The sequence below is a fragment of the Esox lucius genome, chromosome 24 (genome assembly GCF_011004845.1).
Source record: "Esox lucius isolate fEsoLuc1 chromosome 24, fEsoLuc1.pri, whole genome shotgun sequence".
Taxonomy (NCBI): Eukaryota; Metazoa; Chordata; class Actinopteri; order Esociformes; family Esocidae; genus Esox; species Esox lucius.
Window position 1 is genome coordinate 17,447,021 of NC_047592.1, and position 72,089 is coordinate 17,519,109.

Sequence of the window (72,089 nt, forward strand, 5' to 3'; positions counted from 1 at the left end):
TAATTATCACACAAATTCAGGAACTGTTCCCTAAAGCCGCGCTTCCACCGCAGGAACTATACCAGGAACTAGGAACTTTTCCAGGAAGTCGCTGCGTTTCCACCGCAGGAACCAGGGTCTAGAATCAGGAACTGCAATTTAACCCCAAAACAGTCCCTGCTGGGGAGGTAGGACTCTGCCAGAGTACTGGAACTTTAGGGGTGGGGCTTGCAGTGCTGAACATTTCTGATTGGTCCAGTAATAGTAGCGTTTACTCGCAGAAGTAAATGTACAGGTGTTTATTTTGCTTACAAAAAAATAAAAGAACCTTATGGAGAGGAAATTGAGCAACCGATGGACTGACGACGAAGTCCAGGCCTTATTGAGTGTTTATGCTGATGACCAAATCCAGCGAGAATTCGAAACGGCGACTCATAATGATAAGGTGTACACGAAAATATCCTACAAGATAGGTGAGCTGAAGATTATTCACACGGGGAAACAGTGCCGGGAGATGCTTAAAAAATGAAAACAAGATTCCCGTTCCCTATTTGATACAGAAATATATGGAGGTTAAATACTTTTTTTTAGTTGCAAATCTTCAACTTCGACTGGGGCGACAGACCAGACATCATCACGTAGGCCGTTATGAGTGAACTGACATTCACCAAAAGGCATGAAAGGTAGCAAAAACGTTCTGGTAAACACTTAATTGATAATGTGATCAGGCATTTGTAACACATAAAGAGGAAATTAAACGTTTCTGGACAAAATAGTGAGGCGGCTGATAATAGAGGATGGTGGCCAATAACAGGGGTCGTATTTTTTAGCCACATCGCTAACCAACTACCTGAAAATAGTAATATTTCCACTGGAATTTCAGAAATGATCATTAATGACATGCTAGTTAACATTTGTATGTATCTAATAATCACTAAACATTTACAACTTGATCAAACGATTACTTGGTACAAGATATTTTTCAAAACCGCTGTTGGCTATGCTGACTGTGTTTGTGTAATATTAATTTACTGTGGTGTGTTTGTGTTTATTTTTCTTCATAGAAAAGAGGAAAAGAGACACAGACTTCCTTGACACGCTGAGGGACATGGATGACGCTAACTGGGCCGTACTGCAGCGAGGACAGGAGCAGCAGGACCAGTATAGGCAGCTGCTATACTGAGGAAAGAGTCAGGCTGAAGAGAGCCACGCGATGAGGAGGCAAGAGTTGGCATTCCTCGAGTCTCAGGCGGAAGAAACTGTTATGTACACTCACCTGAAGGATTATTAGAAACACCTGTTCAATTTCTCATTAATGCAATTATCTAATCAACCAATCACATGGCAGTTGCTTCAATGCATTTAGGGGTGTGGTCCTGGTCAAGACAATCTCCTGAACTCCAAACTGAATGGGAAAGAAAGGTGATCTAAGCAATTTTGAGCGTGGCATGGTTGTTGGTGCCAGACGGGCTGGTCTGAGTATTTCACAATCTGCTCAGTTACTGGGATTTTCACACACAACCATTTCTAGGGTTTACAAAGAATGGTGTGAAAAGGGAAAAACATCCAGTATGCGGCAGTCCTGTGGGCGGAAATGCCTTGTCGATGCTAGAGGTCAGAGGAGAATGGGCCAACTGATTCAAGCTGATAGAAGAGCAACTTTGACTGAAATAACCACTCGTTACAACCGAGGTATGCTGCAAAGCATTTGTGAAGCCACAACATGCACAACCTTGAGGCTGATGGGCTACAACAAGCAGAAGACCCCACCAGGTACCACGCATCTCCACTAAAAATAGGAAAAAGAGGCTACAATTTGCACAAGCTCACCAAAATTGGACAGTTGAAGACAGGAAGAATGTTGCCTGGTCTGATGAGTCTCGATTTCTGTTGAGACATTCAGATGGTAGAGTCAGAATTTGGCGTAAACAGAATGAGAACATAGATCCATCATGCCTTGTTACCACTGTGCAGGCTGGTGGTGGTGGTGTAATGGTGTGGGGGATGTTTTCTTGGCACACTTTTGGCCCCTTAGTGCCAATTGGGCAACGTTTCTGACTGTGTCCATCCCTTTATGACCACCATGTACCCATCCTCTGATGGCTACTTCCAGCAGGATAATGCACCATGTCACAAAGCTCGAATCATTTCAAATTGGTTTCTTGAACATGACAATGAGTTCACTGTACTGAAATGGCCCCCACAGTCACCAGATCTCAACCCATTAGAGCATCTTTGGGATGTGGTGGAACGGGAGCTTTGTGCCCTGGATGTGCATCCCACAAATCTCCATCAACTGCAAGATGCTATCCTATCAATATGGGCCAACATTTCTAAAGAATGCTTTCAGCACCTTGTTGAATCAATGCCATGTAGAATTAGGGCAGTTCTGAAGGCGAAAGGGGGTCAAACACAGTATTAGTATGGTGTTCCTAATAATCCTTTAGGTGAGTGTATATTAACCATGTACAGTGTTATGTATATTATTGCTATATCTTCTTGCTATATTTTTATAATCCTCACTACGTAGTTGAAGTGTGCTGTAACACCATTCATAAGCATATTACCAAAATCGTTACACACACTTGATATACCCCTGGTATGAGTCTACTTGTTTGAGTTGAATACCCCTGGTATCGTCAATTGGCATCTGGCTAACATATAGGGCAAACAAAACAACTAGATTATTGTTAGGTTATCTAGTAGGCGTAATGACAAACTGGCATTCTGAATAAGATATGTAGTTCCAGCCTACAGTAGGTAGACGATTCAGGGAAGGTTAGTAAACCTTTAAAAGTTTAAAGTTTAGAGCTGTTATTGCTAGCTTAACGATGTTTGCACACATGTTTTGATGACTTTGTCTCGTACATTTTAACATGGAAATGTACGGAGTTTGATAGGAATTTAGAATATGGTTTTGGTTTTGAATTGTGCTCTTGAAATTAAGTAAGTACGATATAAGGTAGGCTACATGATAAAAAGGTGAACGATGGTTACTTTAGTAACCCCAGTTCTATGAGTGGAGCGTCACCCATAGGGGCTTTGCTCCTATTGGTTTACCCCTCTGTCAATAGGCAGGTGCTGAAAATGTAAATATGCAAATCACACCTCTCATGGCCATCTGCCCCCATGGCTGTCTCCCGACATACCTTTCTTCACGAGAAAAGCAGTCAGTGACTGGTCAGGGCATGAACCCTATGGGCGACGCTCCACTCATAGAACTGGGGTTACAAAAGTAACTATCGTTCTATATCGTGAAGCTTTGCCCATAGGGGCTTCGCTCCTATTGGTTTAGGGCAAAGCAAGCAGCCCAAGATGTACTCCCTGCCGATCACCCACCTCACCAAAGAGATAAGTGCCAAACAGGACGGCCCAGGCGTGGAAAAACCACGATACTGAACCGCTTCCATCCGGCTCACACTAAGCACATACGGTTGCGCGCTGACCCACAGCCCCCAAACTAATGTACTTACGGCACCAACCCATCTAGTACCTCCTCAATCAGTCTCAACTGAATCAGAGTGTCCGAGGCCAGCCCAGAGAACACGCTGAGACCCGGACTCAGCGCACAAGTAGACACTCAAGCTCATACAATGCGAGCGTCACACACAAAATCGCTCAGGCACACCAGAACAACGGACGGACCCATGTCAAATGCACCGTCCCAGTAGCTCAACAGATCCAACTCACACCCCAGACTCAGCCACACTGAGCACAGAGTGAGCCAACGTGCCTGCAGCCATGTCACGCAAGTAAAACCGGACAAACGGCGACCCCCAAGACGCGGCAACACAAATGTCCTCCACCCCCACACCCCTAAACAGAGCGGCCGAGGCCGCCACCCCACACGTGGAGTGGTCCCAATCCCCCTAGGCGGGTGATTCTCGCAAAATTTGACTTATGAGGGGTCATGAAGCATTTTGATGATAAAAGTAAATGCTATCAAAATAAAAAGGAAACAGTTATAAACATCCCTTGATGTAATATTTTGCACATGATTTCAAATGACATCATAAATACACATTTTATAGATTTTTCCACATTTAAGGGGAACATTTTCATTACCGTAATGCAGACCTGGGCAAACTACGGCCCGCGGGCCACATCATAAATTATAGGAATGCACCGAAAATTCGGCCACCGAATAATTGACACAATCATTTCTTTGTGTTTCTGTTTTTGGTTTTCGGCCTTTGGAAATGTTATTTTGAAAAGCGTTACATTTGTATTACTTACGTATGGACGTATATGCGTGCGTGAGCTGAGAGTGAAGGTAAACAGCGACAAGTGACGCTAGCCAGGTTATTAAGAGTTTATTAAGGAGTGCTTATTGGACTCAGTTGCGTTGTTGTGCCCGGAGAAAAAGGGCGCATGTGAGAACGTGTCACTCTCCCGACGCACTTTAACAAGGCGGGTTGAGGACATCGCTGGAAACTTGGAGCTTCAGCTGAAGAACAGAGCGGCCGACTTTGACTACTTTTCTCTGGATTTGGATGAGAGCTGCGATGTACGTGACACCGCCCAGCTCCTCATCATCTTACGTGGGATAACTGCAGACTTTCAAATCAGGGAGGATTTGACAGCCATGCAGTCAATGTAAGGGACAACCACTGGTAATGACTTGTTCAAAGAGGTAAATGCATGTTTGTACTTGTTAGGACTGAAATGGGACAAGCTGGCAGGTGTCCAGATGGTTTAAAGGTTGTCCAAATCTGACGGGGAAAAATTTTGGACTTTTAAAGAGAATGCAGGATAAAGTAACAGAAATGAACCCTTTGCAGAAATTGACATTTTTGCATTGTATTATACATCAGGAAGTGTTATGCAAGAAAGTGTTAAAAATGAACCATGTCGTTGATGCTGTAACTAAAACAGTTCATCCAAGTGAGAGCATTAAATCACAGACAATTTGTTGCATTTTTGGAGGAAAATGAGATTGAACATGATGACATAAGCTATCACTGCACTGTCAGGTGGCTCAGCCTTGGCAAAGTACTGAAAAGTGTCTGAGACCTGAGAGACCAGATTCAGGATTTCTGTGTTAAGAAAAGACATAACATCCCACGAGATGTACAGTGCAGTGAAGGCTTTCATGAGAAAGTTGCAGCTTATCTCAGGCCAAGTGAAGGACAACATTCTGACCCACTTGCCAACACTAAAGGAAACCAAAAGATCAGCCGATCACTTCCACAAGTACTCAACCATGTTAGAAGCACTGCATGCAGAGATTGAGGTGATTTCAGAGCAGAGCACTTCAGGTCAGTCTCACTGCTGGACTTTTACTCCTCCCTCAAAGAGAAGAACTTTCCACACCTGAGGAGGCATGCTCAGGGGATTCTAGTCCTCTTTGGATCTACCTATGTACGTGAACAGACATTCTCAGTGATGAAGTTCAACAAATCCAAACACAGATCCTCTATCACTGATGACCACCTCTCAGCTGTCCTTCGCATAGCCACCTCAGACATTCAGCCAGATTTCAATGCCCTTGTTCAAGCCCAGAACAGACTGCATCATTCTCACTGAAGAGGTAAAATGAGGTGGAAAACATTACAAGTTATTGTTTGTTGTATTGCTGTATTTCTATAAACTTGTTGTTTTTCATTGTTTGTGGAGATTAACAAGTAAAAATTGCACTGATTCAATAATTGCTTTTGTTTTCTTTTTTGACCTATACACCACAATTTCGCAGAATTGTTTTATTCTTCCGATTATCAGTACCAGCTATTCAAAATATATAATTTAGTGCATTTTACAATGGAATAAAGTTAAACAGAATTAAGTTCAAGTTATCGTTGGTGTGGCCCTCTGACACAATTCAGGTTTCTCATGTGGCCCCTTGTAAAAATTAATTGCCCACCCCTGCCGTAATGTGTCCATGACTGGATTTGGGTTCTTTGAGATGAAAATATTAATAATTAAAAAATACAAACAATAAAAAGCTTCAGTGCATGTTTAACTATAAACATTTACAGTAAAGAAACATGTGGTATTTGGTGATAATTGGTAAATGTAGTGACAATAATAAGGAATATAAATGTGTCTAAGACCAATTTTCTCATCCTCCGCAACAATTTTAAATCATTGTTTAAGTCCTCTAGGAACTTACATTTTCAAGGAATTTTGTTGGAAGGGACATAATTGACTGTGACACTCAAGATGGCTACAAGGTAAGCAGGTCTTATTTTTTCTCTCCAGGTAAAAGTTAAGTTAGTTGTTTGTCGTTGTACATACACAACTTTTTAGTTCTCATTACTGAAACATGAGTTTGTAAAGTTTAAAAACAATTATTACCTGGGACCTGGGACCTCCCTGAGACAGCAAGTCTGTGCCCACATTCAGTTCTCCGGGAATGTGAAGGGCCCTCAGGGACCTGAGGTGCACGTGCGCCCATTCCCAAATTTGCACCGCCAACAGGTCGAGGGGCAGAGACCTGACCCGGCCCTGCCTGTTCACGTAAGCGACCGCCGTGCATCTGATCGTGTCGAACTCCAGCCAGTTGATTGGGCCCTAAGAAGGAGGCCACACACCTCTGACTGAACGCAACTGGCACGTCCTGCCCCAGTCCGCCAGTGATGTGTCCGAAAACACAGGGACCCGAACCAACACTCTGCCCATGGGAACCCCACGCAGCAGAGTGCGCGGGTCTCTCCAGAACGCCAGCTCCAGAGAGCCCGGGATCTTGATCTGCCACCGGTGGCGCACCAGATCCAAACGGAGGAGGGCGAACTAGCATTGATGGCCTCTCATGTGTAGCAGGCCCAGCAGGACCACCACGTGGTCCGACGATATCTAGCCCAGGAGAGACATGGCCGCGTACACCGACACCTTGCATAATGGCCGAACGTGGGCAAAGGCCCGCAGAGCGACCTTCAAAGGAGATGCCATGACGGTCTCTACGACCCCCGAGAACGGGGGAGGCTGGCAATGAAACTGCCGCGCGTACCCCTTCCTCAGCGTCTTGTCTAGCCACCCCGGCAGAGTGCATAGCCGATGCCACTCTGAGTAGAACCGAGAGAGCGGCTAGCACGCACCCGGGGAGCCGTGGCCAGCCACTGATTGTATACGTCCTCGGCCCCGACAGCCGCGGGAGGGCTTTCCGTGAACAGCCAACCCGCCCAAGGCGGGGCCAACCCTAAAGGGAGAGGACAACACATGCGCCATCTGGGCCGTCCGTCTCCCCACCGGTTACAGCTGTAACCAAGGAGACAGAGGTTCCAGCAGGTGGCGCAGCCGAGCACAGCGGACCTGATATCTCAGTGGGGCAAGCAGAGAGCTTTGCTCCGCCCAAATAAAAACTGCTCGGGCCCCCACCCCGGCCAGCCACCTCAGAGGCCACAGACTTATGGAGTCGGGCACCGCCGACCTCAGTCAGAGACTGAGGGCAGGGAGACCGTTCACTAACCGTACCCAGGCCTACAGCAGCCATCTGTAATGAAGGCTCACTCACAGGTAAATAAGGTGAGCACACAACTTTATTCACCAACACAGAGGAGCTCCTCACCAAACGCACACAGGGTGGGGAAGCGTCCGAGGGACACTCCCCCCCCCAAAGAGTCAAGTACGGCGTATCTTAAACGGTGGGGCCTTCCGGCCCCTGTCATTCTGTCGGCGGGAAAGAGGCGAAGGGGAAGACCTCTGGGGCAAGGTTCCCACACCTCACACTGTGACGGGCGTGCCTCGTCCGGCTCAGACGTGCCCGCTACCCTGGCACGGCGATGCTGCGTCTGGCAACGCAGATGACCCCCAGGCCTCCGCAAAGCCTCAGGAGGGACAGAGGACCCCGCAGAAAAGGAAGGGACCGGCAAGAGGGGACCCAGTCTGAGCCACTCCTCCCTGTCCTTTTGGTGCACCAGGGCCTCATTGACCGCAGCGCCGAAGAGTGCGTCCGGCCGAGAGGGAGTTGGCCTGCGTGAGCTTTAAGATGGTCGCCGAAGCACGCGCCACCTCGCTCACCTCAGCTGGGGACAACGAGGTGCTACCCTCCATCATCCCGACCACAGCCGCTGCAAGAAGGCCCACGTTGTTGCAGGCCACGAGAGACTGCACAGAGAGGGCGTACTGCTTCTCTGCCAAGCTGGCAGAGACACGGTCCCTCAGAGACGGCAGGGCGGGGCGCTTGTTGGACCAAGTGCTCAAGCCCGGGACCAGAGAGGACACCAGCGCGGTTTCTAGGGACGGGATGCCCCTGCTCAGTGCAGGCGCCGGGCAGCAGCAGAGATGGCAGCAAATAAGTTCTCCTTCACTGCCGGGGGGGTCGACACTCCTGTCCTTGGGGGGCGCGACCGCCTCCTCCGAAGAGGAAGAGCTGGAGGTGGGCGGAGCCAAAACCGGGCTGGTCTCCTCAGCCTCACAGGAACTCAGCATCCTGTAGACGTGCGGCACCTAGACGTGCAGCGCCCTAGAGTTGACTCCTCTCTCAGCTGTAGGATAGTCTGTCTGTGTGTCTGTGAGATCCATCTCACCTCAGCCACCTCACAGCTGTCCTTTTAAGCCAAGCTCAGTCTCTCTCTGGGCACCAACAAGTCCTCTCTTGTCGAATCGCTTTCAAGTGTCCTGTATCTGAATGTGTGAATTAATTGCAACTGCACAGTACATCATTAGCTTGTTGCATCTCGCTGATAAATTAGAGTCACACACTATCAAACACTCAAACCCTATATTTCCAATATCTCTCTACTTCTTTTGTCCAAATAGATTAGAACAGTTGTAATCAGTAACAGTATTGTTAAAACATTAACATCTCTGGTGCTTCTGTTCTGCTAGTGTAGCAAAATAACAATTCCACTCTTTTCTATAGTTGGTTTAACAACCAACACAAAGAACAGAAAAACACAATTTCACATTTCTCATTACTGTTCCAAAAAATCATCAGTTAATATAGTTTGCTTATATTGAAGTACCATTCTCTAATAGTAGTTCATGAACAATTCTCAGTTCACCTATATCATTTACATCTGATTGTGTTGTATCGGAACTACAATCAAATTCACCATTGTTTCACATAAAGGATCAAATACCTTATTGCAAATGAAAACATTTCACACCATCTTGAAGGTCAGCTAACATAACTGTTATTTAGCCTAATTTCTCTACAAGATGAAACTCAGTGTGAATTCTCCAAGTCTCTTCTTATTATCCTAGCACATCAAAGACACTCTGAAATCCTGTCATAAATCATGACCCTTTTACGCCTTTATCACCTCAGGGCTCTCCCTGGAGTGGGGGGTGGTCTACTGACCTAAGAACAGACCCTGGTCTTGAAGAATGGTCACCTTATCAATAAGGGACACCGTTGTTATCTTGAGAAACAACCCAGGCCAGACAATAGTGAAACAAACTTTTTTTGTTCTCATCATTCACCTCAAAGAAACCTCTGTTAACCCTTAACTTTACAATGATTGCCTACTAGGACAACAATTTAATTAGAATTAGAATACCCAATTTTGATAATGTCTGTTAAAATCCATCTCAAACTGTTTTTTTTTCTGTCAGTGAGGGGAGTGCTACAGTGGGTCTGTACCTCTCTTTATGCAATTTAGACCATGTAAGACTTCTCAACTTGGTTTTCCAGAAATGTAACTTGATGCAGAATTATCTTCTCAATATCAAATTAAAACATGGCAAAATTTAGTAAACATGTAAGGAATAACAAAATGTGCTCCCTGCACGTTTCTACCCACTTATTCCATAATGCATGAGATTAATATGATTACTTCTAATCAAATATTAAACTAACTGAACAGTAACACACCCATCAAATTAGTTATTGCTTAGCTAAACCATTCCAAAATGCTAAGATGTATTCCATTCAACCATAACCATGTTAGATTTCGAATAAAACATACTTTTCAAAAACCCAATTAGACAAACTAGATTATTCACGTAACTTCTTTAAGTACCTATTTAATTTGCTTTGAACTCTAAGTTCAACTCTTTTTCATCATAGATAATCATTTCATACAATCCCCCCTGCTTTCAAGACAGAGTCAACGGAAAATGACTCCAAGCTTGAAAGCAGAACCATTACAGGACCAAAAATAAAAATAAAATTCTAACATGCATTCAATAAAAAGTCGAAAACCAAAAAAACGATTACACCACACTGTTGCTCGTGTGAAGGAAACATATTGAAACATCTCCCAAATTAGCATATCAAAATTAGCATTTCCACAGGCAATGGCTAAACTAAGTTGAGACCAACAAACATAATGACTCAATTTACCTCCTAAAGTCTAGGGAATTTACTCAATTTTAGATGTAAGTCTATGTCATTCAAAATAGTGTCGGACTGCCAAAATCGCTACTACCATGCATTTCTCATGCAAAGACATCTAATTTGTTCTAGCAATTAACAATGTTGGATGACTTAAGGTCTCCACCCTTACTACAATTTGATTCGAAATCATAAATGGAAACATTAAAGCAACCGAAAGGAAAACTTATTTAGCTTTCACTTAATGTTTTATCATCCCAAAACTGAACATGCTTGTGTTGTTAAAATTACCATGGGTGAGAACAGGCTGAACACTCGAATTTAACCCTTAGTAATATGCTACGTACCTTGATATAATGTTAAGGGTGGCAGAAGCCATCCCAGTGGACCTGCCCACCCTTCCTGAAGCTCTGAGCTCCACACATGTATGGTGAGCCATTAACAAGGCCAAATGTTTGTTTATGGTCCCCAGACCATACTATCAATTTAGCCTACATCATTCGTTAACTGAAGATTTTAGATTTAGTGTCCAACCTATCTAATATTTTCGCAGTTTGTAAAAATGTGCTTATCATTATCTATACAACAACTCAACATTAGGGTGGAAATTAAGAAACTCTTAAGAATGGCACTCCAGGCAGAAAACAGATTTATGATGTCACTATAATCAAGGTACAATAAGTAATCCAAAGGAAACTCAATGTAGGCCTTAAACACCGTTACATCAATACCCTATTTGTTCACTAATGTACCATTCCAGAATTTAAATTACATGAACGAGTAGCAGGCGCTGGTTTTAAAAACACAAGTATTATCCCAGTTATCGTTGGAAAATACTTATAAGAGAAACTATATTATTTAACCAAACTCAATTTAGCATTTAAAATAGGACGTCTAATTTTACGGGTTTATTTAAACGGGGAATAAACAGGCTTTGGCTATTTGGGGAATAAACGAGCCGTAGTCATTTTACCCTCTTTTGCAGGCTATGACTATATTGGCTGAATTCGCTATAGTCTGCATCCCACTCCATACAAGGAGAGAGAAAACACTATTTTAACCCCTCATTACGAAACCATATTTTACCAAATCACAGAATCATCATTATACCAATTTCCAATCTATCCCTCTAACTAAATTTAGGACTATATTGTCTCAAACACCTAAGTCAGCAGGCTAACACTCCCACGTGTGCCAGCCATCAGCACAACACTAGAAGGCAAATTCAATTTCACAATTTCAGCACAAAGGCAAAAGCCAAAAGAGTAGGCCTCGCATAATAACCATATTAACAACGCGTTCACCCAAACGCACACCAAACAAAACAAAACATTGCGATTACAAAACGTCCAAGTTAACACCAACCTCGAACACATACACATATGCAGCCAATCGGAACCCCCGTGCACAGGGAATACCAAAATGTAAACGTAAATTATACATTTACTAGGCCGACCACAACTAAACATATTCACACTTAACATCCAAAACCATTATATACAGGAGCACGCTATACTCAATCACGCAGACCAACTGCTTATAATCCAGCACCAATCGCAATGCAATAGGTTAGCTGCACGGGAATGGGTGTCAGGACACGGAAACAAAATTTTTTCTAACTACAGCCGCCCTGACTGCAATACTCCAAAAAAACTTATAGTCACCATACTTTCTCAAATCCATCTATCAAATTCCACAAAACCATCAAATCTGACTTACAAAAACCAACCACATTGTTTACTAAAGCATATGAAAACTGTATTAAGGAACAATCTCACCGGTTGATGCTCCCCCTGGTCCGTCTCCTGTCTGACCGTCCGCACACCTCCCCCAGGCGGTTCAGCGTTCCTGCGTGTTCCCGTTGGATCGCTCATGGCGAGGCCAAAGAGAAACCGAAACTGTCTCAATTCTTGCGGGAACAATACATCAGCCGTTGTCTTGATTCACACAGGCATCTTCCCAAATCCAATGTCCAGTCGAATGTCTAGTGGTAGCTTCATAACTTTAACGTAGCGGTTAGCACAGTCTCTTCCTCAACCCCGGGTCTGTAGTCTTCTTTGGTCTCAGCCACAAACACCGGAGATTACAGATGTGTACACCTGGTGTGTACAACTCCCCACTTTTGGAACTTTTCTTGAAACGCGTAGACATGCTCAACACTTCCAAAGCGGAGCAGAAAACGGCCTCCAGCGGCCCACAGCATTTCCACGTTCACAACGAAAAGGTCCACAGAGCTTGGCCACGTCGACTGTATGACTCCAACGATGCAGTGTCCTGAGCGGGCCTCCAAGGAGACCCACCGATCGGTCCAGCTGAACTCCGCGGGGTGGGGTGACGGGCGATCAGAGGAGAACGAGCCATCTAACCTGAGCAAAAAAAACTACATCACAGATCAATATACTCCACACAAACTTTCCCAAAGCTTCCATCACTCCACACTGTCTACACACCGTAGCCTACGCCTTCCAAACAACTTCACATCATGCCTCCTGCAACTTCCATACGTTACCACGTCCATCTACCTCCAATCAGCCCGATAGGCCGCGCATCCATCACCGAACGAAAACGCCAGTCGCCGGAAAAATCTAATAACACTCAAAGAAACATTGTTCACATGTCCAAACACCATAAACGTCAGTGATCATTTTTGCCGGTCCAGCGTAAACACGAGAGACCGGCAAAGGTTTACTGGCGCACTTCCCCATGTTCCAGATTTACCCAGTAAATCTAGTTTACCTCAGCCAACGTGCCCAGCATGCGTTGTTGAGCTCGTCAGCCCACAAATGAGATATTATAAAAGGTCCAACCTTTTACTGCAGATATTAACTATAAAGTCCAACTTTAAGTTTTTAAACCGCGGTCTAACCACTAATCGTATTGCGTTCTTACCTCCAAATTCAATTTCCACAGGAAACCTGTACTGATGAGGCACGAGTCACAGCTCCCGTCAGGCACTCTTTCTCAGCCCGTCAAAGGATAAGCCTTTTCTGGACGATACTAGAATTCCAGAGCTTTCTCTGGCCATGCACGGTTAAACCTGTTAGGAAAGGGACTCGAACCAATCAGGATTAGGATCCCGGACGTGCCCCCAAAATGTGATGGCAATATCTAAAGTGCAAAACAGTTCTATGAAAATGGTAGGTAAGACAGGAGAAATCAATTGTGCAATAAACGGTTTTAATAAAACTTGCAAGGAGAGAATACGCAGGTTACAAAGTAACAGTGAATAGTCTCTAAATAAAAACATCATTTCGACAGTATTTATTACATAGAAAAAGGGGTGTGGTAAGATGCTGCCATCTGTCTCATGTCAATCAAACACATTCCCTTTGTTCGATCACACAAGTCAAATGCTATTTTCCCCCACCTTATCCTTCCTGCCATAATGTTTACTGTTGTGTTTACCCAAAGGGGCCAACTGACCTTACTCCCCCCAAGGACCACATTCCTGAGGAACAAAAGACTGATACCCTTCTTCTAGGCAGGAGGACATGGCCCAAATACCTGTTAATCCTCTGATATTATACAGACGTGTGTCACAATCAAAGTAAAGATCTACATATCAGCCAAATGGAAAGACAGACATTTCTCAAATGTACCTTAGTTAAAAATTACCATAACAATTCAAACCAACTCTCCATACTTTCTTGAAGTAAAGCTAATTGAATGAATTTAGTGAACATTTAGTTCTCCTGTCAATAGCTTTTAAGGCATGCATAGAGACAATTTGATCCCAAATCCACATCTTTATTTTTCACTTTTTAAACCAACTTACAATAATATCTTTTGATTTTCAAGATATTATATAGCAATTTAACACAATTATTTTACACTATTCAGCATTTGTTTGTTCCTTCCACAAAAAACATGAATGGACTATAATGTATAATGTAGTCATCAAGGGCAATCTCTCCGCAAGCTCAACCGACCTCTACGATGACTGCCCAACTCAAACCCATTCGGACTGTATCCTAGACATCACTTCTAATGCTGCAATCAGCCCTAGGGGCAGCACAGTCTTAAAGCAGTACCTTCTGAACATACACTCACCTAAAGGATTATTAGGAACACCATACTAATACTGTGTTTGACCCCCTTTCGCCTTCAGAACTGCCTTAATTCCATGTGGCATTGATTCAACAAGGTGCTGAAAGCATTCTTTAGGAATATTGGCCCATATTGATAGGATTGCATCTTGCAGTTGATGGAGATTTGTGGGATGCACATCCAGGGCACGAAGCTCCCGTTCCACCACATCCCAAAGATGCTCTATTGGGTTGAAATCTGGTGACTGTGGGGGGCATTTCAGTACAGTGAACTCATTGTCATGTTCAAGAAACCAATTTGAAATGATTCGAGCTTTGTGACATGGTGCATTATCCTGCTGGAAGTGGCCATCAGAGGATGGGTACATGGTGGTCATAAAGGGATGGACATGGTCAGAAACAATGCTCAGGTAGGCCGTGGCATTTAAACGATGCCCAATTGGCACTAAGGGGCCTAAAGTGTGCCAAGAAAACATCCCCCACACCATTACACAACCACCACCAGCCTGCACAATGGTAACAAGGCATGATCCATGTTCTCATTCTGTTTACGCCAAATTCTGACTCTACCATCTGAATGTCTCAACAGAAATCGAGACTCATCAGACCAGGCCACATTCTTCCAGTCTTCAACTGTCCAATTTTGGTGAGCTTGTGCAAACTGTAGCCTATTTTCCTATTTGTGGAGATGAGTGGTACCCGGTGGGGTCTTCTGCTTGTTGTAGTCCATCCACCTCAAGGTTGTGCGTGTTGTGGCTTCACAAATGCTTTGCTGCATACCTCGGTTGTAACGAGTGGTTATTTCAGTCAAAGTTGCTCTTCTATCAGCTTGAATCAGTCGGCCCATTCTCCTCTGACCTCCAGCATCAACAAGGCATCTTCACCCACAGGACTGCCGCATACTGGATGTTTTTCCCTTTTCACCCCATTCTTTGTAAACCCTAGAAATGGTTGTGCGTGAAAATCCCAGTAACTGAGCAGTGAAATACTCATACCGGCCTGTCTGGCACCAACAACCATGCCACACTCAAAATTGCTTAAATCACCTTTCTTTCCCATTCTGACATTCAGTTTGGAGTTCAGGAGATTGTCTTGACCAGAACCACACCCCTAAATGCATTGAAGCAACTGCCATGTGATTGGTTGATTAGATAATTGCATTAATGAGAAATTGAACAGGTTTTCCTAATAATCCTTTAGGTGAGTGTATAGCCACATGGTCTCTTTTATAAGCACCTTAGGCCTTTTCGCATTATTCCTAACCACAGGCTATCTTAGCCAAGGGCTATCTTCGTCCCAGTCTAAGAACAGCCCTTGGCTAGCTTAGCCTGTATACAGTTTGATTACCCTGGGCTAGGATTCAACACTAGGGATTCACACTTGTATTCCTAACCCCTGGGCTAATGGACAAATAAGACAAGCTACAAATGTTATGTTCCCTCTCATGTGAGTAGTGTTATGCTAACAATAATTGCAATAAAAAATTCTCACATGGCTCAATTGACATCTTTCAGACATTGGTTGATCAAGATGTCTGCCCTGTTAAAATTACACAAAGAGATAAACCGCGACGTGGAAATACAGAGGTGGGGGACTCGAGTCACATGACTTGACTCGAGTCAGACTCGAGTCACAATATTCAGGACTTGTGACTTGCTTGATTAAAGTATGAAAATGACTTGACTTGACTTTGACTTGAGAACAAGTTACTTGAGATTTGACTTGAAGTGGAAGACTCGACAATGACTTGAACTTATATAAATAAACAAACAGCAATACAATTATTTTATATGGTGTGACATCAGCAGCACTAATCAGTGTATGGGCCTTTAACGCTGCACAATTCAAACCGTGCCAAACATGGCAGACAGTAACGTTAGTCGAGCTCCACAAATAGTATCGTTTGGATACAAGGACTTTGAACTGGACCGTGTGAATAAAAAAATATGCAACAACATCATATTTCATTCGTAATTTTAAGAACCACAAGGAAAAGTAAGAAAGTAATCTCTTTATATTCAGTTTCACTAAGATCTATAACGATTAAGTTACTAATGTAATGAATTCATCTTTTGTTTGTCGTAATTTGGCCTTGGTTGCATATTATGTTTATTATTTTTTCTTGTTAGAAATGTGACCATTATCATTACTGAATACGTCTGGTAAATAGATGTAAGGGAATTTGACTATAACAGTTGCATAGCCTGAATTTTAATTTTGATGGGCATCTTAAAATGAGCGGGCATGTATATTATTACATGTGGGCCATAATGTCTGTATTAAATGTGCGCATTTTCAAGTGTTTGTGGACTGCGTGTGGAAACTAAAAAGCATTGTGCTTACACCATAACAGTTAACTTTACTGCATGAAAGGCTAACACGAGGCGCCGATTCAGAGTGAAGTCTGGCTTTAATGTACGTTCCTTTTATTTGAGAGATGAAACAGGAAGGAAAGTCCTAAAAAGGATCATTTCTTTTTTTGGTGAAGATCTGATGGGCTGCTATTTAACTGCGTAAAACGTGAGGGGGTTGGATGATTTGCGGGTGGGTGTGTGTGTGAGAAAGAGATTACATTTTGACATGTATGCTTGAGTCACTTTTATTGCCTCAGAGACTGTATTTGGCTGCAGCAGATAAGTTAAGAACATCCACTCTCCAAAGACTCATTGTTACACAGAGGCATTCACTTGCATCTGCAGAGGAACGAAAACTGCGGCTGGCTTTTTGTAGTACCTTCTAACACATGCATTTGAGTCTGAAAGAACACAGCTACACCGCACATACAGCCAACAGGATCAAGAAAAGTCGAGGTCATTGCTCACACAGTTGAGAGTCAAGTCCATCATGAAAGCTGGAGTGGTTTTAATCGGTTTCCTCCTCAGCACAGACATCTACATGACTGAAGGTAACTGGCTTACAATGAAATAATGATCTGTGCCTGGATAAAAAGATTGTAGCATGTTGTATTGTATTCTTGAATAAGCTGTACTTGTGACTGTGGGCCAACTACCCGTTACATTTCAATACCATGAATCATCTGCACAACTGATATAATCCAGTCCTTTGAATTAACTGTAATGTATCTAACAAGAATTCTTGAATATAGGTACAAATTATGGTATTTATTGTGTGTCTGTTTACTTATTTTTTATGATCAATAGGGTCCCCTAAAACATTAAAACTGTGTTAGACATCTTATTTTAATGTGTACCTCGCAGGTTGTTTGACTTTCTCTTTCTTGTCCACAGGGATACCTTTAGTTCAGTGCCGCTGCGCTAAAACAGTGGATTATATACACCCTAATTTAGTCATTCACTGTAAACGGTACCCTCCTCGTGCATACTGCTCCAAGGAAAATGTAATGTGAGTTGTTAAATCAACCTATCATAACTTAAGCATTAAGGCATGGGGAGATATGGTATATGGTCAATATGCCATGGCTAAGGGCTGTTCTTACATATCGCCATTAGTCGTGGTATATTTGGCATATATTACAACCCAACAGGCCTGAACCACCATATTATACAATGAGAAAACTCATATTCATTCACCTGAAAATATTTAAATGATTTCTCCCCACTACCCCAGTGTGATGTCGAAGAAAGGAAGATCAGTCTGTCTTACCCCAAATGGGAGCTTCGTAACAGGACTAAACAACGGACAAATCAAAATGTAAGTTCATGGATGTTTTATACATTGTTGTTAATGAGTTACGTTATTTCAGTAAATGTGTTTGTATGACAAAACAAATCAATAAAATAAAATTGGCTGTTTTCTGCTTCTGTGTTTCCTTGGCATATTGACTATATTTGGTATTCTCAAATTACATATAAATGTTGTTTAACAGTGTACAATATTTTTATGCCATAAATGTTATCTATTCTAACTCAAATCCTAGCCTGTTTTCTTCATTGGCTATTTTCTGCAGTCATTGCAGTGGCGAGGAGTGTAATCAGAGCATATATATATATATATGTATATATATATATATAGCTCCGGATAAAATTAAGAGACCACTGAACCTTTTTCTTTCCTTTCCAAAAATGTTTAAAAGGAAGGTTTTGAGTGAGGAACAGAAGGGTTACATTTAAGAGACCACTGCAAATTGAACGCTTCTGTTCCACATTTAAAACTTTCCTTTTCAACTTTTGCAATGTAACTTAGGGTTAATGAAAACACTTGTTTCTCTATTACAGAAAATGTGATTAGAATCAACACTCGTGATTCTTTCCCCACTGGCCACTCATTTCTGTGCACCCAAAACTGTACCAAACCCCCTGCTATGCCTCTAATAGTTTGTCTCTGAAGCTGAGCAATGTGGACAGGCCAATCTTGAATGGAAGATCCTAACAAGAAAAAATGAAGACTGTAGTATTACAATAATTGCAAGAATGTTATTGAAGTGGGATTTATTCAAATATATACTGTATATTTAACTTGATTTGTATTTTTCTCACATTGTACGACAAATTAACAAGTTAGAGAATAACAGCCTGCAGAATTACTGAAATGTCAGATGTAAATAACTTTACACAGACCTCATCTTACTGTCCTGATGAATAATACATATGTTTCTGTTGATGTCACAAATGAGTAACTTGTAGAGTTTGTCATGAATTTTTTTTTTATTATGACTGTGAAAACCTAGTAGTAATACATACCTGTTATCTGATTAGGAGGCTTATTAAAAGTAAGAGCAATTTAGCGGTCAAGAAAAATGTAATGTTCCTCTTACATAAAATGTGTTTTATTCAAAGTACCATTCTTTGTGTGGTTTACTCATCTCTGTCTCTTTATGTGGGAAAGAATTACCACAACCTGTCCAGTAGATGGCGAAGTGTAGACCAGAAATGTTCTAGCATACTGTGGAAAACTATTCTACACACCACTCTCTAATGTGCCAGATTAGTGCCAAATGTGGTGCATATACAGAATTGCACATGTGAGCAACATACATCTCCAAGAGAGCAGAAAACTTGACGCGTGTGTTGAGAACCAGTGCAAGTTCTGTTTGACAAATCTACACTGATTCAAACTAACAAAGAAATAAAAGCAAGGCTGGAGGCAACAGCAACACAATCATCACTTGTCATCCATGAGAATCGGAAGAGACATCTTTACTTTTTGGGTGGAGTTGCCTTATCAAGGCTTTTTGGTGGTTCCCTCAAGTGAATTTGACTTTTCAGACTAATCACTCTGACAATCAGATATAAACCCAAGTATCTATTGATTTTGTAGTGCTTCCTACCAGCCTAGAGATGAAAAAAAAGATTCAACTTACTGTTTGTATTATTTTCTGGGTTTATTAGCCCAATTTGTGGTTCACAAATCAGGGAGTTACTACTTCCTATAATCACAAAATGTGTGGCCAGGGTATGTATTTCAGGTAAAAAACACTGTCTAATTATATCAAACAAAATAAATGGTATATTGGGATTCTTACAAGTAACTAGGAGTACCATTTACCTGCCTTGTTTTCCTTTCTTCTACCACAATATATAGTCCAGATAATATGTAGAGTAAAATAACTGTTTGCATACATTCTTGATTCCAAAAATCACTAGATTCGGTCCATCAGTACATATGGATAGTCCTTTTTTGGTTGCCAGGCGCGCATCGTTCTGGCAAATGGGCATGCGTCGTTCGTATATCCGCTCAACTCCACCATGCAATCAACCATAATCAGCACCCCCTGACCAAATCTTTTCCTGTGACCATGGACCAGGGTTCACATTTTCCACATTTTGCAATAAAAGCATTCAAGGACACAGGAAGGCTTGCATTATCTCCTGCATTATCTCCTGCACATCATAGTAATGTATAACATAGTAACATAGTATAAAAAAAGAATATCCGAAAGAATACTACAGCAAAAGCATTCTCTGTGTAGTGTTTCTAGATGGACCCCCCCCCCCCCCCCCTCCACAATAAACACTAAAGTAGTTAGCAAAAAAAATTATCCTAGTATACACATACCTATATAGTGATAAAAACACTTTTAGTGAGTAGGAGAGGAGAGGGGGAGAAAAAGAGAGAGGGAGAGAGAGGTGGGAGATATGGCTTTGTTGTGATACGATCAAGCAGCTGGACATCGTTCTCTTTTATTTACTAAACCACTTGATAACCACAAAGACCAGTGGATTCTACAGCAGAATTGTAACGGAAGACATACAGCACAGAGCAGCAGCTTAACACAGAGAGGAATTATATAAAAGGACATCAAAATGAACGGTGCCAACATAACCATCCTCCTGCTCACCCTCCTGATCGTATTCTCAACATCTCAAGGTAAACCATCAACCATTCATCACTTACGTTTGTGTGCTGATAGAGACATTAATGACTCCTATTTTACTGTTTTGATCACAATTTATTTTATATTCTGGTTACTTCCATTTGATCTGCTGGCAAAGAATCAGTATATCAATAAGGTGAGGGAGCTCTTTAGTATGTCATTTGGGACTGTGTTTATCCATATTATAACCCATATTAATGCATTGCAATATCTATTTTAACTCCTTATCCATGTTATGTATTTACAGCATCAAACCTTATTTTATCATATTGTAGTTCAGTCAAAGTTTACTCTTACTGTAGCCCTAATTCATAACCATAAACAGATGCAATTTCATCATAGACAGTTTAACATCATAGACACCTTGACACTTTTCTTCAGTAATTTTAGACAGCCAAGAGACAGTATTCTGTTTCACAGCTTAGATCTAAAGTAACTACCAAGGAATGCAGCTTGCATTATTTAACAGGCAATTTCTTGTAAGACTCTATGGCAGTAAACAGCTCCAATCTTTCAACACTGGAGGTTTAACGGCTGACTTCAGTTCATTCAATATGTCTTGGGTATGATTCAGATCTCTCTGCACTGGCCACTCCAGATTTTTCAGTGTTTACTTGTAAGCCATTCCAGTGTGCTTGCTGTGTGTGTTGAGGTTTCTTGTCCTGGTGTTGTCCCTCATTCTTCAACAGAGGCAGTTAAGCATTGCACTCCACTTGGCCCTATTCCAAAGTCGGGCTTTAATCTTCAATAGATTCTCAACTTTTATTTGAAGGTATCAGTGATTCGATAGTTGTTCTGAGAATTTTTGTAACAAAAATTTGAAGGAGGGCAGGTGGAAGTTTGTTATCTTTTCTGCAGCAGCCAGACACAGAAAGAAATTCATCTGTGATTGAAGATGTGAGGATGAAGTCTATGATTGATGTATAGAACCGGGTTAGAATAAACTGGGAGATGTTTGGTTTCTTTCTATCACCATCTAGTGTTCTTTCTTGGTGATCTCTGAAATTGTGGGCGATGACGGTCCCCAATAATTTTTTATGATTTACAACCCCATTTCCAAAAACGTTGTGACTCTGCGTTAAATGCAAAGACAAAATGCAATGATGTACAAATCCTTTATCCCTATATTTAATTGAAAAGTGTACAAAGACAACATATCTAATGTGGAAAGTAACAAATTGTGTAGTTTTTGAAAAAATACATGTCAGTTTGAATTTGATGCCAGCAACGCATTTGGAAAAAGTTGGGACAGGGGCATGTTTACCACTGTGTTGTATAACTTCTTCTATTAACAATACTTTGGGAGGAGACCAATTGCTGTAGTTTTGAAAGTGAAATGTTTTTAAATTTTTTATTGATATAGGATTGCAGCTTCTCAACAGTTCGGGGTCACCTTAGTCATTATTTGTTTCATAATGAGCCAAATGTTTTCAGTGGTTGACAGGACTGGACTGCAGGCAGGCCAGTTTAGAACCCAGACTCTTTTACTATGGAGCCATAGTAAAAGATGTGCAAGATGCCCCAAACCATCATGAATTCTAGCTTTTGAACTGTGCTCTGATAAGAAGCCAGTTGGTCCATCTCCTCTTAAGCCCAGAGGACACAGTGTCCATGACTCCCAAAAGGAATTAAAAATGTAGATTTGTCAGACCACACAACAGTTTTACATTTCGCCTCAGTCCATCTTAAATGAACTCGGGCCCAGAGAAGTTGATGGCATTTCTGGATGTTGTTTATATCGTTTATATGCAGCGACATACTGTGTTCACAGACAATGGTTTTCGGCCTTGTCCTTTGCGTACAGAGATTTCTACGGATTCTTTGAATCTTTTAATGATATTGTGTACCATAGATGATGAGATTTCCAAACTCTTTGCAATTTTACCTTGTGAACCTTGTGAACGTTTTGGGACAGGAGCGTGGTTACCACTGTTGCACTACCTCTACTTTTAACAACACTCATTTGGGAGCTGGGGAGACCAACTGCTGTAGTATTGAAAGTGGAATGTTGTCCCATTCTTACTTGATATAGGATTGCAGCTGACCAACAGTTCGGGTATCCTTTGCTGTATTTGTCATTTCATAATGTGACAAATGTTTTTAATAGGGGACGAGACTGGACTGCAGGCACGCCTTGTTACCCGGACTCTTTTAATACAGAGCCATGCAGTTGTGATTCATGGAGAATGTGGTTTGACATTGTCCTGCTGAAATATGCAAGGCAATCCCTGAAAAAGACAATCTAGATGGCAGCATATGTTGCTCCAAAACCTGTATATATTGTTCAACATTTATTGTGCCTTCACTGATGTGCAAGTTACCCATGCCAGGTGCACAAATGCACCCCTATACCATCATGGATTTTGGCTTTTGCTCTGTGCACTGATCAGATGACGGATGATCACTCTCCTGTTAAGCCCAGAGGACGCGGCATCCATGATTCCCAAAAATAATCTAAAAATGTGATTTGTCAGACCACAGGACAGACACTTTGACTCAGTCCATCTAAAATGGCCATTGAAGGATGTATGTCCTCTTGAAGGACAACTACCCCAAATGCACATTAAAAAGTTTTGACTACAGTTGCTTTGACTAAAGGCTTGACCAACGTTGCTATGGCATTTCAAAACCAAATATTAGATTCAGGGTCTCTGTAACTGATCATTTATCTTTCTTAAAAAAAATAAAAAAGCATCAACTTAACACTTTGGGATTAACAAAATATTATTTTGCAAACTTTTGTTTTGGCATGGATGGGTTAAAATGCTGTAAAAATGTGCTCCATCAATAGGTAGAATCACTATCATACCTCAGTTAGCCATTACATTGCAATTTGAAATCCTAAAAGTTTAAATTTGTTTTGTTTCTTCTGCAATTTCAAAAATGCAATAACAAGAGGTGGTTATCTAAAAAAGTGTCTGTATTTCCCGCAACTGTACAGTTGTGCTCAGTTTGCATACCCTGGCAGAAATTGTGATATTCTGGCATTGATTTTGAAAACATGACTGATCATGCAAAACAGCTGCCTGCAGTCCAGTCCTGTCAACCACTGAAAACATTTGGCTCATTATGAAACAAATAATGACTAAGGTGACCCCGAACTGTTGAGAAGCTGCAAACCTATATCAATTATTTAAAGATATTGATCATATGAAGCCATTTATTATCACATAGTTGTTTGGCTCTTTTGTAATTCGTAATGATAACAGAAATCACCAAAATGGCCCTGATCAAAAGTTTATACACCCTTGAATGTTTGGCCTTGTTACAGACACACAAGGTGACACACACAGGTGAAAATCGCAATTAAAGGTGAGTTTCCCACACCTGTGGATTTTTGAATTGCAATTAGTGTCTGTGTATAAATAGTCAATCAGTTTTTTTGCTCTCATGTGGATGCACTGAGCAGGCTAGATACTGAGCCATGGGGTGCAGAAAAGACCTGTGTAACAAGGTAATGGAACTTCATAAAAATGGAAAAGGATATAAAAACATATCCAAAGTCTTGCAAATGCCAGTCAGTACTGTTCAATCACTTACTAAGAAGTGGAAAATTCAGTGATCTCTATATACCAAGCCAAGGTCAGGTAGACCAAGAAAGATTTCAGCCAAAACTGCCAGAAGACTTGTTCGGAATACAAAGAAAAACCCACAGGTACCCTCAGGAGAAATACAGGCTGCTCTGGAAAAAGACGGTGTCGTTGTTTCAGTACAATGATACTTGAACAAAAATTTGCTGCATGGCCAAGTTGCCAGAAAGAAGCCTTTACTGCACCAATACTACAAAAAAGCCTGGTTACAATATGCCCAACAACACCTTGACACACCTCACAGCTTCTGGCACACAAATTTGGAGTGACAAAACCAAAATAGAGCTTAATGGCATATAGTGGGTTCAACAAGGCCTATAGTGAACAGAATATCATCCCTGCTTTGGAACATGGTGGTGGCTCACTGATGTTTTGGGGTGTGTGAGCTCTAAAGGCACAGAGAATCTGGTGAAAATTGATGGCAAGATGAATGCAGCATGTTATCAGAAAATATTGGCAGACAATTTGCATTCTTCTGCACTAAAGCTGCGCATGGGACACTCTTGGACTTTCCAGCACAATAATGACCCTAAGCACAAGGCCTAGTTGAGCCTCCAGTGGTTACAGCAGAAAAAGGTGAAGGTTCTGGAGTGGCCATCACAGTCTCCTGACCTTAATATCATCGAGCCAGTCTCTTCATGCAAGACTGCCAAAGACTTTGCATGACCTGGACGCATTTTGCCAAGACGAATAGGCAGCTATACCACCTGCAAGAATTCGGGGCCTCAACTATTACAAAAGACTGAACGATGTCATTGATGATAAAGGGGGCAATACACAGTATTAAGAACTAAGGGTAAGCATACTTTTGAACAGGGGTCAGATTATTTTTTTCTTTATTGCCATGTTTCTTTTTATGATTGTGCAATTCTGTTATGTGAATCCCATAAGAAATAAAAGCAGTGTTCAGCCTGCTCACTCTTTTTCTTTACAAATAGTACATATAGTATAAATTCTCCAAGGGTATGCAAACTTTTGAGCACACTTGTATGTTTACATGTATTTTTCATAGTACTGTATAACATGCAAGAAAAAACACTGACATTTTACCAAGAAATGTAAGTCAAACCTATTCTCCTTTCCACTCTGCCTCTCTATAGTGAAAAAGCAGCCACGGATTCCACGGTGCCTTTGCCCTAAAGTGCAGTCTGGTGGTCGTATCCCTTACAGGGATCTGAAGAGTGTATGGCACCTCACGCCTCGTCCGCACTGCTCAAAGACTGAAGTAATGTGAGTCCCTCAACATAATTAAAAACTACAATTAATAATTGGCATGCTTATTATTCCTGACATGCAAGTCATTCGTTTTCTATTAAATTCCTGTTAGTTCAAAATTGTAGCGTTTCCACAAAAAAGTATGGAAATTTAAAGCAAAAGCCAAACCAGCAGCTAGTTCTTGAGACTCAATCAATCAAATGTATTTATAAAGCCCTTTTTACAACAACAGTTGTCACAAAGTGCTTTACAGAGACACCTGGCCGTAAACCCCAAGGAGCAAACAACAGTAGTGTTGAATTTCAGTGGCTAGGAAAAACTCCCTAAGAAGGCCGAATATTAGGAAGAAACCTAGAGAGGACCCTGGCTCAGAGGGGTGACCAGTCCTCTTCTGGCTGTGCCGGGTGAGATATTAAGAGTCCAATTAGAATAATAAATACATTTCTCTGGGCTAAATCCAGAGTCTATTTCATTTTAGTCTAGGTCAAAAGTATGACCAGGTGGACAAGGACAGGGTCAGCAACAGGCCCCCCAAACCAGGTACTCCGCAGGTGTGGACCAGGACCTCATGTCCCCCTAAAGTTTAAAACTGGAGTAGACTGAGAAAAGTTAGAAAGTGCATTCCTCATATCCCCCAGCACAATAGTATAGCAGCATAACACCTTGGAACTGAGATTCTGCTGAAGAAGACCCAGATCTTGACATTGCTACCACCATGCTTGACTGTTTGGATAAGGTTCTTTTGTGGGTAAACAGTGTTGGGTTTTTGCCAAAAATTGTGACAATAATGGTAAATGTCGGAATCATTGGACCAGAGAATGTATTTTCAGGTTTGTCCAGGTGGTCTCTGGCAAAGATAAAACAGGCAGTTTGGTTCTATTTTGACAGCAGAGGGTTCTTCCTGACAAACCACTCATCAATGCCATTTTGATTCAGTGTTCTTCATATTGTTGAAGAGGTCTGCATATCTCCAGATGTTATGTTTTGGTTGGCATTTACCTGATTTATAATTTTTCTTGTGGCTTTAGGGGATATTTTGGGGAAGGATGTCCACGTCTAGGCAGAGTTACTGTCATGTAAAATGTTCTATATTTGTAAATGATTTGCCTCAGACCAGACAAGTTGTGTTTTGCATTCACCTTTATGGGTAACTCCAAACTGACCAGGTTACTTGTCTGTCTATCAGAGAACCGCCCAAACACTTTTCTAAAGATCCTCCTTTGATTTGTTCCTTTGGAACTGTTCATCTTCGTATAGTTTATTTGTGTACCTAATTACGTGTGATTTTCCCTTTTCACAAGACCCACCATTTGCTAAACTACTTGCAAAATTCTCAGTTTTGTCATTTCCTTTTTGTTTTCGGGTGCACAAATCTTACACAGATCAAATTATGCATTTTTTTGTTTTTTTAGCGCAAACAGCAGCTCAAATTTACTGGTAGAATTGATGTAACTGGCAATAAAATACTTACATTTTTTATTTAATTTAATTTATTTATATATAATGTCCACATTCAAATCAATAATTATTTTCCAGCTGTCAAGATACAGTATCTCACAGAAGTGAGTACACCCCTCACATTTTTTTAAATATTTGATTATATATTTTCTTGAAGAAACACTGAAGAAATGACACTTTGCTACAATGTAAAGTAGTGAGTGTACAGCTTGTTTAACAGTGTAAATTTGCTGTCCCCTCAAAATAACTCAACACACAGACATTAATGTCTAAAACGCTGGCAAGCGTGTGTGACGGCAACCAGGTGAGGAGTACAAAGACAAGTGTGTCTTGCTTAGAGTCAGGCATATTGGTGGGCTGCCGGCATTGGGGAGCTACAGTTCATTGAGGGAACCATGAATGCCAACATGTAGTGTGACATACTGAAGCAGAGCATCAGCCCTCCCTTCGAAGACTGGGCCGCAGGGCAGTCTTCCAACATGATAACGACCCCAAACACACCTCCAAGACAACCAATGCCTTGCTAAAGCAGCTGAGGGTAAATGTGATGGACTGGCCAAGCATGTCTCCAGACCTAAACCCTATTGAGCATCTGTGGGGCATCCTCAAATGGAAGGTGGAGGAGCGCAAGGTCTCTTACATCCACTAGCTCTGTGATGCCGTCATGGAGGAGTGGAAGAGGACTCCAGTGGCAACCTGTGAAGCTCTGGTGAACTCCATGCCCAAGAGAGTTAAACAAAATTGACATTTGTCACTCTCACAATTTTCAGAAAGCAACTTTAATTTGATTGGACAAATGTACATATCAGAATGCTTTATTTAGTTTAACAGAAAAACATGATTCTTTTTAATGGAATATAATAGTGGCCTATTTCTTCATGCATAATATCTGCACAATTTTCTTGGTGTTTGGAAATGCACTAATTATTTCAAATCATACTAATTTGAAGCATTGTTACAGCCTACATGTTGTGAAAATGATATATACACTCACCTAAAGGATTATTAGGAACACCATACTAATACTGTGTTTGACCCCCTTTCGCCTTCAGAACTGCCTTAATTCTACATGGCATTGATTCAACAAGGTGCTGAAAGCATTCTTTAGAAATGTTGGCCCATATTGATAGGATAGCATCTTGCAGTTGATGGAGATTTGTGGGATGCACATCCAGGGCACGGAGCTCCCGTTCCATCACATCCCAAAGATGCTCTATTGGGTTGAGATCTGGTGACTGTGGGGGCCATTCCAGTACAGTGAACTCATTGTATTGTTCAAGAAACCAATTTGAAATGATTCGAGCTTTGTGAAATGGTGCATTATCCTGCTGGAAGTAGCCATCAGAGGATGGGTACATGGTGGTCATAAAGGGATGGACATGGTCAGAAACAATGCTCAGGTAGGCTGTGGCATTTAAACAATGCCCAATTGGCACTAAGGGGCCTAAAGTGTGCCAAGAAAACATCCCCCACACCATTACACCACCACCACCAGCATGCACAGTGGTAACAAGGCATGATGGATCCATGTTCTCATTCTGTTTACGCCAAATTCTGACTCTACCATCTGAATGTCTCAACAGAAATCATGACTCATCAGACCAGGCAACATTCTTCCAGTCTTCAATTGTTCAATTTTGGTGAGCTCGTGCAAATTGTAGCTTCTTTTTCCTATTTGTAGTGGAGATGAGTGGTACCCGGTGGGGTCTTCTGCTGTTGTAGCCCATCCACCTCAAGGTTGTGTCGAGTGGTTATTTCAGTCAAAGTTGCTCTTCTATCAGCTTGAATCAGTCGGCCCATTCTCCTCTGACCTCCAGCATCAACAAGGCATTTTCGCCCACAGGACTGCCGCATACTGGATGTTTTTCCCTCTTCACACCATTCTTTGTAAACCCTAGAAATGGTTGTGCGTGAAAATCCCAGTAACTGAGCAGATTGTGAAATACTCAGACCGGCCCATCTGGCACCAACAACCATGCCACGCTCAAAATTGCTTAGATCACCTTTCTTTCCCAATCTGACATTCAGTTTGGAGTTCAGGAGATTGTCTTGACCAGGACCACACCCTTAAATGCATTGAAGCAACTGCCATGTGATTGGTTGATTAGATAATTGCATTAATGAGAAATTGAATAGGTGTTCCTAACAATCCTTTAGGTGAGTGTATATATATTTTTTATTGGCTCACATTCATGGAAATACAGCATATAATTTAAATATATTATATTAAATAGATCAAATATCTAACACACGCTGGTAGCTAGAGGCCCTGGTATTGGATGTTGCAGGACAGAGGGGCCCCTTTATAGGTTGTGGAGGAAGGGCTTTAGTATGGTTTGCGGAGGAGTCCTGGTAAGAGTTGAGGTGGAACCAGGAGCCCTGGTCTGGTATGGGTTGAAGTGGAGCCAAGCCTTTATGGGTTGTGGAAGGGCCGTGGTATGGGTTGAGCCCTGGTATGGGTTATGGAAGGGCCCTGGTATGGGTTGAGTTGGAGCCCTGGTATGGGTTGTGGAAGGGCCCTGGTATGGGTTGAGATGGAGCCCTGGTATGGGTTGTGGAAGGCCCCTGGTCTGGTATGGGTTGAGTTGGAGCTCTGGTAGTCAGAAGGCACTTGGCCTGAAGGGTCCACATATTCAATCAATATCAATGTCTACATCCTTTTATATCTGTCTATCTAGATTTTGCATTCACAGCAGATTGTCCCAGGGGCCTTGGACCATTGACCATCAGAGTGCCTTGTAGCCCAAGGCCCCTAATGGTCAGAGGCCCCGGTCCACAATCCGGCCATTGCTAGCATACCGTAGCTGGACTGGCTAGGAAATGAGCTTAAGTCAGAGGTTTCTTTTGACAAGCAAATCAGGTTCACCTACTCACCGCTAAGTGCTAATCATAAATCAGTAACTCAACACAACAATTCAAACATAGCTCTTCTCTGTCTTATGGGAAGGGCTTAAACCTCCCCTTGATGGGCCACAGGTGTCCTCGCACCGCAGTGGTTTGGGTGTAGTCGCGCGTTCCTCCTCAGCTGCCTTCCTGGCCCCAGTCCTGGACTTTGCACACAAAAAAGCTGCTCTCTCCACACACATTGTTTTTAATTATATACCATCATTAATAATGTTTTTGTCACTAGCAAACTATTAATTAATCTGAAAATCATGCAAATCCTAGAGGAATATGATAAGAAATCAAGAGGTCAGATCAGAAAGCAGGACAACTTTGCCTGACTGGAGAGTAAGTATAGCCAAAGCAATCATTTATGAATATTATTTCATACGTAGGTTCCAGTCAGCAAAGCTACAGTGGAAAGGAAAATGTTAGAGCACAGTTGATTGATACATTATATCAGCTGTTAGCATTTCACCTGTTTAATTTATTAGCTGAGGTAGTAATGCAATTATAGGCATGTTCATTCAAGGATTCTCCCACTGTTCTTGGTGTGGGGAACTTTAAGATGCTCAGGCTGTAAAGGAAAAGACCTGTGTCTGAATTATTCCCTTTTTAAAGAATTGTAAGTTAGGGTGGCATAAACATGTGAAACCAAGTTGTTTTGGTATCTATCTTAAATAGAGAGACACTATTAATAATGGGAAATATTGTTGAGTGGGTTGAGTTGCAGTCTGGAGCTGATGCAATTAAAAACTATTTGTAAACATCCCAAATGGCATAAATTGGCACAAGGGGTTTTCTGGGATCCTTTTTGGCTCGATAGTGTCACTTTTACATCCGGTCGCCAGATAACTTGGACTGCATCTTTATTGCTAATTATGCAAACACATATCATATTATAAAATGCATTCCCATCACTTTGATACAGGTTCCCCTATTTCTTAACTGTCCAAGAAACTGTTCCAAAAATATACCAGCATTTCTCTACCCTCTTTAGCTACACTTATTTGAGTGATGTTTTTAACAGCTCTGGTCATTTTTATGTAATTAACGCAAAAATCATGCTGATCTTGTCTTGTCATAAATGCTGATCTTGTCTATGGACTGTCCTCTTTATTCTTTCAGTATCCGACTGAAAAATGGACGTCAACTCTGTCTGGATCCAAAAGAACCCTCTGTGAAGATTTTGGTGGAGCGATCCATCAAAAGGTAATAATGTTGTCGTAGCAAGATCATCTCACAAATCTCACAAGCATTGTTAGAATTACGTGTCAATTGTCTTAGGATTCTAATATTTTAACTAGCTTGTTAGGGTCAGCACAGGACTCTGAAAACGATTTAATCTAGCTAATTAGATACAGTTAATACTCGATTTTGAAAGGTAAAGTGGTGAACAGGTTGGGGAGTACCAAAGTATTTATTTAACTATAGTGTGATGTCGATAAACAATCAAACCTTTTTCTTTTCCCCAAAAAGTATTCTAATGCTTTCTTTGTCAATTAAAAAAACTGACTGATGGCAAGCATCGATGGAACTAAGTTGACATTGAAGACCCTCCAGTAAAGCCCCTTAATTGCACTCTGCAATAATACTCTTCTCGATCTTTGTGCTGTTATTTCAAGAAAAGCAAGATCAGGGAGCAGGCTAGCCAGTTCCTGGTTGATAATGAACTTTCAAGTAGAGATTGTGTAAACACAACGTAAAAGTATTGTGTTACAAGCTCTATTTTGAAGGGATAATTCAAAATGTCGCAACATCGTATGCTTTTGTTTTGCTTGCCTGACACAGTTTACAAATGTTTAGCATTTGTAATATATATTCCAGTCTTGGTACCTGGTGTTTTTGTATCATGTCCAAATCATCCAAAAAACTTGCTTGCATCTTGATTGTGAATTGATTGTGAATATTTGTAGCTCAGTCCGCTAGAGCCTGGCACTTGCAACGACAGGGATATATTCACTGGAAACAAACAGAACCAAGTGGTTCTACCTAATTTGTCAGAAGCTCTTTCATAAAAATAAAAAAACATTCTCTTTAAATGAATCAATTATACTGGACCAATTGTTTTGGACTTCTAATAACACTCCAGAATAGAGTGTAAATTCTCAAGACTACTAATATTTGAAAACATGCACGCATGGCTTTATCATTTTAACAGGTCCTTCATTCCTTTTCCCAGAACTCAGGAAAGCAAACAAGATGTTGGAAACACCACTCAATCCCTGTAACATTGGCAACAAAATGGACATGATTCAACAACCTGTGAACTGGATTCCTGGATACCTGCCCAGTGTGCTGTTCTGATGCATCCACTGTTATATTCTGAATTAGGATTGTGCTGAAAGGATTGACTAGCAGACTTTCCTGTGCAAAAACATATAATGTGCCACTTATATGAATAAATATAGCAATATATGTAAATGTTCTCTATCTATGCATGACTTTTTTACTGTTGCTTACAAAGAAAAGACTGCATCCATAATATCAGTTTGCAGCAGTTACAAAACAGTTAACTTTTTTGTCAGAGTTTTTCATATAATTTAACATATAATGTTTGAGCATTATGTAGGGCCCTATAAAATCTGCATTGCAAAAAATGCTGGCAACAAGTTCATTCAACGTAGTAGCGAATCAAATAAATCAAATGCAGATGTGTTAATTTGCCCAAATTATAGAACATTAATATAATTCTTATAAAAATTTTAAAAACAGTATTCTGGTAGATAGTCTTTCCCAAAAACCTTGGTGATTAAATGTTAACAAAGTTTCTTACGCTTAGTAGGTAGAATGGTCCATTGGGTTTCTGTTTTGCAAACACCCACATGTGTATACTACAAGAACACAGCTAAATAACACTGTCTCTTGCTAGGGGCAAAATTTAATTTAAAGGTTACTACACCAAAAAAAATAGACTTCGTCTATTAATAAAGTTTCATTTGAAAACTAAAGACCAGAAACAAATACAAAAACTAAATGAAAAAAACAGAACAGATTTTAAAGGGCCTATTCAATATTTTTTTAATATTCTGTTTAATGTATATTTAACTGTAGTCAGGGCAGAGAAGATTTCGGAAGAGTGACACACATGCTGTACCTGAAAAGAGTCCCTTTTACCAAGGACTTAAAGACAGTGTCTGCCCTTTCATGCTTTCATTTATATATATTTTTCAAGCAATATAAAATAAAAAATACATTTCATCATATTTGTTGACTGATATAATGTTCTATTTTCAGTCAAGCTTTTGGTTTCCCTGGTGCAAATATTGGAAAGCTAGTTTGGACCCAAATGGCCCCTGAGAAATGTAGTGCAGCTACAGAGTTTCACAACATTGGCCAGTGATGGCATTGTGTCACATCCATAGAAGCTTGCTTGACTACATGAACTCACTGCTCTGTCTAAAAGACACTCACACTGTTTGTTCTTTATAATAAGTCTGAATCTGTCCTGATGATTGCTAGATTGAAAACACATTGTACCTGCTTTGATTGGTCCAAAAAACTGATGAAATGGGCCACAGACAAAAAGACGGCTAAAGAACTGTTATCTGAGTGTCCCTGGCTTTGAATAGCAGTGGCACCCCATACTTTGTAGAAGCCTCCCCTGAAGGTTGGAGCTCGAGGCCCCTCCCCCAAACCACTCTAAATGTATATCAGCTATTAGCTTATACAGTACCACTGCCTCTTACATCAATAGACTGATGTCTGTCGACCTTTAACTATACTGTGGATATAAAAAGTCAACACACCCCTGTTAAAATTCCAGGTTCTTGTGATGTAAAAGAATGAAACAACTTTTTCCACCTTTAATATGAGCTATATTGTGAACAATTCAATTGAAAAACAAACTGAAATCTTTGAGGGGTAAAAAAAAAAAAATACTCACAATAACCTGGTTTCTTAAGTGTGCACACCCTTAAACTAATACTTTGTTGAAGCACCTTTTGATTTTATTACAGCACTCAGTCTTTTTGGGTAGGAGTCTAACCACACAGCAAAAGGACTCCGCGGTGGAACCGCTGCGGAGGTATTGCGGCTTCCGGGAACGGACTCGCGAAGCGGACCCGTATCGGCGTCCACTTAGGCGCAGTGACGGATCCGCAACGAAGGTGGATCGCGGACCTGCCGCGGCTCCGCACTGCATCTTCTCCGCATCCGCGATTAAAACCTTGCCTCCGCGGCGGGTCCATTTGGGACCCGCAAATTGAGACATACATCCGCCGCGGACCTGTAATGGCCTCATAAAATTCCTGGCTCATCTGGTCCGGGTCCGTTTTGGACCTGTTTTTCTCATTTTCAAAATCCCTAGACCTGTTCTTGCTGTAGGATAAAATAGGTTAAACTAAACCATAGGATTTCTATCACTAGGCCTAGTCTAGGTTACTCCAGCAATATAGGCCTAATCTTAAATCTGCATTGCCTTGTATTTTTAACCTAACAATATTGTCAATAGGCCTAACAGAAAAGGTTCAAGTCAAGACATCAATTTACTGTACAAAAGTAATCACTACTCAATGGAAATATCAAATTGTCATTTACATTTATGGAAAGTTATAAGTTCTTTCTATTCTGTTTTTGTTAAGTAGACTACGTTGGCTAAGCTACTTTACATTCATTTTGTTGTCAAAACCTAATTTAGTGCTTTATAGGCCCGGGTCGGTGCAGACAAAATATTTTATCCATTAGACTAAAACTTCAATGAAACGCACAGCTAAAATATCAGAAAATGAATAACTGGTGAACGACAAGAAGTTCGATAAAAATATTGTTTATTAATTATTTCTCCTATTACTCCGTTTGTGTGGCTTGAGGCGGGACACGTCTCCTCGTTGCCCGATCCGCTGCCAAGTTGAACCACCTGATTGCATGCTTGGTGACCTCTGCGTCCGTGGCTGACCGTGTCATTGTGTTTTTCCTCACAGCACCTGTAATCAAACAGACATGTTTATGTATGTGGCATCCAAAGCCAATTATGCTTACACAATACAATATATGAGATAGGTACTAAGGAGATTAAATTAAAATAAAAACATGACTATAAATGATTATGAAGTTATAAACAGGGCTGTGGTGGTTAAAATAAGAGGTGGGTAAACTATGAATTTGTGATCAGGGTAAGGTTTGCCGCACCTTTCGCTATCGGATGTTTAAAAAAGACATCCAAAATGTTCAAAGAATATCAGTGGTATTAAATGGTTATTTGATCAGAGCACAATTGTATGTGGATAAATCAGTATTTTAAGTTTGGTAGGGTCCTACATAGATTCTATTTGGAGGTAAACTCTTAACAAATGGATAAACTCTATTTCTGACATTTGAGCGGTGGGTAAACTCCATTTACTTGCGTTTAGTCTCATGTGTTGACACACATGAAATATAGCTAAAATGTAGTGTATAAAATATATCACGTTTCAGTGTTTATCCTCATTACTCATAATACTGACCTTAGTTATTGACAATAGTTAATGACAAAAGTTATTGACAAAGTTTAAAGAAAATATGGGATGGTTGTGGGATGTTATTCCAAAATCTGTGGCACAGCATGACACTGAGGATTTGTCAGTTAGTGCTCACCAGAGCAGGGAATGGTATCAGTCGTTCTTCCCCCTCGCCATGTTGGTCTGTAGGCCAGGCTTGAAGAGGGCTCCTCTGTTCGCCTCATGTTGTGGGCTGGTGCGGGGGGTGGAGGGAGGTGAGGAGGGACTGCCATTCCTGGCCCATAGTGAGTTGGGCGGAGTGAGAGTGTGGGAATTTTTTATTATTAAATGGTCATCTGTTAAACATGACTAATAATACACTTTAGGGCCTTCCAATTCACTAATATTTCAGAAATCAGTCCCTACCTTGAGTAACACTCCTCATGTTAAATGCAGGTGCAGGGAGTTGAGGTGGTGAAGGGTGTTGCAGTCTGGCCCCATGGTCAGGTGCTAAGGGAGAGAGATTGCTATTAAATGGATGTGGTCTGTTAACCAATGGTATGCTGCGAGCTACAGGGCCAAACAATGGCAAACAAAAAATCTCTGGTAATGGGGAACGTGAATTTGTATGTTTCAACATTTTGGTATGAACTACCTATTTCAACGCCATTGCCATTGAAAAACAATGTGTTTCAGTGGAATTTTATGATGATTAATTTAATATTGCATCCTGGATGCTGAGACTTTTCAGGCAATATTGCATGAATGCAGATGTTTTTAACTGACAAAATATTTGGCTGAGATTTTGATCTTTTGAAAGTTACAATTTAATTAGAGTATGCAGAAAATCTGATATGGTAATGCAGATGCAATCTGTTGATTTGAAACAGACTGACCATTGCTGTGTTAATCTAGATAGGGCCACTTTACCTAGACAGTTTCCTCCAGGTTGAGGAGTAGTGACTCTGCTGCCTGGCACTCGGTGAGATGGTGGAGCTGGAGGAATGGATACAAGGAGAGGGGAATATCTTTAGCACTAACAAGGTTAACCATATCTATATTATTAATATTATGATTTTGTTATTTTGATGTTAAGAGATTATTCCTTACTCTGCCAGTGTAACTGGTTTGGGCTTGAGGCTCCAACTGATACACCAGCCGAGTTGGAAGGTCATGGCTGTTAAGTAACCATATCATTTTGGTTATTGCAATCCCAAAATTACCAAATATACATATAATACATATATTTTAGAATGCTACAGGAAATAACCTTCCTATTAGTGTAGAAACATAACAAAAACAAGACCGAACCCACTTACATTGGCTTCCTGACTTGTTTCTCTGGCAGCTCCCACTCCTGCTCTGCCTCAGACTGTAGCTCAGAGGTGTTGCAGCCGGTCTCATATTGGTACATTAGCCTGATGGCGTCTTTGTAGTTGTCTAAAATGTAATAGTTTCAAATTAGCGGTAGAGCTGCACAGAATATTATTATTGATGATGATAATTGTACCATCCATACCATCTTCTTCCGCTTATCCGGGGCCGGGTCGCGGGGGCAGCAGTCTAAGCAGGGATGCCCAGACTTCCCTCTCCCCAGACACTTCCTCTAGCTCTTCCGGGGGGACACCGAGGCGTTCCCAGGCCAGCTGGGAGACATAGTCCCTCCAGCGTGTCCTAGGTCTTCCCCGGGGTCTCCTCCCGGTGGGACGGGACCAGAACACCTTCCCAGGAAGGCATCCAGGAAGGCATCCGAAAAAGATGCCCAAGCCACCTCAGCTGACCCCTCTCGATGTGGAGGAGCAGCGGCTCTACTCTGAGCTCCTCCCGGGTGACCGAGCTTCTCACCTCTAAGGGATCGCCCGGCCACCCTGCGGAGAAAGCTCATTTCGGCCGCCTGTATCCGGGATCTTGTCCTTTCGGTCATGACCCAAAGCTCATGACCATAGGTGAGAGTAGGAACGTAGATTGACTGGTAAATCGAGAGCTTCGCCTTGCGGCTCAGCTCTTTCTTCACCACGACAGACCGATACATTGACTGCATTACTGCAGAAGCTGCACCAATCCATCTGTCAATCTCCCGTTCCATCCTTCCCTCACTCGTGAATAATTGTTAGTATCATTATTATCTTTATTTAACCAGGTTGGTCTTGTTGAGAACACAATATCTCTTACAAGAGAGACCTGGCCAAGAATAGCATCAACAGATATAAATTGAACATTTTAAACAATGCAAGGCAAAGACAATTTCAAGTGCATTTTCAGAAAATAGAAAGAATAGGTTATTCCAAGCATAAGGAGAAGCAACCATGAAATTATTTTTAAACAATAATTTTATGAATTGGCATACCACAAGTTCTGACAACCTTTACGTCATATCTTGGCCAGTTTGGCTCATGCTTCTCCTCGTTAGCAGCTGCCCGTTTCACACGTTCAGTGCTCTTAAAGCTGGGCCAGTACACCATCCCGTCATCATACCAGTCAACTGGCACAACAGCAATGTCCTCGCTTGCCTGAAATTCAATTAGATGAAAAGGCATCCTTAATGTAGAAAGAAAGAAAAAGGGTATTTATTCATCATCAAAAAAGGAATCACATGGACTAAAGCATGCACAAGTATAGGCCTACAATGTATACAAATAAGCAAGTAAGATGGGCTGAAAGTTAACCTGAATGGTGCCCCAAGGTGGGAAGAAGTATAAGGAAGGAAAAAGTACAGGTCATAATGGTCAAGTAGAACTTCAGCTCAACCGTAGAGTACTATTGCATTTTTTTGGCAGAATGTGTTAGGGTGTTGTTTCATAATCTCACAAAAATCATTGAATAATGCTAATAATATAGTGGACTATGTACGGTCAATGGTTTTGAGAATGGTGGGACATGTCAATGCATGTTAAATTCAGCATAAAATGTCATGGCAATATTTAATCTCGTATTTTGAAAACATGAATTAATGGGTGTTGTGTATACATGTAAAAATACCAACTTTTGTGAAATACTTACAGCAAATTTTCATCCAGAGTAATGTACACATCATCAAAATCTGCCTCCAATTCCATGTCATCTTCAGTAACAACTTGCACCTCAACAACTGGCATTGCATGTGCAGCTAAATAGGGTGGGGCAGTGTCCTCAAAGAACTCAGTCATCTGCCCCTGTTCCTGTCCATGTCAGTCGTCTGTCCTAATTTGATGATGCCTTTTTTGAACGTCTAGACGTGTCCTTCGTCTTAAGGTTGATAAGGAGACAAGCACAGTCTTTCTATTCATTTTTGTTCTAAAAGAGACATTTCAGAAAGACACGTTTATCAGGTGTGTAAAAGTTATCATTTCTAATGTTGTATTTAAATAAAAACATTGTTGAATAGTGGTGTTGTCTGTTTCATTGCTACAAACTACACTGTTTATTAGACCCCAGATGAAACAAGAAGCTAACGTTAGCTAACGCTGCGGTGACTGTCCCTCTGCCTCTGACTCCCCCGCTGCATGGAGTATTCCTCCGTATTAGCTAGCTAGCTAGCTCATTTTACTGTTTTAAAACCATTTTCTAGGTTAGTGGCCGCTCAAAACCAACATGAAAAACTTAGCTAGCTAGCTAGTAATGTTCACTCATTACTAGCCGCTCATTTTAAACGGTGTGTAAAACAAAATGAAAAGTATTTAGTCAGTTATTGTTTCGTCAACTACTACTGAAAAAAAATTTATTTTACTAATATTTTTGTCACAAATTTTGTGGACGAAAAAAACTTTGGAAGGCTGGTTGCTGGGGAAAACGCGAAGCTGGTAGATACCGACGGTGGCAGTGTTTTGTCTGTGGAGGCGCTAATGATAGCATCCTCTCTGTCTTGTCTAAATAAGGACGTCATTTTTGTTATTTTTTTAAGCAAGCTTGTCTATTGCTGCACTTTTGAGCACCGCTTGCATATTTCATTTTGCTCATTTCTACCGTCATCTATCAAAACATAACGATTATCAATTTCAAATGCGGCGTAAAGCACGTAAAATACGCAAAGGACTGTTGCCAGAGTCAGAGTTTTTTTGACTATTTATCCCCCTTTTCGACTATAATTTTTTTTGCTATGCAGTAGCTCCGGGGGTTTCCCAGCCACCTGTGCTAAATAGCCAAATTCAGAACGCTGATGACTTTGCACTGTAGTGCATTGTGATGTCGCCACAGATACATTTATTGGAAGCAGTCTTAATGCTTCGTTCTTGTTATGCACTCAGAAGCTGGTGTTGTTTCATTTGCATCATAAGAACTCATTCAAAATCCTTTCAGACTCGACACTGATTAGAATATTCTTAGCTGATCAAGATTTGCATGCCTACAAATATTTATCCCAAAACCCTATGGTGCCAAGAGTTTCCTAAGAAAAATTACATGAAAGATAATCACAGACCCAAGCTTACTTTAGTTTAAAGGAAAGCACATGTAGAGAAAAAAGGCAGGCATGTTTTCTTGAAAAAAGTAGTCCAATCCATTTTAAAATAGATATTCTTTATCAGTTTTAGTATGCACTTGGCCCCAAGCTAAATTGTGACTTTTCTGGGAAACTGGCCCACTGTAAGAAATGACTTAGCAGTTTTACGTATGCCAAGTCTGTTCCTCTTTTATTCTCAGTGTTTCTGAGTTGAAAGGCAGGATAAATATTTAGTCATCAGCTTGTGATATGACACTGTATTTATCATGTGTTTAGCGGTTTTAAAGACCTATAACAGCCGTTTACTGTATATATCATAAGTGTTTCCAACCTTAAGATGGCCCCTGTTCTTTTCCTGACCCTCACAATCACATGAGACAGACCAGCTGATGATTACCTTTTGTCAAACATGATGTGAACACACACAAACACGAGGAAGGAAACTTTCTAATATATCAACCACATGATTTGTTTTCATATTGTATAAATGCTGAGGGAGCTACGCCATATTTCTCTAGTCTATCATCAGTAGTTCATCCTTCACCACTGGACAGAGACCTTTTTTACATTTAAGTTAATTTATCTAACCAGTTCACCAAGACGTCCCTTTATGGTTAAAATACCTCTTTACCATGAAGCTTTGTCTCCTGCTGACTCTGGTGGCCACCTACTCTGTAGTCTTCACTAAAGGTAAGACCCAATTATAGAAATATCACAGACATTTGTATAACAGTCCTCTCTAACATGTGGCATGAAGGATAATCTCACACATTTAGGAACTTTCTATCAGCAATGACCCACATTTGCCTACAAATTTTTTTCATTTCAATTTTGTCTGGTTTTATTACAATTTTAACTAAAAGAAAAGGTGGATGTGTAATGTGTTGTTAATATGTACATAATGTATAAAGTAGAATAAATATCATACTTCAGTTAGCCATGAAATGCAAAGTTTAAAAGATTTTGAAGGTTTTGATGACATGGGCACATACATAAATAATACAACATTTTGGGGAATAATCCCAAAATGCATCTATTACAGTCAATAATGACCAATAGCTATGCTCCTTGTAGTTAAATAAGTCACTGTTTAGAGAACATCACACCCTCTGTTAGTCCAAACAGTATCAGTCTTTTCTGGCTGTTTACAACTTAATATCATCTGTAAATATTTAACATGGCTGTCCCTTTCACTTGGTCTGCAGATTGGAAGTCTCACTACACCTCATGCTATTCATTTGAATGAGGAACTGTAGAGCATGACAACTTGTTTTATTTTAAATACTGGGAACTTTTTCTTGCCTATTGTTACAGCAAATACACCCACCTCCAACAGATTACATTAAACTCAATCTATTTTGATTGGTTAAATAATAGGAATGCAGCCAATCGGGAGGGTTTACAACAGACATTGCCTGTGTGTGCAGTTGGAGTCCAGGGTAATTCCACCAGACCACTTGAGGAGTGTTGAGGTTCGTCCCAGAGGGCCGTCCTGCACGGCTACGGAGGTCATGTAAGTTCCTGCCTGTCTGCGTAAAATATTTGACAGATCCTATTACGCCTGGATTGTAATGGTGGGCAATGTAATTGATAGTTCAGTATGACATCCGTTGATATCAAAATGACTGGGGAAGGTTGTAATATTGTTAAAAACGTAAGGTTCTACATCTAGTCTTATGCACTTAAATTAAAGCACTGTTGTGCTCAGTGGTGCATTTAGCAAAGCAAAACAAATGTATTCACCATTGGGACCAGCTCTCACCTCACTGTAAAAACACAAAAAGGTCAAAACCTGCAATATACTACTTGAATGGCTACAATTTATTACGTTTCATCTATACACTGTAGATAATTGAAAGCCTCAAAAAACAGTATAAGCCACACATTCCAATATGCAAGCCGGTATTTATATGTTCACAGATGTTACACTTCATGCAATATGCTTTTCTTAGGATCTTAACAATTTAGGTATGGACTTTATTATGATCCAATAAACAGATGTATCATTCCATATACCGCTTTGGGGACCCTGGCTTATTTTTGGCTTTGTGCATCCACAAAAAATATATCTCTCCGGGTGACCTTCCACAGAATGATTACATTCTGACGAAGTGAGATTCCAGTCGCCAACAAAGAGAAGTTCACACACACTTCTAAGGGTTGGATTGTAGAGTTACAATATCTGCTGGCCCGTGGCCAGATTCAAGATGCCGCCAAGACTGATGTGCTCCTGTAGTTAGGATAACATTTTGGGAATGTTTGTGATGTTTTCTGAGTATATTTTGTCTGCATAATATGCAAATTCATGGAACTGAAAGCAGACCTCTTGCGGTAATCAAATTGAGATGCTTTGAACAAGACTCTTGTGTGTGTTTGGACACTAGAACCAAAAGTTGGTTTGCACTTGGTACACCAAGGTGTTAAGTGTAAGTTCAGAGGGCCCAAGGGGTTATTTCGGAATAATCTCCAAAATGAGTTCAGGCTGATTTATTTTATGCGACTCATAAAACAACCTGAAAGTTCACCTGACACGCACAGTGAGGCAGACCCTTCACTGAACCTTTTCAACTGCATTCCTTATGCCAAGTATATTAAACTAATATCCTACGTGGTCCAGAGCCTGCTGGTTTTCATTAATCACACCCTCCTGGTCTCCCAGGTTTAGGTAAGTCCCTGATTAGGGGCTTGCAATGAAAACATTTATTGGAAGTGGCTTTCAGGTCCAGAGTTAAACACAAAAAAAAATGAAGGGAACACAAAATCGTCACAGCATAACACCAAATCACTTAAACTTCTCCTTATCCTTCCTGACTGACTCTTTTCTAGTTTTGCAGTTTTCAAGTGTCCTTGCCACTACTGGTAGCATGAGGTGGTAACTACAGCCCTTTCAGATTGCACAGGTAGTCCAGCTCCTCCAGGATGGCACATCATATGATCACTATCCTTAAATACATTTCACAATTTCTGCCAGGGTATGCAAACTTATGAACACTTTGAATATGCCATTCCAGGACAGTGATCATCCTTTTTGCGAGCCATTGACTTAGATGTGTGCTTCGGGATGTTGTCTTGTTGAAATGTAAAATGATGATCATCACTTTTTTCCTGGCCAAAGCCCATTTCTGTCTTGAAAGGAAGCAGTCCTACAGGATGTGCTTGACAGGAGATATTGTATACTCTGGGATATGAGACATGTTGGTGTCGCGCCAAACACATGGAATTGAAATTTTTTGAGTTTCCTTACCCAGTTTTGAAGTTTTGTACTAATTGTTTATAGTATTCAATAGTATTCGAGCAATTAAAACAACCGTATACACTCACCTAAAAGATTATTAGGAACACCTGTTCAATTTCTCATTAATGCAATTATTTAATCAACCAATCACATGGCAGTTGCTTCAATGCACAGGGGTGTGGTCCTGGTCAAGACCATCTCCTGAACTCCAAACTGAATGTCAGAATGGGAAAGAAAGGTGATTTAAGCAATTTTGAACATGGCATGGTTGTTGGTGCCAGACGGGCCGGTCTGAGTGTTTCAGAATCTGCTCAGTTACTGGGATTTTCACGCACAACCATTTCTAGGGTTTACAAAGAATGGTGTAAAAAGGGAAAACATCCAGTATGCGGCAGTCCTGTGGGCGAAAATGCCTTGTTGATGCTGAAGGTCAGAGGAGAATGGGCCGACTGATTCAAGCTGATAGAAGAGCAACTTTGACTGAAATAACCACTTGTTACAACCGAGGTATGCAGCAAAGCATTTGTGAAGCCACAACACACACAACCTTGAGGCGGATGGGCTACAACAGCAGAAGACCCCACCGGGTACCACTCATCTCCACTACAAATAGGAAAAAGAGGCTACGATTTGTACGAGCACACCAAAATTGGACAGTTGAAGACTGGAAGAATGTTGCCTGGTCTGATGAGTCTCAATTTCTGTTGAGACATTCAGATGGTAGAGTCAAAATTTGGCGTAAACAAAATGAGAACATGGATCCATCATGCCTTGTTACCACTGTGCATGCTGATGGTGGTCGTGTAATGGTGTGGGGATGTTTTCTTGGCACACTTTACGCCCCTTAGTGCCAATTGGGCATTGTTTAAATGCCAAGGCCTACCTGAGCATTGTTTCTGACCATGTCCATCCCTTTATGACCACCATGTACCCATCCTCTGATGGCTACTTCCAGCAGGATAATGCACCATGTCACAAAGCTCAAATCATTTCAAATTGGTTTCTTGAACATGACAATGAGTTCACTGTACTGAAATGGCCCCCACAGTCAGTTGCATAAAGCACTAATATGGGTCCTGGCTTAATATCACTCGGCCTCAATGTCAATTCTTGGTTCCTGAGACGAACTGCATTGTGGGATTGTTGACGTGCTGTACTCTGCCTGCTGTTACCTACCTGGCTACCTGCCAAACTTTTTTGAATTTACTCGATATAAACTAATTGGTCAAAATTCTATTTTAGAGTTTTACCAACGCAATATTTGTCTGTTGACCTCTTACCCAACTTTTCTACACCGGGACTCTTTTTGAACATAATTAACAGAACTACTCACCCCTGAACACCCGAGGCATCGAGTAATTGTCTCTGGCCCCCTCCCAGCTAGGGGTGGTGACGAGCTCTACAGCAGACTTGCACAGCTCAATCGCTGGCTGAAAATGGAGTTCTTCCCGTCGCAGGAGGTAGAGTTTGTAGATAACTGGCCTTCTTTTTGGGACTCTCCCAGAAATAGGGCCAGGCCTGATCTGCTGAGGAGCGACGGACTCCAAGAGTGGTGCTCTTCTTTTGTCTAGGAACATTGACAGGAGTCTCACTCAACATTGACAGGAGGCTGAGAAAAGTTAAACAAGGTAGTGCTAACAAAAACAACCTTATTAAGATAAAGCCTTCCTCCACCTCGGTCAAAAATAAAAATAATTGTATCACTTCCCATCTCAAAATGGGACTCCTAAATATTAGATCTCTTGCTCCAAAGGCAGTTGCAGTAAATGAATTAATCTCTGATCATAAACTAGATGCTATTGGTTTATGTGAAACGTGGCTAAAGCCTAATGAATTCACTGCCTTAAATGAGGCCTCTCCTCCTGGCTATACTAGTGATCATATCCCTCGTGCGTCCCGAAAAGGAGGGGGTGTCGCTAATATTTATGACAGTAAATATAAACTTACTCTCAAACATATCACAGAGTTTCATTCTTTCGAAGTTTTACTCATGAAAGTTAACCAGGCCGATAAATCATTTTACATAGCTACTATTTATAGGCCCCCCGGGCCATACACATTGTTCCTCAATGAGTTTCCAGAATTCTTGTCTAACCTTGTAGTCATGGCAGATAGTATTCAAATTTTTGGCGATTTCAATATTTATATGGAAAACCCCAATGATCCTCTTCATAAAGCCTTTGAAGCCATAATTGACTCAATGGGTTTTATCCAACATGTCTCAGGTCCAACACATTGCCACAATCATACCTTAGATTTAGTCCTGTCACGAGAAATAGATATTGTAGATCTAATAATTTACCCCCAAAATCCTGGATTATCGGATCACTGTCTTATTACATTTACCGTTAAAACAAGAAATTCACTTGCCCCCCAAACAATGAGTTTCAAAAGCCGTACTATAAATTCTCGGATTACAAATAAATTCCTTGATATTCTTACTAGTTCGCTTATTAATGACAGAGTAAATAAATCTGTAAACGATCAAATCGAGGATCTAAACTCAATACTGCGAAATACATTAGACATATAGTTGCACCACTAAAAACTAAAGAAATACGCAACAAGAAACTTGCTCCTTGGTACACCGACAATACTAGAGCACTTAAGCAAGCCTCCAGAAAATTGGAGCGAAAGTGGCGCTCCACCAAGTTGGAAGTATTTAGACTAGCCTGGATAGACAGTTCAGTACAATACCGAAAATCACTCACGTCTGCTCGATCAGCTTATTTCTCCAACCTGATTGAGGCGAACAAAAACAATCCAAAATTTCTCTTTGATACAGTTGCAAAGTTAACAAAAAAGCAAAGCTTAGCAAGTGAAGTGGGTCTTCACTTTAGTTGTAATGAATACATGAACTACTTTGATGAAAAGATCGTCACCATTAGAAAACAAATAACTGAATCCTTAAATAGTTATGGTCCTAAAAATCTCAGTTGTCCAAAACATTTCCGGAACCTCCCTGATCAGGTGTCAATGGGGACACTTGTATTTTTTGATACCGTATCGCTCGACACATTTACAAAATTTGTAATGAGTTCTAAACCCACAAACTCTCAGCTAGACCCGATTCCTACAAAATTACTTAAGGAGTTATTTCCTGTGCTAGGTCAGCCAATGCTGAACATAATAAATTGCTCCCTTTCCTCCGGATGCGTACCAAACTCACTAAAAATTGCGGAAATTAAGCCTCTTCTAAAAAAATCTAATCTAGATCCCGACATATTAAACAATTATAGGCCAATATCGAACCTCCCGTTCCTCTCAAAAATCTTAGAAAAATGTGTTTCCCAACAACTGAATGCCTTCCTAAAGACAAAAAACATTTATGAAATATTCCAGTCCGGTTTTAGATCCCATCATAGTACTGAGACTGCACTCGTGAAGGTAACAAATGACCTTCTAATGGCCTCAGACAAAGGTTCCGCATCCGTCCTGTTGCTTCTTGATCTTAGTGCTGCTTTTGACACTATTGATCACTCCCTTCTCTTAGAGAGACTGGAAACCAATATTGGGCTACGTGGACATGTTCTAGCCTGGTTTAAATCTTATTTATCTGAAAGATATCAGTTCGTTAGTGTGGATGGCATATCCTCTGACAAGTCAAAGGTATGCTTTGGAGTTCCTCAAGGCTCGGTTCTGGGCCCATTACTTTTCTCACTATACATGCTCCCTCTGGGCGATGTAATCCGAAATCACAATATTAACTTTCACTGTTATGCTGATGACACACAGTTATATATTTCAATGAAGCATGGAGAAGCCCCTAAATTAGCTATTTTGGAAGCATGCGTTTCAGATATTAGGAAGTGGATGACAGAGAATTTCTTGCTCTTAAACTCAAATAAAACAGAAATGCTCCTTTTAGGACCCAAAAAACAAAGAGCGTTGTTAGCAGATCTCACTGTGAACCTCGACGGCTGCATGGTCGTATCCCAAAAAACTGTAAAAAACCTTGGCGTTACCCTTGACCCTGACCTCTCCTTTGAAGAACATATAAAATATGTCTCAAGAGTTGCTTATTTTCATCTTCGAAACATCGCAAAAATTAGAAACTTTCTATCAAAAACTGATGCAGAAAAATTAATCCATGCTTTCGTTACTTCTAGATTAGATTACTGCAATGCTCTTCTCTCTGGTTATCCAGACAAATTAATAAATAAACTTCAATTAGTGCTGCACACGGCTGCTAGAATCCTAACTAGAACAAAAGAATTTGAACACATTACTCCTCTCCTGGCATCCTTACATTGGCTGCCTGTTAGGGTTAGGGCTGATTTTAAGGTTTTACTCTTAACCTATAAATCAATACATGGACTTGCTCCTACATACCTTGCTGAAATGATCCAGCCATACCTACACGTAACCTTAGATCGCAAGATGCAGGCCTTTTAATTGTAGCTAGAATTTCTAAACAAACAGTTGGCGGCAGGGCCTTTTCTCATAGAGCTCCACTCCTGTGGAATGATCTGCCAATTAAGGTTAGAAATGCAAACTCAGTGCAAACTTTCAAGTGTCTACTAAAAACGAATCTCTACAGCACGGTTTATAATTAGGTGTAGCCTGGCCTGGGGGCGTGAAGGTGACCAGTAGGCTTGATACTGTCCACCCTTGCTGTCTTGCCAGGTGGGCTCTCGTCGCCACTGGGATGCCCTCCCTCCAATGCCCTTCGGGGGAAGAGTCACTGGCTTGTTGTTGACTCTCTATTGCGCACTTGTGCAGTTGGGCTGTACGCTGCTAGCAGTTTCCAAGGTGTTACGCTGCTATATTATTGTGCTGGGGGACATGAGGGATGTACTACTAACTTTTCTCAGTTTCCTCCAATTTTAAATTTTAGAAGGAGATGAGGTCCTGGTCCACACCTGCGGATTACCTGGTTTGGGGGGACCGTTGCTGTTCCTGTCCTTGTCCACCTGGTCATACTTCTGACATAGTCTAAAATCAAATATACTCTGGATTTAGCCCAGAGAAATGTATTTATTATTCCAATTGGACTCTTAATATCTCACCCGGCACAGCCAGAAGAGGACTGGTCACCCCTCTGAGCCTGGGTCCTCTCTAGGTTTCTTCCTAAAATTCGACCTTCTTAGGGAGTTTTTCCTAGCCACTGAAATTCAACACTACTGTTGTTTGCTCCTTGGGGTTTAAGGCCGGGTGTCTCTGTAAAGCACTTTGTGACAACTGCTGTTGTAAAAAGCGCTTTATAAATACATTTTGATTGATTGATTGATTGATATTGGGGTGCGAGGGTAGTGAGTGCGTAAAACGGAGCAGCGACAGTTTAGCTTGTCTTTTAATGTGGAAAACGCACTACACGGTCTCAATACAAAACACAATAGACCATGAGGTGCAGGTGAAAACGAGGAACTCAAATAGACAACATAATGAGTAACAACATTTGCCATTGTCTCCAGCCGGCGGTTAGTACACCGGCGAGGTGGAGCGCCAGAGAGGGAGAGAGCACGAAGCGCCACACGGACCAACCGTCACAGGTTAAATCTGGAAAAATGCAGTTTGTAGATTAAACGGACAAGGTGAAACCATTTATTGGCTGATATAATGTTCATAGAGGTCACATATTAACCCTGTGTTGGTGGCTCTGCGTTGTTTGCCGGTCAACCTAGAGTTTACTCATCACATTTAAGGCACTTCATGGTCTGGCACCGGAATATATTAGTGACATGCTGAACCCATATAACACTGTTAGATCTCTAAGATCACCTAATAATGGACTTCTGGCTGTTCCAAAGATTGGGTCTTTGCTATAAGGGCACCAAGACTCTGGAACAACCTAGCACAGAATGTCAGAGATGCTTTAAATCATACCTAAAAACTTTATAAGACGGCATTCACTAATGTCTTATTGTATTTTGTATTTAAATTTTTTATTCTTATTATTTGGCAATTTTTTTATAATTTTTATGTAGCTAATTATTTTACTATTGTTTATTAACTTTACCGTTTTATTGCTGTGTGAAGCACTTTGAGCTATGGGCTAGAGAAGCACTTATACAAACAAAGTTATTATTAGATGGATTGCAATAGATAGGCTGCAATAGATTAATGTCAAATTTGTCTAAGTTTAACTGTTTCATAGGAAATAATACAATAACTAAACGTTTTTCACTGTTCAAATAATTGTGATAACATTTAAAAAACGCACCAGACATGAAACAGCAATATTGTGACAACAGAACAACAAAACAGATGACTGATCCCCTTGGAAAGATATCATTGATTTCCAGCTGTGTTAAAACTAGATATTTCTGCTGTGTGGAAGTATTACTTCAAAGATCAAAGCTATTCATTTAAGGGGAAGCATTGGTACTAACCCTAGCCTGGGACAAAAAACAACACAGTCATTTCAATAAAAACCATATGACATAACATATATGTTATATCATATGGTTTTTATTGAAATTCCTGTGGTGTTTTTTGCATAGTTGTATCTGATTGATGTAGCATCCAAAGGATTATGGAGCCACACAAAGCAGCTCATCTAGAAAGGATGCTATTCCCTCAATCCCAGCCATGAGTGTAGGGAATAGGAGATTAGGATGCTATTCCCTCAATCGCACCCATAAGTGTAGGGAATATAGGAGATTAGGATGCTATTCCCTCAATCCCACCCATGAGTGTAGGGAATAGGAGTTTAGGATGCTATTCCCTCAATCCCAGCCATGAGTGTAGGGAATAGGAGTTTAGGATGCTATTCCCTCAATCCCACCCATAAGTGTAGGGAATATAGGAGTTTAGGATGCTTTTCCCCTCAATCCCACCCATGAGTGTAGGGAATAGGAGTTTAGGATTCTGCATATGGAACTAATTTCTCAGATGCCTGAAACATTTCCCAAGAAACGTGTCACGAGTTAATGCGGCTAAATTACCTTCCAAATGAAAAAAACACATCCCAAATGTATTACATTTTCCAGCGAACTGATCTAATTCTGTTTCTGTGGAAGCTGAATGGCTTTCAGCCTCCTTGAGCTTGACGCCAGGAAGCTTTTTTTCCTTGTTGCGATACGCTCATCTGGGATTTCAGCTGCCCAGTTAGGAAAGCATAATAATAAAAAAAGGCCTAGAAGTTTCACATGCGGTCGGGGGAACAGATGTTTTCTATTTGTTACACCAGTCACTCACAGTTTAGCTGTGGAGGCTACAGCCTAGACCAGCGGGTGTCTGGGTTCTGCATCTTCTTTTAAAGCCTAGACAAACAAGGCCTATTAAAGGGCAAGTCCCTACTTATAAGGGGACCCTAATTCATCAATCAGGGCCTGAATCGTTCACTCGGCCAAGTTGCACATGCTAAAGGGAACAGAGAGGACTTCACCGCCCTTAAAAAACACATGACCTTTCAAAATGCAACAACAATGAGAACATGTGAAAAACATTGAGAATGAAATGTAAAGAAAATGAAAGGAAATTATACCATCGCCAAATGTGCATGACCTGAGAGTTAAGTGGGGAATGCCGATTTAAGTGATTGGCAATCACATGAAGAAATCATGGCACAATAGGTTTTCATTTGAGAAATCTTTAGACTATGTACCTACTACATTCTTAAGAAAAAGTGTTATACTGCTCTCCTTATAAAAGAACCCTTAATTGTTTTCAGAAGAATCAAGTGTGGCTCCAAGTAGAACCCTATGATGGCAATTCCATTGAACAGGACTCTTTTTGTAGTATTGTAGGTACAGAGACAAAATTATCTTGGCACAATTAGCGGTTTTATTTCAGTATTACTATTCCATTAATACATCAGTTTGGTTAAATTACCACAACAACTCTTTTGGGTTCCATGTTGAATCCAAGTGCAAACTGTTCCATTTTATTTTATGGGGAAAGCCAAATAATCCTTTTTGGTTCCAGACAGTACCTTTTACTAAGAGTGTAGGCACACAGAACATAAGTTATTCTACAATCCTGTTGCCAAAAAAGTTGGGACGCTGTGTAAAATGCAAAGAAAGCTGGGACAGAGGCACCAAAAGACTAGAAATGTGTAATGCTAAAAAACTAAACCTGGCACAATATTCCACAACTTATCAGGTATATTGGCAACAGGTGAGTAACATGATTGGGAATTAAAAGATGATCCCAGAGATGAGGAGAGAATGCAGAGAAATCTCACAAGGGACTCAAGGGACAAGGCCAAAAACCAATATTGGATGGCCGGTATCTTCAGGCCCGCAGACGGCACTGCATTAAAAACAGACATGATTCTGTAGTGGACATCACTTCACGGGCCTTGGGACACTTCTGAAAACCAGTGTCTGTGAACACAGTACTTCCTTGCTTCCACAGGTCAAAACTCTACCGTGCAAAGAGGGTCATGTTTTTACAGAAGTTCCCAAACGCGCACAGAGTGTTAAAAGAAGAGGTGATGCAACACAGTAGTAAACATGCCCCTGTCCCAATGTTTTTGAAACTTGTTGCTGGCAAAATAAGCACGTATTTTTACAAAAACAATAACATTTCAACAATAATGTATTTATGCTATTTTCAATTAAATATAGGGATAAAGCATCATTGCATTCTGTTTTTATTTACATTTTAAAGAGTGTCCCAACTTTTTTGGAAACAGGTTTGTACTAAATAAACATATGATTTGACGTTCCCCAAGGCTTTCCAATATCTTGACTATATTTGGCAACCCTCTTTCAATGTATTGGGCAACACTCTTTCAATATCTTCATTGGGGAAGTCTGGGCCACTGGACGGTTGGTTGACACTAACCTGTTTCCGCTTTTTGATCAAGGACCTACTGCTGTTGTGTTCAAGACATTGTCATTTTTTTCATCAAATTATTTTTCAAGAGGTAGCATTTACACAGGTTGATTTACTAATTGTTCAAATATCTGACTTTGTAAACACAGCCAGAGTGGCCTGTGCTATTGGTCATTTACGTGTCATTTAAAATGACTCAGCTATTATTCAGCCTCATAAAACCTAACATGACATTAGAGAAAAGCAAATGTTTCCCTGTACTGTAGACGTGGATATCCAGAATATCCTGAAAGAAACACATCCATGCCATTACACAAATGATGACTGATGCATGATGTACTGTAAACATTAACAACTTCCCTCCAGGACCCCGAAAGAAGGGCTTCCTCCATGGATCACAGACATTGGGCAATCACTGCATGTAAAAGAAATGCTAAATTCTAAATATGAACACTTCATTGTATATATTGTTATTCTGACCAAATGAAATCAGGGAACTGTGTACAAACTGTGCTGCGATATCTAAATGGTTTATCAAATATTAATGAAGAAATGAAATCTGGCAGTTTACACAAACCCCATAGTTTTTGTATCATTTCAAATCAAAAGTGCTGGTATATACTCTAGAGCCAAATAAACATTTGAAACATCGTGCTCTGTGATGGAACTGCACATTTTAGGGCAAACCTGTGCAATAACCATGCTGTCTAATCAGCATCTTGATATGCCACACCTGTGAGGTTGATGGATTATCTCGGCAAAGGAGAAGTGCTCACTAACACAGATTTGTGAACAATATTTGTGAGAAATAGGCCTTTTGTGTACATAGAGAAAGTATTAGATCTTTGAGTTTAGCTCATGATAAATGGGGACAAAAACAAAAGAGTTGCGTTTATAATTTTGTTCAGTGTATGTATCCTTGCTACCAACCTATGTTTGACTTGACCTGAGCACTGCCCATTCCTCTGATTACTGTTAGTGCTATTTATATGTATCGAACGCTGCCTGCCCTCAACTTGCCTTTGCCTATCGATATCAATAAACCTTGCCTAGATTGTGCACCTTCCTCCTGAATCCACACTTGGATCTCACTGTAGTTACTACATTTGCATTGTACAGAATTTTTTGGTGAAAATAATGACATAATAATCACAGTGATTGTTTCTTGTGTGCATGTGATTATATTGAAATTTGATTTGTTTTGATTTCAAGTGCTGGCCTGGTGACTGGAGAGAGAATATGCCTAAACCCTAACACTGGCTGGGTGAAGAAACTTGCTCGGTTCGTAATCCAAAAGCAGTCACAGAAAGGATGAAGCTGTCTTTAGATGAACCACAACTTATATTTTTTCCATCTGTAGTGCTGTTCAGCTACAGTATCATCTATCTGCAAAATGACTTATTTTACCAGTACATTAGTAGTCCTAAACTACTCATCAAACCAACAGCTCGTCTAGTTATATAAACACATTGGGTCTCAACTGTCTAGATCAAGGGTGTCAAACCAGTTCCACGGAAGGCCGTGTGTCTGCGGGCTTTAGTTTTTTCCTTTAAATTGGTTCCCAGTTCAGACCTAAACAACCAGGTGAGGGTTAAAACTAACCAATGAGAGTGAAAACCTGCAGATGCTCAGCCCTCCATGGGACCGGTTTGACACCTCTGGTCTAGATCAATGGATTCATTGATAATCTACTCTGTATGATACATTAACTGATGGGTTGCCTGCTAGTTAGTTTTCAGTAGAACCTCTGCAATTTTGGCCCATACCAAACGTAAATCGTATTAAGTAGGAGCCATGTAACACATCTTTATATTTGGTCTTCTCCATGAATTCCAAATTAGGTGATGTAATATTATATGCCATAGCAGGCATGGAAAAATATTTGTTTTATGGCTTTTTAATCTCTACATTCTTCAACATTAACTCGCCCACTATGTTAAAAATAGCTCTATACTTGTTGATAATAGAAAGTTTTTGAATTTTTTATTTTGTTTGTTTTTATACCAATATCTGAAATCAAATGTTTTACTAATTAATCTTCTTTTCTTTGTAAAACAATTGCAAGTGTTCAAGAAAATTGATAAAAGGTCAAACACCTACACAGCAAATGTACATGTTCCATGTGTCAGAATTAAAATATGTATGACCATTTATCGCTGAGTAGTTAAAATTCAATAGTGCTTTTTGTAATTGTGCTGGCAACATATGTACAAGATATACAGAATTTCAACACATATAATTGGGTTTAAGAGGTTGTAAGCCACTTGTACATCCATAACTCCAAGATGTACCTTAGGAAATTAAATTATAGCGGTGTTGATTTATTAGTATATGAACACTATAAAAGCCGGACTTTTACTGCCATTTCCATTTTAGAAAATACTGGTCACTTTAACCCGATTAAATTACTCTGGAAAAGCAAGAAATGGCTATAGTCTTCTTGGAGCATGTTGTACTGAAACATTATTTAACCTATGAGGAACAAGGGGGTGTTGTGTATGGCCAATATTTCACGGTTTATAGGCACAACAGATTGCAGAGTGCTTGGACACAAAACCATAGATGTGCTATATTGGCAATATTCCACAAACCCTCAAGATGCAAACCCCAAGATATTGTAATTATTAACTAATTACCAAAGCAATTAGAGTAGTAAAAGTGATGTTATGTCATACCCCGGGTACACGGTCTCATATTACATGGTTATCAGAATTCAAACCACCCAAGAAAGAAATAAGGCATGAGGAGGTATGGTAATATACCTCAGCTAAGAGCTGTTCTTAGGCACGGACATAGCTCTGAGCCGTGTTATATTGGCCATCTATCACAAACCCCCGAGATGTGTTAACGCTGTTATAAACCGGTTACTAACGCAATAAGAGCGGTAAAAAGTGTTCAAGTTTCATGTTTTGCGTACAATGTTTTATAAAAAATCATGATGAATTGTTTTAATGAATTTTGTAGACTCATGTGCTCTTCATGTTGTTGTTGTTGATGATTATATTTTGAACAAGATTAATATATGATGTTTACCAAGATGTGTCAAGAACAATGATGTAACTATTCTAGTGAAAATGCACTTGCACCGTAGCACTTTATTTCTTTATAGAGCTTATATTGTCGGGTGTCTAATGTTTTTTTGTTCTATGTGGTTAAACCAAAGACAAATCTCTACTTTATAAACCAAAAATAAAAGTAGCCTACCACTGCTGAACTGTTAGTATACTGTACACCTTTAATGACGCCTGTGGGCACCAGGCTGCAGACTGAACTTACCCTTGGAGAATTGGTAATATATGTACTATTTGTAAAGAAAACATGAGTGAACAGGCAAAACACGTTTTTTATTTCTTATGGGATTCAACATTCAACTGTAGATAATAATAGAATGGCACAATCATAAAACAAAACATGGCAACAATGAAAAAAAGTCTGCATACCCTTAGTTCTTAATACTGTGTATTGCCCCCTTTAACATCAGACAGCGTGCAGTCTTTGTAATAATTGTCTATGAGGCCCCGAATTATTGCAGGTGGTATAGCTCCCCATTCGTCTTGGCAAAATCCCCCCAGGTCAAGAAGTCTTTGGTCGTCTTCCATGAACCACATGTTTGAGATCTCCCCAGACTGGCTCAATGATATTAAGGTCAGGAGACTGTGAAGGCCACTCCAGAACCTTCCCCTTTTTCTGCTGTAACCACTGGAGGGTCAACTTGGTCTTCTGCTTAGGGTTACTGTCATACTGGAAAGTCCCATGTGCAGCTTTTGTGCAGAAGAATGCAAATTGTCTGCCAGTATTTTTTGATAACATGCTGCATTCATCTTGCCATCAATTTTCACAAGATTCCATGTGCCTTTAGAGCTCATTTCTGTTATCATTATGATTTAAAAAGGAGCCAAACTACTATGTGATAACAAATTGGGTAATATGATCACTATCCTAAAAGAAAAGACTATCCTTAAAGAAAGGATGATCAGTCAAAATGTCAATTTCTGCCAGGGTATGCAAACTTATGAGCACAACTATACATTAACAAAATGTTCTGGCCACCACCTGCCCGTGAATTACTCCATGAGGCATGCAACTGTTTGACTGCCTTTTGAGGGTGATCAGTGCCTTTGTTGCGCTATTTTAGCAACCCCTGAAACAATTTGTCAATCGGTTGGTAGGTTTCAGTTTGATTATGCTTATCGTTTACATCCACAATTAAGGTCATTGTGTTCCTTCAACAAAATAAAGGGTCTGTTCTAAACATGTCTTATTCTTCTTTGTTCTGAATGCAACATTGTACATGTTTCTGTGTGCACTTGATAGACAGTAGTTAAGCCTTCTTAACTACCAATTAACCACATGATAGACAGTAATTAGTTAACTCTGCTGTATAATTAATCGCATGACAGACAGTAGTTAGTTAAGTTTGCTGAACAATTAATCACATGGTAGACAATAGTTAGTTAAGCCTTCTGTATAATGAATCACATGATAGACAATAGTTCATGTATTTATATTACCAGGCAAGTCAGTTAAGAACAAATTCTTATTTACAACTACAGCCTGGCAAGAGTTGACGGTTTCAGAACAAATGGTAACAATTACTTCAGAGCTCTGAGTTAAGCTAACCCTGAGTAAAGTAAAGGGCTTGAACCTCCTACTTCACCTGAGTGGAATTAGAAATGAATTAATGCATGCGCAGAATGAGTATTTCTTCTAGAAAACAAGCAATACAGTATCAGCAGCAACAGAACATGAACTGGCGTGGCAGAAAATTGCTGAGTATTAATTGAATAAAGGTTTCATCTCCAGTTTCAGTTGGCGAGTAGGACAAGAGTAAGACAAACTCAGGGTTAGAAGAAACCTGTTAAACACAATTACAGTAGTAACTGACTCAGAGGAACACTGAACTGGCTGTTTGAAACTGTAAACTGTCATATAAACTTGTTGAACTAATGTATTAGTGACTGGTTTAGTATTGGGCTAATTAGAAAGGTACCGAAACTGTATTTTGCCAAGTAGGAAGAATGCAAGATATGTTAATGGTGTTGTAAGTAAGAAGGGGACAAGACATGGGTGGACAGTTGAAGTCAAGAGGTATTTGTAAAATCCAGGTGGGCAACCTGCATTTGGGTGAAACCTTGTGTGGAGAACGAAACTGATAAGAGGAATAAACCTAACTGGTTTAGACCAGATTAACATGTGTTGATGAAATGTCAGTTATTTTGTGAAATGTTGTAACATTTCACAAGGTTTTCTGAACTGTGCTTCAGACAGACTGTCAATGATCTTGTGTATATTATATTATAAACTGTAATTGTGTTTAATAATAATAATAATAATAATGCAATATCACACAAAGCCTAGCTTAAGAGTTACAATAAATATTGCACAAGGTAAGTGTAAAAACAAAGCAAACTGTTTTCCATATACTGGTACAACATACACCCCAGGTTTTACAGTCCTAAATAGCGCATAATTAAATCAACCATGTTAGATGACTTAAGAAAGTTGTAACTTTCTAACTAATACATTTTCCAACAAATATTGATGTATACATGTCTCTTCTAGGATAATAAACAATATAACTTACAGATGATGCCATGTACAAACTGTGAAAGCGGAGATGGCACTAGATTGAAGCCAGCAGGAACCTGTGGCTGTCTTAGGCAATATCTAGAGAAAAAGTGAAGCACTTCCTGTTTCCTCCCTTAAAGTGGCAGTTCACAAAACAACCACCAAGGGTCCCAAAACAATGCAAACATATGCGGCGCCATAACACTCCCCACCTGGCACCTTTAGGATGCCAACGTCAAAGCTAAACTATCAAGTCACTTGACCAAGTCCTTTCGTAACAGAAGGATGACTTCAGAGACTGGCCTTAAGAAAAGCTTTCGTACACCATCTTTGACAATTTTCACTTCAACCTTTCTGACTTTCCCATCGTCACTCAGAAAAGCCTTTGTGATAAGTCCTGTGGGCCAGTCGGGTCTCTTGACTAGGTTGTCTGTCAGCAGGACAACATCTCCATCCATCAGATTTGGTCTTTCCGCCCTCCATTTCTGATGACTATGGGGACTGCTCAAGTACTCTCTCCACCATCTTTCCCAAAATGTGGTGGCTAAACATTGCATTTGTCGCCACTGGCGTCTAAAGAGGTCACTATCATCAAAGTTGCCAGGAGGAGCTGTGGTTATGCCGAACTTCTGCGTTAGGAGCATAACAGGGGTGAGGATAAGAGGCTCATCTGGATCTGTAGACACTATAGCAGTTACCTCAGCCATAAAAGTTGTCAGGACCTTTGTAGGCCCGAGCTTGAAGAACATTGCATCAAGGATCCGACGTGTGATGCCAATCATCCTCTCTGAGCTGCCTCCTATGTGTGAAGAGTGTGGGGGATTGAATAGCCACACACAGCCTTGATCAGAGAGATAGTTGCCCACTTGCTTGTTGTTGCAACCTCTGGAGTCAATCTGAAGCTCTTTGCAGGCTCCTACAAAATTGGTTCCACAGTCAGACCTCAGCTGCTTAACGGGTCCCCTAGTTGCAAAGAAGCGTCTTAAAGCATTAATGAAGCTGGATGACTCCATTGATTCCACAACCTCAATGTGTATGGCACGTATGCTCATACACGTAAAAATGACTGCCCAATGCTTACTGTTTGCCAGGCCTCCGCGTGTCGTTCTTGAGGTGACACACCATGGCCCGAACAAATCTTGTCCTACAAAGGTGAATGGAGGGTCTGTACTCAAGCGATCAGCAGGCAGGTCCGCCATCTTCTGGGTCTCTTGTTTACCGCGTAGCCTCCGACATAGCACACACATAGATCAGGCTGCTAACAGACCGCCTACCTCCAATGATCCAAAACCCTGCAGCTCTTAAAGCTCCTTCTGTCAAGTGCCGTCCTTGATGACAGACTCTTTCGTGGTAGTGTCTGATAAGCAGTAAAGTAATAAGCAGTGGTGTTTGCCAGGAATGATGATTGGCTGACTCTCCTCTGGTGTGAGCTGCGCCTTCCTCAGTTGTCCACTGACATGCAGAAGGCCCATAGAATCAATGATAGGGCAGAGTTTGCTGAGGGGGCACTGTTTAGGGACAGGCTCTCCCTTTTGGATGCACTTTATTTCCTCTGAATAGATGTCTTTTTGGACAGCAAGAATGATTCTGACCTTTGCATGATCTAGCTGCTCCGGACTGAGAGGCTGCTTGCAGATGTGCCAACCACGACAAGGGCCTCCTTTTGCTGCTTGCATGAAGGAATGAGCGATGTGTGAGAGTCGGGCAACAGCCCTGAAGAGTGACTTCCAACTCGAAAAATGCTCAAAGGGTACACTGCCGAGCTGTTGTGACAAACGTGTGGCCCATAAAAATATATATTCAATAAATAAACACAATTAAAAGATATCTATGTGCCCATAGATGATCTGTTTAGTAATTGAATGCTCCTCGGCACAAATGATGATATATATCGTTTAGTTTTTATTTGGGGCATTCTAAATCTACGTCCGGAGGGGAGGATGGAAAATTCTGTGCAAAGTGGGTGCAATGGATCCTCCAGTATCCTCAGTGCCAATTTGAGGGTATACTGGTCAGTAAGATTTGTGATGCTTTTAGCATCTGATCCAGTAATTTTCCTACCCATTTTTGTCACCTTGTCCAGCATGTTCCTGTTCTGGATAGAAAGACCTCCCCCCCAGCACTGAATGGCAAAAGTCACCACACTCTGAATGAAAGTCAAATAAAACAATGTCAGGGTACTAGTCTCTGCATTAAAACTGCCAGGTGAGTTTATGGTCAATAATAGTACCCAAATACTTGTACTCCTCGACAATCTCAATAACTGTATCTTGAATAGTAGCTGGTTGCAATGGAGGGGGCCTTTTCCTAAAGTCGATCACCATTTCTTTTGTTTTTGAAAAGTTTAAAATTAACGAGTTTTCACTACACCATTCATAAAAGTGGTCAACCTCAGTTCTGTAATCCTGTTCATTATCGGTTAAAAACCCAACCAAGGCAGCATCGTCTGCAAACTTAATCAGTGAACATTTGGAATGATGGCTGACACAGTCATTAGTATATAAAATAAATAACAAGGGTGATAAAACACATCCTTGTGGCACTCCTGTGTTGGTCATGATGATTTTTGATTGGCTATGACCCGCTCTCACAAATTGTAGTCTGCCTGTTAAAAAGTCCTGAATCCACTTTAACAGATTGAGGTTCACACCCATAAGTGTCAGCTTCTCTAATAACATGTGTGACTGAACAGTGTTAAAAGCTGAGGAAAAGTCTGCAAATAGGATGCGAACATAAGAGGCAGGCGTTTCAAGATGTTTATAAATTCCATTCAGGAGGGTTGTTACTGCATCTTCCACACCTCTTTTCTCCTTGTAGGCAAACTGTAATGTATCCATGTGTTCTTTGGTTTGTTTTTTGAGATGAGTTAAAATGATCCGCTCAAAGCATTTCATGGCAACTGAAGTGAGTGCTACTGGTCTAAAATCATTCAGTCCATCTGGTTTGTGTTTCTTAGGAAGTGGCACAATTTCTGCAGTTTTCCATATTTTTGGAACTTTGTGTGTGTCAAGTGATTTCTGATACAGCCCTCTGAACACCGGGCTCAGTTGTTCTTTGCAGCTCTTTAGGATGGTACCTTCCAGTCTGTCAGGGCCGGCAGCTTTCCGAGTCCTTACATGGGAGAAGATCCGCCCCACTTCCTCACAGCTTACCCTGATTGAGGCACTTGCTCTTCCTTCAAGGCTGATTGGATTAGCTGGCACGTCATTCTCCCATCTCGCAAAGTGTTCATTCAGCGCATTTGCTTGTTCGACTGTATGCACCGTACTATTAGTGTGGTGGTTTTGACCTATGATAGTTTTTATGCCCCTCCATGCCATACGCGAATTATTTTCTTGAAGATGTTGTTCAATTTTATCTTTATATTGTCTTTTACCCTGTTTAATTTTCTTCTGTATTTCCTTCTGAATCAGCTTCCCTCCATACCAATCATTTCCTTTAAATGCTCTTTCTTTATCCACCAGCAATTTTTTTATCTCAGTTGTAATCCATGGTTTTGAATTAGCAAATTGTTTCACGCGTTTTGTCGCGATCACATTGTCCACACAAAAATTAATATATGACGTGACAACATCCGCATGTTCGTCGAGATCTGCACATTCAAAAACGCTCCACTCTGTGCAGTCAAAACATCCCTGAAGAGCTGTCACACTGTCATCATCCCACACACGCACCAATGTCATTTTAGGTTTTTCCCTTTTTAATTTTTGTCGGTAAGAGGGCAACAAAAAAACTGTGTTATGATCAGATCCGCCTATCGCTGCTTTGTTAACTGCTTTATAGGCATTTTTTATGTTACCATAGCAAAGATCAATTGTTTTTGATCCGCGCGTGGCGCACTTCACATATTGCTGATATTGGGGTAATACAGATGACAAAGAGCAGCCGTTAAAATCACCCAGAATAAGTTTGGGAGTATCTGGTGACGCTGTCTCTAGTTCTTGTATATGGTGATATATCGCATCTGCAGCCTCTTTGTAGTTTGCGTCAGGGGGAATATACACTAGGCATACAAATAGTTGCCCAAACTCTCGTGGTAAATAAGTAGGTCTTAGGGAAACTGATAAGAGTTCTAAGTTTGGGGAATTGATGGTGTGTCTAATAATATGGTGTCTACACTACTTGTTGTTAATATACATACATAGTCCTCCACCCATCGATTTCCCTGTGGCTTGTTTTTCTCTGTCAAGTCTCAACGGTGTACCAAAGCCAGGTAGGGAAAGACTGTCATCATTCACTGTATTGTTTAACCAAGTTTCACTGAAACATAACAGACAACTGTCTCTGTATTCATACCTGTATTGCGTAGAGGCATGGAGTTCATCTAATTTGTTCCTTAGCGATCTCACATTAGAGAGGACTATAGTTGGAAGTGGGGGTTTAAATCCTCTTGCACGAACGCGGCGTTTAATTCCTCCTCTCGAACCACGCTTTCTCTTTGTCTTGTCAAATCGCTGTTCAGTTGGACGTAGGCATTCCAAAGGAAAGTCTGTTGGAGGAGTCCACTGCAGCTGCGTTACTAAGCCCAGCTGAAGTAGTTGATGTCTGCCGTAGGTTATCCTAAATGGTTCAGCGTTTGCCAGGAGTTGAGAAAGTGGAGTGATCGCCAGGAAGAGTTCCAAGTAAGCCATGTTGCTGTCCATTGTTTACATCCGATTGCCGGCGTTTATATTCAAAACAATCAAATCAAAAACCCGACTTAACACCGAAAGGCCGCAATTCAACAAACATAACAAACAAAACAAAACAAAAAACCGCGTACTAACAAACTAACAAACTTTAACCAAACAGCCAGAGCTCCCGTGTGCGTGTCAGCCGCAGAGCAGCGCCAAGACAGTTGTTATGGTTGTTAAGGCTGGTCCAGTTAACCAAGAGGAAAGCGCAAGCTGGTTGGCTGTGATGGCTCTAGTTGCATGGTCGGCTGGGTTAACATCTGTTGGAACATAGTTCCATTGACCTTTGTTGGTTGAACGTCTGATACGTTGCACTCTGTTATGAACATAAACGTAGAATCGTCTGGAGTCATTGCAAATGTAGCCCAGTACCACTTTGCTGTCTGTGAAAAAAACCGATGCCGTCAAACTCTGTATCCAGCTCTGCAGATATAGCCTCTGCCAATTCCACTGCTAGAACAGCAGCACAAATTTCAAGCCTTGGGATGGTGATGTCAGGTTTGGGAGCCAGTTTTGTCTTGCCAAACAGGAATCCAACTTCACTATGTCCTGCAGCGTTTGTAACCTTCCGATAGGCGATGGCAGCAATCGCTTTAGTCGATGCATCACAAAAGATGCAGATCTTTCTTCTCGGCTGCAGAGAGCGGGATCGAAGTGTACATTCTTTGAATCTTCAAGCCGTTAAGGTCTTGTAGAGAGGTGCACCACCTCTGGCACTCCTCAAGCTTCTCTTGGGGAAGTGGAGCATCCCATTCACAAGTGTCAGGTGTTAGTTCTCTTAAGATAAAGCGACCTCCTACACTGACTGGAGCAGCAAACCCTAGTGGGTCGAACAAGCTGTTGATGGTAGATAAAACACGACGATGTGTGAAAGGCTTTTCAGTAGCAGCCACTTGGATACTCCAAAACTTCACCATCAAGTTGGTGGTTGTCAAACCACAAGAATCGGAGGTAGTCTCGATGATCCTCTCCTACTAGGAAGCTATGAAACATGTGTTGGATATCTGTCATTACAGCTACTGGCTCTGTCCTAAAGCGAATGAGGACCCCAAGTAAGGTGTTGTTCAAGTCTGGTCCCTGTAAGAGCACAACATTCAGTGCTATGCCCTTGAACTGTGCACTTGAGTCGAAAACAATCCTTATTTTCCCTGGTTTCTGGGGATGATAGACACCAAAGCTTGGTAAGTACCAATACTCCTTGTCCGGCTCTGGTGTAGGAGCTGGCTCAGCATGTCCATTTCTGAAGATGTCCTCCATGAAGTCCACAAAATTATGTTTAATCTCCTGTTTCTTCTTCAGGGTTCGGCGAAGTGACATCAGTCGGGTGAGGGCTTGTTCTCTGTTATTTGGTAGGCGTGGTTTTGGTTTGCGAAATAGCAGCGGAGCAACCCAGCTGTTGGAATTATCTTTCACAAACTCCTTATTCATGATCTGAAGGAACATCTCGTCTTCAACGGAGGGCACTAGCTTGTCATCATCTTCAGAATGGCTGAAGATCTCCTTGCCTAAATCTGGCTGGTTTGAAGCCAATATAATTGAGTGTTCGTCCCGTTCATTTACTGTCTTCTCTTTAATGAAGATTATACTCTCACAAGGCCTGAAATAACTGGGCCGCCCATTTTACAAAGACATTGGTCTTGAAAGTATTGACCGTTGGACGGTGGGCCCCGCCAAGGCAGACATCACCAACTATTACCCAGCCTAGATCTAGTTGCTGTGCGTAGGGTGCTTCATGATGACCATTGCGCTGGGTGCGCACTTTGTGGACACAGATGATGTTCCTGCCAAGTAATAGTAGGACCTCAGCCGAAAGGTCCAGAGGAGGAATCTTATCACCTATAGGCTTGAGATGGATGTGGCTACGGGCAGCCTCTGGTGTTGGGATTTCATCCCTATTGTTGGGAATTAGATTGCACTCAATAAGGGTTGGTAGTGGTAGATGAAGTTCCCCATCAACTGACTCCACCACAAATCCAACAGCCCTTCTTCCAGCAGTGTGTGTAATTCCAGCACATGTTTTGAGAGTGTACGGAGAAGAGTCACTCGGTATATCAAACTTGTCGAAGAATGCTGATCTGGCTAGTGACACATTGCTTTGATCGTCTAGCACAGTGGTTCCCAACCAGGGGTACTAGGACCCTCCACAGGGGGTACTTAAAAACACTCATGACACCATAGACTAACTAGTGAAATTAACATGAGGGGGTACTTCAGGGGTACTGAAAGCAGTGCAAAAAATTTTTGGGGGTGCAGTAACTGAAAAAGGTTGGGAGACACTGGTCTAGCATAGCGTACATCTTCATTTTTTGCTCAGAGTGCCCCTTCGGATATATGTTGACCAGACAGATTTTCTAACAAAATTTTCCTCGAAAACCCTCACCACAGACCCCTGTGCATGAGGAAGTTGCTACATCGGGAACGTGTTGAGTCGGCTCCCCACCATGTTCTGCAGAAGGCACATTAGAACTTGCAGCCCAAGGTGCTGGTCCTACATGTAGCACAGAGATGTGTTGGTCACTGTCGCATTCCAAGCAACGGACCACGGCTTAGGGGTGTGCAAAGCAGCCAGTATTTGTATCTGTATTTGTATTTGTTAAGGGGGAAAAAGTATTTGTATTTGTTTTCAAGTAAAATTCAAAATAGGCGTAAAAATTAAGTTTTTTTGCGTTAGGGCTGGTTCACCCGATTGCAGCGTAATGAAATAATATCCCGATCAAACTCCGCTTCCTGAAAGTTATAAATTGCCTTTGGAACCCAGTTAAGGTACAAAAATCTATTAAACAAAATTGTGACGCAGTTACGTTTTTTCGCTCAGCCGAGCGCTCTCTGTTGCTGTGTGGAGAATGGAGATGTGTGGAGCAGCCTGTGTCAGTTACCGCTTTTATTATTTTCCCCTCCCCCGACTGAACGTCACTCACTCACTCACTCATCCGGGCATGTACTGCGGTCTCATGAGAAAACGCAGCTTTTTGATATAACGGTTTTCTTGTTCCCGAATACAAATATTTTTTTCATATTTGTTTGAAATAAGTATTTGTAAAAACCACGTTATTTGTGCCTTTCCGAATACCGTATTCGGGTTTGGCTCCACCCCTAATACGGGTGCTTGTTTAGCATTAGATGATTGTGTGACATTCACAGATATTGTTCGGTTTGAAGAAATTACAGGGTGTAAAATTGTCTTTCACCGTACACGAGATGGTCACTTTACCAAGTTTCAAAACAGCGAGGACACCCACCCTAGAACCGTCTTTATGTACTTACACGATAACCATTTCTACGGTATCATGAATCTGAAGGGTTTTCTGGGTGTGTCTTATGTCTGTGACTGGTGCTATACCGGTTTCAACACATGTGGTGATCATGGTTGTACACATAGCTGTAGTGTCTGTCTTCATGAAGATTGTCATACCCAACCCCATAACACATAGCAGTGCCCTGATTGTAAACGGATATGTAACTCAAATTTTTGTTATAGCCAGCATAAACGCTTGAAGCACCACAAAAGTTTGGATCGTTGGGTTAGCAGGTGTGACCAGAAGAAATACTGTGTCGATTGCGGCCGTTATTACAATGTTAGTATTACCAACTATAAAGCGCACAGTTGCATGGCTAACGTGTCCCAATTGTAACGTGGATCTGACAGTTGAAATGAATCATTAGGGTTTTATAAAGCCATATTTTATGATTTAGAGACAATTGCCAATCCAGTGAATGGTGTACACACTAAAAATTGTGTGCGCAAAAAGTTTTGATAACGAGACGTGGTGTTCTGCCGGAGATGGTTGTGTTGCTGCTGTTTTCCAAAAGTTTAGGCAACCGAAATATAATGACTACACATTTATAGCACACAACTCTAAAGGTTTTGATGGTTACATCTTGTTGCAATACCTTGCTAACAATGGTATTGGCACAACACGTATTGCTAATGGTCTTTACAGACAGCACATTCAATGAGAGAAACATTGATAGTCACTGCTTCCTACCTATGAAGCTGTCGGCCTTGCCACATGCTATGGGTTTTAAGGATTCGAAAAAAGGCTACTTTCCTTACAAGTTTAACATCAAGAAGAATGATGACTATTCAGTATAAAGATGTCTGTAGTCTTTACCCATTCTGCAACAAGACAAAGACTTATTGGGCATCCACACATTATCTTTCGAGGTTTCAAACCACTAGACACTTACTTTGGTATTGTTAAGGCTACGGTGTGTCCACCGAAAGGCCTTTATCACCCCGTTTTACCGCACCGGGTCGGCGGTAAGCTGTTCTTTCCATTGTGTAGATTATGTGCAGAGTTTGAAAACCAGGTAACTGATTGTTTACATACTGATTCAGAAAGATCTTTAACCAGTACCTGTGTTTCTATTGAGCTGGTTAAGGCTGTTGAGAAAGGTTATCGCATTGTGGAGATATTTGAAGTCTGGGATTTCACTAGGACATCAGATGATATTTTTGCAGATTACATGAGAACATTCCTGAAGCACAAAGAGGAAGCTAGCGGCTTCCCTCCATCTGTGGTTGAAGATGAGGCTAAAGACCAGTATATCCGTGAATATCACGAAAAGGAGGGTGTGCAGCTTGACAAGAAAAACTTTGTTGTAAACAGTGCTAGGCGATCTTTAGCTAAATTGGCAATGAATAGTCTTTGGGGTAAGATGGGTGAGCGGACTAACCTTATGAACACAATGTTAATTACAGATCCGGAGGAGTTTTAAACATGCAACACATCCGCCTTTTGGTTATTTACTTATTGACTTTAAAGCTACAACACCAGAAGACTACCGTCTGAGAACGGGGTTATTTTCAGGGGATTGGCCTGTCGTGTACGTTCCTAAGAAAGTTTGATCATGTCTAAACGCATTTGTAGAAATGTACCACTTTTGAAGATGATATTTAAGGCACTGGCAAGTCAACGAAAAGTTATTTTAGAATCAGCATCCACTGACCTCATTCTATCACTCTGTGAAATAGCGCTTTATCTTATGCGCGGAAATATACCCTTAACAGAATCGCAGCTCTGAAAAGTAAAGAGACAAAAAGACAAAATTATATACATAATATAAGAACAACATAAGAAAAGAAAAACCATCAACCAAACTGGAGGTTTTCTACTGCCGTTACTAAGCATTGCAGTTCCCTTCTTAACCAGTCTAATTGCATCGAGACAGGGTTAAACAACATGGAGCATGCTCAGAAAATGTTTCTAGTGCCACAACATCAGTTAGAAAAACTGCGAGAATCCAAAACGACTAGCACCGATGTAAGACAATCTGTTGAAAATGATTTGGACTCATTGATTCGCAATATACTGTTGAAGCCTGATATGGATTTACATGAGAAAGCTAAAAGATACTCTGCAATTTTACAAAGATGTTTGACTGTTGTGCGACTGGGGGAGCTTGATACAAACACATTGACTTTAAGTCTACCCAGGTCTGAGACTGGGTCTGATGCAGTAAACGTGACTGAGAATAAGCAAACTGTTGACCAAAATGTTAACCTTGCTGCTGAAATTTTGGATAATGTGCCTGCGACGCGTAGAAAGAATGTTGAATATTCTTAATAGAATGCACTGGTCTAAATATTTGACTTCATGGAATTCAAATGGTGAATTCGTTTTCAAAGGAGAGATAATCAGGGGGTGTTATGGAAATTTTGGACTAAGGTATGTTTGAGAAATGTCTGTCTATCCATTGGCTGGTATGTAGATCTCTACTTTGATTGTGAAACACATCTCTGTATGATATCAGAGGATTATTAGGTATTTGGGCCATGTCCTCCTGCCTAGACAAAGAAGGGTGTCAGTCCTCTCTGTTCCTCAGGAATGTGGTCCTTGGGGGGAGTAAGGTCAGTTGGCCCCTTTAGGTAAACACTACAGTAAACATTATGGCAGGAAGGATTGGGCCAATGGCACTCTGGCTTTGCTAACTTAACGCCTCTATCTTTTGGGCGTAGTTGAAGTATAAATGATGTTTTGACTGTTGATCCTTAGACATTGTGCGGCGACACTTGTCTCCAAAAGCTTTTGTAATAAACGGAATATGCGGTACGGTAATTGACCTGACTCCTGGTGTTTTATTCTCCTTTCCAACAAACCAACTCGGGGAAGTGTTGACTTCAACACTATCGGATAGTTGATAACCCCAACACGTGCTCCAGCATCAATATTAGTTCCGTCTGGTTTAGTGACTTTTACACGTAGGTAAAACAAAGTATTGTTTAGATCAATGTAGTCTTCGCCATTCCCGGCAATAAAGAACTCCAGAGGGGCTGCGTCTGATATTGCTGATAGGGTCGGTATTTCAATGTATCTATGTTTCTCAATTGATGTCTGTGTGAAGGGGACTGTGAATAAATCCAACTCTGTTTTCATACATTCACCAGACATACGGTGTAGGAGTGCCATCTTTCTAAAATATATTCTTAAGCAGCTTTGCCGTGTTCCCTTTGAGTGTCCACCGGGGTGTATGTCCTCTTTTAACCGCGGCTCTAGTTTTTGTCTCATTCTTGCGTTTTTTACTCTTGGGTTGGCTCCTCCTACCAGATGGTCTCTTTCTAACACCTCGAGTCATAACCATCCATCCAGAACCGTCCTGCGGTTTTGTTTGTCGTGACATAACACTGTTGACAACATCGCCAACTATATTCCTAGCCACATTCTTCAGATGTGGTTTTGCTATTGAGAACCCACGCTTCAACAAAGGTATTGCCATCGGGAAAAGCCCTTGGAAAAGGCCCCCTAGACATTGCAGCGCTACCATGCCATTACCGGCCTGTGTTGTAAAATATTCAACATACCTTTGAGGGTGTAGATGTATTGATTGTGTAAGTTAGTGAACTGTTATAAGCTGTTGTAACCAATGAAGCAGAATATTAATTGTTTGTAATATGAGCTGAACCTGAAGGAGCAAGTAGGAGAATAGGAAACCCTGTTTAAGCAGTTGCCGGGGAGAGAAAGATTTAGTATGTCTGTTTTGTGAGAAACAGGTCACAGGTCAGAGACACACACACATAGTCGGTCAGACAAGACAGAAACCAGAAGGGGGGCAAGGGGATACTTGCAGTTATCCTATAAGGAATAGAACTGGAACTGGACCAATAGCACACTTGTTCTGTGAATTTAACGACTCTATCTTTTGGGCGTATTAGAAGTATAAAATGATCTGTTGAATGTTGATCCTTAGACATTGTGCGGCAACACGTGTCTCCAGAAGCTTCTGTAATAAATGGACGTATGATACGGTATTTGCCCTGACTCCTGGTGTTTTATTCTCCTTTCCAACAAACCAACTCTGGGAAGTGTTAGACTTCAACAAGGGTCATCGTAGAGTTTCTGATGCTGCATCTTAAATTCTAAAAGATTGTTTGACGGGTCTGAAGTGTAATTTTGCAATCACCTTCCCCACTACGAATGAAACCAGCTGGTTTTGATCAGATTTTACTTCAATACAGATCTCATCAAATTGACTCTTACTAAGAGGTACGTAGTGTGGCTTGTCGTACGTCACTGTGACAACTTCGTTCTTTTTCCCTGCAATATGTACAGTTCGCAGCAGTGGGACATGACTGTCACCAACACGTTGATAATCAATTATGTCTGTGTAGATGTATAGGGTGTTAAACCCAGCCAGAATATCTGTGGGGAATGTTCCGTACCATGGGGGGTACCACCGCACGCCTGGTTTTAATCCCAATGTCTGTTCCAGTTTTGTACTAAATTTCAAACTAAAACGGGGTTCACCTTTTTGAAACATTCTATTTTTAAATTCATCATACCCCGCCCATACACCATGTGGTTTTATATAACTGTTGAGCTCTGTCACTAGTTTTACTATGCTGCTGTAATAACCAGTTTTGAGTTCATATTTCCAAGTTGTTTTGTTATTCAAGTCATGTAGTTCAAATGTGTTTTCACCCCATGTAAAAGTTTTCCACGTATGCGGGTATTGGAACCTCATCAAAGATAATTCCCAATCGCCTTTCAAATCTATACCTTTGGCAAATTTAGTGGTATAGCACGAACTCGTGTTGCTTGGATAGACATGTCTCGATGAGTTACTGGGCAGCGTTAGGTAGAAGCCACCGTCACCCATGCTGATCGCAGTCAATGTAAATGACGTGATCCTGTAAATCCTGGAGTTTTATCCAGTTTCTAGGTCAAGCACTTGTTTCGATGGTATCCAGCTGTTGAATTTCTCAGGCCAACCAAGCCATTTCACAAGACACATTTTCTTCCCTTTCTGTACTTTCTCATCCAAAACTGCTTCCACTTTAAACGTTTTATCCTTAGACACGATTATTTTAAGCATTTCCTGTTCATAAAAGGTCCCAACTATCACATCACCATCGTAATCTTTTATTCTATATACAGGAGGTACCTGTGGAATGCATTCTGTTATTGTAAAATATTCATGTGTACCCTTTTTCAGAATCATACCCATTGTTGCTTTGATGATCTTTAAAACGTTTGGTACCAGGTGTTTGTCCATTTTGTGATAACTCTTATTAGCATTTGAAATGTATGACAGATTAAGAGGACCTAGCTGATCACCAATCCGGTCAATCCAGCTGTCGGGGTCAGGTGTTCCGTAGAAGGCTTCAGCATTGTCATCCCAGGTGTCACACAGCCAGTCCTCAGCCTTGGGTTCTTCAATCACCGCTTAGTTGTAATCTTGAGACATTTAGTAAATTCTTCCGACTGCTTGATAGTAACTGGCAGTCTGTCTGTTTTTATGGTGTGTTGAGGATGGTGTTAACGTAAGGCGGGGCTTCAGGGTCTTACGTCAGTCGAACTGTCTGCAGTCACAATCCGGAAATATTTCCAATCTAACAGAGTCATACTCTTTCAGCCCCTCGACAACTTTAAACAGTACGTCTACTGTATTATGTGGGCCTTGTTTCGGCCCCAAATAAAAAACTTTGAAAAGGTGCCCCATGATCCGGCATTAAAAATAATTTGATCAGTCACACCAGCCTTAAACACACAACCTTAGGGTAATTCATAAAATGCCACCTCCGGTAGCTCTGGGTTGAAAATGTGTCCACCGATCCGACCATCGTCCAACTTCCATTCCTGTGCCAACATATCCTGGTGTAGTTGATGGATTCGGGTTAAACTCTGCATCGGTTTCTTCAGGGCTGGCATGTTGATTGCATCTCTGCTGTCCATTTGCCATTTCTTACCAAATCACTGAGCTGCGTTTAAGATGTTAGCTTTCAACAGTGTTTCATCCAAAACATTGATCGCAGCACAATCCTCCATGTTTTGTATTGTGTAGGTAAGTTTGCTCAGGCAAGACTGAATGACCATCACCAATGTCTTCGTGGTTTAAATATGCAGACCACGCCAATCAACCCATAAAACATGAAAGGTTAACAACCACCGGTTGTAGGCCATCTGTTGCACCACTTGTCAGAAGATTAAACACTGGGGGTTTTAGATCTGATGAACACCATTTGTTGAACACCAAACAACTTACCACTGACACAACACTTATTTATTGCAAATATTTCACCACCCATAAATAAACTATTTTCTACTTGTACCTCAAAGCAAAGATTTGAATATATGAAAAATTATTTGCGATTATCCCTAACACCTTTGAACAGTAAATTAATTGTTTGTGGATCACGTTATATTTCGAGACTTTGGGACTAGAAGGTTCTATCTGCACAAAACATAGTTCTGAGATATTGAGCATCAAAGTTTTCACATCCCAGATCTCAGAAAGTCTCAGAAAGTTGTTTAAATAATTACTTCTTAGCTAACCCATTAAGACCATCACTTTAAAGATACTTAAAGTGCAGATGATCAAAATCCTGAGACATTAGTAAATCTGTTTTATGAGTGGGGTGCAATCGCAGATAGAACCTAATGGTTCTGAAATGTCTCAATCTAGATTGAGCAATAAGGTTCTATCTGACACTGCTGAATCAGAAATGTTTATTTGAATACATAAATGACAGAATAACACTATTTTACCGAAATGGAGTTGCAACACATCATGAAATACATTACAGAAATGTAATTTGATCGTAAAATGCTGTATATATCTCAATATATAATAAAATGAGAAAAACAGGATTATGATTTTGTGTTTATTCGTATTGTCAAACTTTCATTTAGATTTATGATTTATGATCATCTTGAACACAATTTATGATCCTATACTAGATTATTATCCAACTCTTAATTTGATATATCTCATTAACTGTTGTTTAAAGGTTCTATATATTCAGCTTTCTTTTATAGAAGAGAGAACTGATTTCTGCACTTGGACATGAAATAACTTTCTCCAAATCATGAGTAATCTGTTCTTTGTCATCTCTGTCTCTTTTGCGCTCATCACGCATTCCAGCTTTCTCATGC

General features: G+C 40.9%; 1 protein-coding gene and 2 long non-coding RNA genes across 3 annotated transcripts; 2 read left to right on the forward strand and 1 right to left on the reverse strand.

Moving 5' to 3' along the window:
• The first annotated feature begins 16,773 nt into the window (after positions 1 to 16,773).
• Positions 16,774 to 19,000, forward strand: LOC105009507. Its single transcript, XR_827813.5, has 4 exons — positions 16,774 to 17,146; positions 17,490 to 17,604; positions 17,830 to 17,913; positions 18,438 to 19,000. It is a non-coding gene; the product is annotated as an uncharacterized LOC105009507 (long non-coding RNA).
• A 1,294-nt stretch (positions 19,001 to 20,294) lies between these two features.
• On the forward strand, positions 20,295 to 32,288 carry cxcl19 (chemokine (C-X-C motif) ligand 19). Its single transcript, XM_010868930.4, has 4 exons — positions 20,295 to 20,529; positions 25,227 to 25,356; positions 30,811 to 30,894; positions 31,865 to 32,288. Exons 1-4 carry the CDS (start codon positions 20,466 to 20,468, stop codon positions 31,911 to 31,913), a joined length of 327 nt encoding a protein of 108 aa, XP_010867232.2. The 5' UTR covers positions 20,295 to 20,465; the 3' UTR covers positions 31,914 to 32,288.
• Positions 32,289 to 34,178: 1,890 nt separating this feature from the next.
• Positions 34,179 to 36,659, reverse strand: LOC106023953. Its single transcript, XR_003778025.2, has 7 exons — positions 36,619 to 36,659; positions 36,419 to 36,539; positions 36,210 to 36,276; positions 36,030 to 36,095; positions 35,526 to 35,609; positions 35,257 to 35,394; positions 34,179 to 34,607 (listed from the first exon to the last, which is right to left on the reverse strand). It is a non-coding gene; the product is annotated as an uncharacterized LOC106023953 (long non-coding RNA).
• Between the last annotated feature and the right edge of the window lie 35,430 nt (positions 36,660 to 72,089).

Bases quoted from the DNA above. Each gene is read 5' to 3' on its own strand.
- cxcl19 (XM_010868930.4), top strand. From the start codon at position 20,466: ATGAACGGTGCCAACATAACCATCCTCCTGCTCACCCTCCTGATCGTA. The intron at 25,357-30,810 runs GTGAGTCCCTCA...TTATTCTTTCAG, and splicing joins TGCTCAAAGACTGAAGTAAT to TATCCGACTGAAAAATGGAC. The intron at 30,895-31,864 runs GTAATAATGTTG...TCCTTTTCCCAG, and splicing joins GTGGAGCGATCCATCAAAAG to AACTCAGGAAAGCAAACAAG.